This window comes from Perca fluviatilis, chromosome 9 (genome assembly GCF_010015445.1).
Source record: "Perca fluviatilis chromosome 9, GENO_Pfluv_1.0, whole genome shotgun sequence".
Taxonomy (NCBI): domain Eukaryota; kingdom Metazoa; phylum Chordata; class Actinopteri; order Perciformes; family Percidae; genus Perca; species Perca fluviatilis.
In genome coordinates, this window is record NC_053120.1 from 28,644,951 (window position 1) to 28,714,494 (window position 69,544).

The 69,544-nt window shown below is 43.4% G+C and overlaps 4 protein-coding genes across 9 annotated transcripts in view; 2 read left to right on the forward strand and 2 right to left on the reverse strand.

Moving 5' to 3' along the window:
• Nucleotides 1-4,794, forward strand: part of LOC120565214 (mucin-5AC-like) — a 9,999-nt gene extending 5,205 nt beyond the window's left edge. For both annotated transcript variants that reach the window (XM_039810759.1, XM_039810760.1), the window contains 3 exons: nt 66-590; nt 1,795-1,952; nt 3,012-4,794. In XM_039810759.1, the coding sequence (XP_039666693.1) occupies nt 66-590; nt 1,795-1,952; nt 3,012-3,056 (728 nt within the window). In that variant the 3' untranslated portion in view covers nt 3,057-4,794. The remainder of the gene's footprint in view (nt 1-65; nt 591-1,794; nt 1,953-3,011) is intronic.
• Nucleotides 4,795-4,924: 130 nt separating this feature from the next.
• On the reverse strand, nt 4,925-15,179 carry LOC120565212 (general vesicular transport factor p115). Of its 5 annotated transcripts, none has more exons than XM_039810754.1 (13): nt 14,601-14,843; nt 14,165-14,242; nt 13,813-13,855; nt 13,453-13,613; nt 13,234-13,315; nt 11,749-11,932; nt 11,470-11,543; nt 11,266-11,342; nt 11,006-11,106; nt 10,838-10,926; nt 10,609-10,749; nt 7,678-7,882; nt 4,925-5,627 (listed from the first exon to the last, which is right to left on the reverse strand). In XM_039810754.1, the coding sequence occupies exons 1-12, from the start codon at nt 14,625-14,627 to the stop codon at nt 7,692-7,694; spliced, it is 1,248 nt and encodes a 415-aa protein (XP_039666688.1). In that variant the 5' UTR covers nt 14,628-14,843; the 3' UTR covers nt 4,925-5,627; nt 7,678-7,691. The 5 variants fall into 5 exon arrangements, with proteins under 5 accessions (XP_039666688.1, XP_039666689.1, XP_039666690.1 ...); XM_039810755.1 differs by lacking the exon at nt 4,925-5,627 and adding an exon at nt 6,816-7,522; XM_039810756.1 differs by lacking the exons at nt 4,925-5,627; nt 14,601-14,843 and adding an exon at nt 15,062-15,179 and having other exon boundaries at nt 6,816-7,882.
• mmachc (metabolism of cobalamin associated C) lies at nt 14,988-18,328 on the forward strand. Its single transcript, XM_039810762.1, has 5 exons — nt 14,988-15,467; nt 15,743-15,940; nt 16,632-16,784; nt 16,909-17,085; nt 17,563-18,328. The coding sequence occupies exons 1-5, from the start codon at nt 15,378-15,380 to the stop codon at nt 17,743-17,745; spliced, it is 801 nt and encodes a 266-aa protein (XP_039666696.1). The 5' UTR covers nt 14,988-15,377; the 3' UTR covers nt 17,746-18,328.
• Nucleotides 18,329-42,495: 24,167 nt separating this feature from the next.
• LOC120566211 (leucine-rich repeat-containing protein 52-like) lies at nt 42,496-60,500 on the reverse strand. The gene is made up of 2 exons (XM_039812532.1): nt 59,214-60,500; nt 42,496-43,182 (listed from the first exon to the last, which is right to left on the reverse strand). The coding sequence occupies exons 1-2, from the start codon at nt 59,860-59,862 to the stop codon at nt 42,845-42,847; spliced, it is 987 nt and encodes a 328-aa protein (XP_039668466.1). The 5' UTR covers nt 59,863-60,500; the 3' UTR covers nt 42,496-42,844.
• Between the last annotated feature and the right edge of the window lie 9,044 nt (nt 60,501-69,544).

Here is a 69,544-nt window from a genome sequence, read left to right on the forward strand (position 1 = left end):
AGAAACCTCATTGCAAAGTGTTGCTACAGTATTTTTATATTGATGTTGTCTTTCTCTTTGTGTAGATACCAAGACCCACTCTCCCTCAGAGGCTGCCCTTCCTGAAACCAATGTGACTATACAGCCTTCAGTCCCTCCTGAGAGCCACGCCCCGGCCACTGACACCCCCCTTACCCCCACCGCCGCCGTCCCCGCACCCACAACTCACCCTACCACTGTGGACACACCGACCACCACGCCACCCACAACACATCCTGCTGCACTTCCACCTGACTCCAGTACCCCATCAAACCAGCCCACTCACAACGTAACACACCCATCCACTCCTGTCCCAACGCCAAAGCCTGAAACTACCACGACCACTGTCGTCGCCCAGGCCAGTTCAACATCCAGCACCAGCTCCTCTCAAAAGCCCCCGAATTCTGAGTCGCCGACGCTGACATCTCCACGACACACTTCGCAGTCCGACGGGCATCCTGAGACCTCCAGCGAAGCCCACCTAAAGTCCACCATCAACCCGCCGAGCAGCCCCTCCGCGCAGGCCAATCCCCGTGCTGAAACCCCCTCCCAGCTCAACGTTGGGGGAGACCGTAAGTGCAAGCTATCTCCCGTGTTGGTGTAGGAATTTGTCGTGCCTGGATATTGACAGAGCCAGAAGTAAATTGTCTTAACGACAAAGGCGACACTGTTTTTTTGTTTTCCAACACAAGCCCCTACACACACACACACACACACACACACACACACACACACACACACAAACACCGCCTCCCCCCCTCCTTCTGTCTACATCTTCTACAAGCACTGTCACCACCAAGCACTCCACAATTATGGCTCTGTTTGGGAAGAGACAGAGGCAGTCATGGGACTCGAGGCCTCAAGAATGCTTTGTTTTCTTTCGTTTTCTGTCTCTCTCCCCCTCTGTCTGTCATCCCAATGATTTATATATCTACGGTATGTTTCTCTATCTGTACTCCTTCTTAGGGAGGACTTTTACCAGGATGTCGTCACAAAAGAAGCAAAACCTGATCAACTCTTCTCAGTTGGATACAGTTGAAAGATAAAATTCTCTCTGCTTCTCTCACTCCGTGTGGTTTTATTAGGCCACGCTTGGCACCTCGCCTCTTTCCATTAGCCAGAGGAGCAGGGAGCATTCACTGCTCTGTGGTTGTTGTTACTTTCAACCAGAGGATTTAAAAAAAAAAAAAGCTAAGTTTACAACAAAATAGTCTTCCATAGCAACATCCATATACAGGAATAGGAACAGCCTAAAACGCAGACACAAACTCTTCCTGCACAAAAAAAACTATACAAACACAGAGAGACATCAACATAGAAAGGTCAGGAGTGATGATGTTAGAGATTAAACAGCACCCTTAAGCAAACGAAAACACACTGCAGTGTGTGGTAGCGCACTGTACTGTATGCACATATAAACGGCTTGATTCTAATTCTAAAAATGTATTTAAAATTTTGCCCTATGAATATATCCACTTGCTCAACAGAGAGCTCAAGTACAGGAAAACTTAACATCGCCATCCTGTGTTTGACAGTTCTTTCCTGAGCTACACGATGAGCACTCGAGCTCAACATGCTGTTGCTGTCGAGTCTAAATCCTGTTCCAGTCACGGCTTTAAACAAGTCTTTAAGAAGCTAAAGTTCCAGTATTTGCACCACGTTGAATCAAAGTGAAATCCATCTTTAACGGTGCATTGCCAGCTTGGTTACTTGGGCTACAGCGTGTTAAAGGAGGAACGTGCACAGCTCAAGTATCTCCTGTGTTTTTTGTTCCAGCGACGATGGTCCATGACTCGCCCACATTAGACCCCCTCCTGGCTGGCCTGGTGTCAGCCTTCATCATCACTGCTGTCATCATCACTCTGCTCCTCTTCCTCAAACTGCGCCAGAGAGACAACAGACCAGAGTTCCGCAGGCTGCAGGACCTACCTATGGTGAGCTCCTCCAGGACATCCAGGCAACACTCATATTCACTCAGTCAGATATTGTTGAGCACAGATATACTGTTACAACTTACCAGACCTTGAATGTTATAATGATTTAAAGATCAAGAGCACCTCTGGGTTTTCGAGTTTGGGTTGATCCTTCTCCAGCAGGATCCTTGCTTAGTACAGACTTACAGTAATGGATAATGGACAAATAAGTTCATTCCCTTTCCTGCAGACAGTTAGATAAGAAGATTGAAACTTTGAAACTACTCATATTTGTATGGTAAATATGAAGCTACAGCCAGTAGCTGGTTAGCTTAGCACAGAAAGAACAACTAAACTACTAAAAGAATTTCAATATCAGTTTAAGTGTATGCTATATTTAGAATATTGTACCACTTTGCCTTGCTGTCAAACAGCCCTGTTCAAGTTTACACTGGGGGAATTGAAGCTGTTATCTATGCTCTCTTTAAAAAAAAAAAAACGTGAGGTAAAATTACTGTTTTTGTCAAAGGAGTCTGGTGGCTTTGACAAGAGCATCCACTCGTGTAAACTTAAACAGGGCTGTTTAAGGCCCCCTCTTACAAGCTAGCATGATACCAATATCTTTACTATAGCTTTAAAACAGAGCCCACTACAGCCTCTTAATGGCCGTCTTGTTAGGAGGGCCACAAAATCAATAGTATTGTCTAAAAATGTAGCACTTGCGACCAAGTAGATTGTGTAAACATCTGTTGGCATATAGTGTGTATATTAGCTGTGTATAATTAGTTGTGTTATTCAATTCAATTTTATTTATAGTATCAAATCATAACAGAGTTATCTCGAGACACTTTACAGATAGAGTAGGTCTAGACCACACTCTATAAATTCCAAAACCCCAACAATTACAGTAATTCCCTCAAGAGCAAGCATTAGCAGTGGCTATTGCGACAGTGGCGAGGAAAAACTCCCTTTTAGGAAGAAACCTCGGCAGACCCAGACTCTTGGTAGGCGGTGTCTGACGGGCCGGTTGGGGGTGTGATGAACAGTGGCACATAATAGTCACATTTTTCCATTGTGTAGGACGATATGATGGAGGACACACCCTTGTCCATGTACAGCTACTGATGGAGGCATGACTGAAAAATGTTGGCGACCAAATACTCTCCTTGAATCCAGGCTGATGCTGCAGCGGTTGCCGAACTTTCCTTAATCTGCACCAAACAGAAAGAATCCTGGGTAGGTGTGAGCAAACATCTGGATCGCTTCCATTTTCCTAGCTCCCACTGACATGTAGGAAAAAGGACATGACTGAATGGACAATAAAGATATGGCCCATGTTGGGGTCGTTTTCTTTTTTGCAAAAGTCCATTTTGGTGCCTGTAATTACAAATTAGGCCCACGCCTCTGTTGAATACTGTATGCTTAATATTTTTCAGCCCATGTTTTGGGGTGTGGGAGTTGTATAATATATTTGGATTTCCCTAGCGTTGAAAAGGGTCGGTTTGAAACACACCTGGACACAGATTCAGCCTGTCCTGCTAGACTCTTACCTGAGGGCACTCGTCTAATTAGTGTTAAAAAGTCTGGCACCCTAAGAGGCCAGATAAAAGAAATGAACATAAGAAATGGCCTGATTATAGTGTTAAAAAAGTTGCACTTTACTTTTTCAGCAGTGGAAAGAAATGGACAAATATGTTTGTGTATGAGAAAAAGTTTTGCGTGCATACGTAAGTGCAGGCATAGCAGTGTGTACGTTTGTAGGTGTGTGTGAGTCTGTTAAAGAAAGGTGCATGTGTGGATTTTTGAAGGCATGGCAGGAGATATGTAAGTGTTTTCTCTTTTTTTCTGTTTCTGTGTTGAAGGTCCTGCTGCCTCTTGGCCTGATTTTGATATGTGCAGTGTGTGTTTTTTGTTTCTTTCCTGGAGTTTCATGTCCAGGAGAGAGTGCCTTACACAGTATAGGAACAGCTCTTATTGTATACTGTATTTATATATTCAAACCAACTAACTCCCAGATTTACAAGTCATTCCCGGTGCTTTGTGCGATACCCATTTAAACACACTCAGGGCCAGGGAGCTGCTCTGACTTGCCCCTGTTTGAACACTAGCCTTGAGCGTGTTCACCATTAGGCTCTCATTCATACAATGACAGTTGCAGACTAAAATTGGCCAGTGGCCTTTCCACACAAAGTTGGCATTGTCCTGTGCGTTGTAAATACTACTGATTGCATCATGCAAAGACAACTTTATGAAACTCTTCATCTTAGTTCTTGCTTTCGTGTTCACCAGTCACAAAACACACAAACCTATTGAAGATGTTACATGGACTGACCTGACAGCACCTTGTTCTCTCACAAGGCACGTTCACAAATATCCCGTTGATTATGCTGTGCATTAGCCTCGCTGTGTATTTGCTCTGCAAACGTGCAGGAGAATCGGAGTGGAAATGAGATACGTACATGATGAAAGGAAAAACCCACGTCAATAGAAATCAATTGTGTCTTGTGTTTACTATATATGCCATGAATAACAGATGGGTGACAAATTGAAGGGAAATCAGCATAAAATGTCTTAGTAAGGCGTTGGGCCACAAAGTGAGAGTCTTCAGAGGGCTTCATTGCATATTATATAAGTCTCTACTGGAGGGATAAACACCTAAAGTTATTCCCTTTTTTGAGGTTTTGAACCCACGTTTTTTCCTTTTGTCACCCGTCTGTACATCCAGTTCTAAATTAATACACTTGAGATTTCTGATATTACTGTTAAAAATTGTAAGTATCCTGAATGCATAATGAGGCTTTGCTGGCAGATGTGGAATATTGACTGTTGGGTGTTTTATGATTAAAAGTATTTTGAAACCATCCTCTGCATTTCCGATCTAAATTATTAACCGTTTGTTACAAACTGCTCTTTGACAGCAGGACCAACAAACAAAAGCGCCAACAGAACACAACACTGATCTATAGAAGCAACAACAGAAAGTCCAGCTCCTCTTTTTAAATTTTCACACAGACTTTTATTGTTGGAGACAAAACACAAAACATTTTCTCACAGACCTTCAATGAATGAATCAGTGCACTGCTTTACTGCAGCGCCACTGCAAAATCCTTGGCAAATGCAATTAAAGTGCAGTAGAAGGGTCTGATTCATCAGCCATTATCTGGCCACAATAACAAATAAATGAGCCTTTTCTTCCTTCTCTAATATCTCTTCGACCACAATATTAACTAGCTATACAAGGAGAGCGTGTTTGTTTAAAAACTGTTATGTACTGCTCTGTGCCATTTACTATTTTCCAAAAAGTCTTTTATTGACCAGTGAGAGAAATGTGTCTCATTAGACGAACTAGATAGTGTCTGTAGTCCCTTTCACCACCCAAGCCTCCATACCCACACGCCACTGAACACCTAACCTGCCTGTCAGCTCCCCTTTGGCTCTGCACTGTGGTCTGGGATCCTCGATGAGGGGTGACTGGATGCTGAAATATTTAACAGCTTGACACCAAGCATGGCACAGTGTGACTCATGTCAGACATGACAACATAAAAGGGACTACTGTATATAAAGAAAAGCAGTGGAGGTTAAGGGTGTTGGTGCCTTGGTAATGTTAATGGATTTTTTTTTTTTTTTAATTCCTCTTTGTCTTCACTTCAGCTGCATAAACAGGAATCAAACCCCAATCCTCGTCAGATTTCTCCTGGATTGAAGAGTGCATTATGTCAGAACAAAAGGCCATTACATATCCATTACTTTGCAACACTGAAGAGTGTAGCTTACATAGAACACATGATCACAAGAACTTTAAAGCTTACTGTGATTTATTACTGTATATCAAGTGATCAAAGGTGGCCATGGTGCATATTCATGAAATTAAAGTTAAATAAATGAATTAATTATGCAGACTTAAGGAAATATAAGCGTACTGTGGGCTCTTATTTTGCTTTTTTTCATGGATTCAACAGCAGTTATAAGCAGAGATGAACTAATCTACACCAAAACATACCTAACCCCAAAAATCTGTAATCATAACAACCGTAAACGTAACTATTTTTTAAATCTTCTGCCTGAAACCAAACCTTGTGGTTTAGCGGACCAATCACAGTGCTTATATGTTTCACTCTGGCGGGACCCATAATTCATCTTCAGTGACTTGCAACATGGGTGCAGAGGGTGTGGCAAAAAATGTAAAACTTAATATCCATTGGGTGGCGAACGATTTCAAAATTTCATGGCCAAAAGTCAAAGGAACACGCCAACTTATTGGGACTTTAGCTTATTCACAGTAACCCCCAGAGTTAGATAAGTCAATCCATAGCCTTCTCATCTCCGTGCGTGTTGTTAGTCTGTCTGACACCCCCAGCGCTAGCTAAGCCTAGCACAGATCCTGGAGGTAACTGGCTCCAACTAGCCTACTGCTCCCAATAAGTGACAAAATAACACCAACATGTTCCTATTTACATGTTGTGATTTGTATAGTCACAGCGTGTACAAATAACAAGGTCACATGAGACACAGCCATCTTCTAACCGTATACATACTGGGAACTATATTCTTAGAAAGGCGAAGCACTGCTACTTCTGCTACTTGGGCGGAGTGATTTGCTCGCAGCACCTGAAGCCCCGTGGTGAGTTCGCTCAGAGTTGGAGTAAAGTCAACAATTACTAGATAGTAAAAGCATAGTGACCTTGTTATTCGTACACCCTGTGACTATACAAATCACAACATGTAAACAGGAGCATGTTGGCGTTATTTTGTCAATTCAGAGCAGTAGGCTAGTTGGAACCGATTACCTCCAGGATCTGTGCTAGGCTAAGCTAGCGCTGGGGGCGTCAGACAGAGTTACAACACGCACGGAGATGAGAAGGCTATGTATCGACTTCTCTAACTCTGGGGGATACGGTGAATAAGCTAAAGTCCCAATAAGTCGGCGTGTTCTTTTAAATCAGTCAAGCTTACAGTGAGAAATAAAGCTACTTACAAAAATGCCATTGTGCAGGCACAAGGCTATCCACCATCATGAAAACAGTTTCTGATTGAGAACCTCTCACAAAGAATCTTGCTTAAACAGCTGCCTGTCTCCTCAGTTTGTTCCCAGCACCCAGCCAGTGTGTGCATGTGGGGGCAGTTACTGCAGATTATTTAAAGAGGATTTGTGGCTATCACAGTCCTCTGCCTCTAGCAGATATCACTAACCAGACTGAGGGCAAACAATGCTGACTCTTTTGGTGGTTTGCTTCAGCATACTGCGGTAGCAGGAGTTTGGGAGTGTCACGTGGGACCAGACAGTTTACAGAATAATCAGACAAGCAATTGAAAATCAATTTAAAAAGAAGCAGTGCGTGATCCGTCCCGAGTTCCCCAACACTTCTGGCATTCTTACAAATAGCGTGTTTAAAAAGTAGCATTTGAGAATTCCCCTCACTAAAAGAAAGTTTCCACACTGGCTTGAACTATGGATCACACATCTAAGCAGGTCTGTTAAGCAACGGTAATAAAATTAAGTTGGATGACTTAATTACTTGTTACTTGTATGTGCCTCTGTTGCCATGCCAAGTCTGCTGTTTGCCGTCCTTTGTTTCCTTTCCATTGAGACTACAATGAAAAGAAGCCCTATCATTATAGTTATCCTGACGGTTTCTACTTTCAAAGGTTCTGGTTTTCAGAATAGTTCTGCAACTCTAAAAACTGTGCTGATCAAGAAAGGTCTTCATTTTGCTAAATCATCTCAAGGAAATTACATAAGTCACCTTATAAAAAAAGGTCAGAGGTCATTAAGACTTAGGTCAGATCCAAAATCTGGGTTCACATCTTCATCGAGGAGATCATCACCGTCACCGTCACCGTCATCGTCATCATCATCATCATTGTCATCTTCCAAATCTGATCCTGGACTAGCAAAGTTGCTCCGTCTGGACTGAACACTCAAACGCACTCGTGGCTTCTGATGAAGAGCTGGCAGAGGTGAAGACCAGAGAAGAGCGTTACTTTGTTTATGTGTGTATGTGTGTGTATGTGTGTGTGTGTGTGTGTGTGTGTGTGTGTGTGTGTGTGTGTGTGTGTGTGTGTAACTAAGTGCCTCTTCTGGGATTAGTCTGGAAGACATTCAAATGTTTTCCCTTAACAACGGTGTACCATTATGATTGTGTGTGCGTGTGCGTGTGTGTGTGTGTGTGTGTGTGCGTGTGCGTGCGGAAACAATCGTCAAATTAGCCTGGCTTCATGGGCCCAAATCACTCTGGGAAACATTTAGAGCAAGCAGAGATCTTAATCTCATCCGGGAACATCAACCTTCTGTTACAGTAAATCTCAGGGGTGAGACATGCATGCACACACATATACACACACACACACACACACACACACACACACACACACACACACACACACACACACACACACACACACACACACACACACACACACAGGGTTCCAAATTTCCCAAGCAATCACTGGCTTTGCAGAAACTGTTGAAGAGGAAATGAGAGCTTTACTGCTTTATCTGCAGACGGAAGAACACGGTGGGTCTACAGACTTGCTCACAATGGTGCTGTACACCTCTAGATTACATTCCTCGCTTTTCTTTTATCACTCATTTTTGACATTTTCTTTCATTCTAGTCTCTTTCACTTCTCTGTCGTCATCAGGGAACATCCTCTAGTGATATATTTAAAGGAATAGTGCGACATTTTGGGAAATACACTTATTCCCTTTTTATTTGTGAGCAAGATAAGAAGATCGACACTCTCATGTTAGTCTGTTATACATGAAGCCAGAGCCAGGAGATAAAGTCTGGAAACAGCTGGCTCTGTCCAAAGGTAGCAACAGAGGTGGAATGTAACTAAGTACATTTACTCAAGTACTGTAGTTGACTACAAATTTGAGGTGCCTGTACTTTAGTTGAGTCTTTTCTTTTTATGCCACTTTCTACTTCTACTCCGCTACATTTCAGAGAGAAATATTGTACTTTTTACTCCGCTACATTAATCTGACAGCTTTAGTTACTAGTTACTTTACAAATTAAGATTTTTGCACACAAAACACATGTAGTTTATACAATACAATGTTTTATTGTAAAATTAACTACCCAACAATATACAGTCCTACTAGTCCAGCTGAAATGATTAGCCGATTAAACACTTTTTTGATCGCTTCCAGTTTCTAAAATGTGAGGATGTTTCTGCTTTTACTATAAATAGTATAAGTACATTTTCTTGATGATACTTTACTTAAGTAACATTTTCAATGCAGGACTCTTACTTGTAAAAGAGTATTTTTATAGTGTGGTATCAGTACTTTTACTTAAGTAAAGGATCTGAATACTTAACCCACCTAGCAGCACCTCACTAATTAACCCGTTAGATCACCTTTGTGTAATCCACAAAAAACTGAAGTGTAAAAACAACCGTAGTTTTACAGGGACTATGTGCAGGACTATTTCTTTGCTGGAAGCGGTGACTTCCTGGATTCCCGCTGTCACCGTGAGGCTGCAAGGCAACCGGCAGAAACTCTCGATCAGAAAGTGGTACCGATCCTCTCAACTGACTCTCGGCAAGAGACGTTGCCTAACGCTCATATTTCCCAACATGCCAAGCTATTCCTTTACCAAAGTGTACGCTGAAATGGCAAACACAGAGGAGTGCTGAGTCAGCTCTACTGGGATGAATCAGAGTGAAGGTTGAGCCAGATGTGTGGGAGAGGGGAAACTACATGTCCCATCTTGCTAAAACCGCCACCAGTCTGTGTCCATTTGGTGCCATGTGTAACATTTTCTCTTGGTTGGAGCATGTGATCCAAATGTCAGAACATGTTCGTGCACGTACTGTTGGTGGACAGAAGGCTTATGGAAATGATATGATTGAAACACATGGGGTTGTTGATGACTCAGCACCCTGTACTTTAATACCTGTAGGCGCATAAGACAATGGGGCTGCATGATATGAGGAAAATATGCGATAACGTTGTTGAATGTCGCAATAACGATATTACTTGATAAACAGTGTAATTAAAGTTACTCAGTTCTGCAGCTTTCAGTATTCTGCTAAAACACAACAAATTGGTTGTTGAATTTAAAACAAATGAAAGGAGGGGTGGCCACTAGCTCACCCAGTAAGAGCGTTCGCCCCGTGTTGGCTGAGTCCTGCAGCGGCGCGGGGTCAAATCCGACCTGCTGCCCTTTGCTGCGTGTCATTCCCCATCTCTCTCGCCCTTTCATGTCTATCCACTGTCTCTACACAATAAAGGGAAAAGCCCCAAAAAAATTATCTTAAAAAAAAAAAATGAAAGGAAATCATTTCCAACATTCTTTTATTGAACAAATTGAAGACTGAATTAAATATATAAGAGGCACCACTATATCGATATATTTCACAATATGGCTATTGCGCGATGACGATAAAAAAAACAATATATTGTGTGGCCGGGTTGGTTCAGTGGGTAGAGCGGGCGCACATACACTGAGAGGTTTATGCCTCGACGCAGAAGTCCAGGGTTCAAATCCGACCTGTGACGATTTCCTGCATGTCTTCTCCCTCTCTCTCCCCTTTCTCACCTAGCTGTCCTATCAAATGAAAGGTGGAAAAGCCCCAAAATAATCTTTATATTGTGCAGCCCTAGTAGGCAACCATGCTTGGGTGCATTTTATTTATTTTTTTTTAAAGTCAGAGAACATTTGTCCTTACCAGGGTCTTCCAGCCATGACAGATCATCTGAGCTGACCTCGGCCAGGCTCGGGGTCGGGCTAAAGTCTTCGGAGTCAGAGTCGGCCTGTTCAACTCTGGCCCCTCTACTGTGGCTGCCAGGGAGCGGGAGCGGAGATGCCCCTGAATCAAATAAAAAGACATGGTTAAATATCATGGTGTATGTGTGTGTGTGTGTGTGTGTGTGTGTGTGAGAGAGCCAGAGACTTGCCTGATGTGTGTGCTGACTGCAAAGGTGTTGGTTGACATTCTTTGAGAACGAGTCTCCTGACCTCCTCTTTCAGCTCGGACACAGTTGTCCTGTTGTAAAGAGATTCATTGCAAGGTAAGCTTAGTCGCAGAAAGGCACACACACACACACACACACACGCACACGCACCTGATCTGGCGGACCTCTTGCTGTGTGTGAGAATACTGAGAGATAGTCTTTGCCAGATCAGTGCTGTGAGTTCTGTAGCTGTCTGTCAGCTCCTCCAGTGTCTGATCAAAGCACACAAAAGGAAAGGTTAAGGATCTGAAGGAATACAAAAGCACACATGCAGAAGCAAACATAACCTGCGTGATACAATATGTGTGTGTGTGTGTGTGTGTGTGTGTGTGTGTGTGTGTGTGTGTGTGTGTGTGTGTGTGTGTGTGTACCTTGCAGCTGTGTTCGTACTGTCTCCTGGTCTCTCTGGCCTCGGTCTGCTGGAGGAACACATCCTCCCCCTGTCTCCCTGTTAAGAGAAAAAGTAGAAAGAGCCGACGTTGTGAACAAGACTGTGCTTGCCTTTGCTTTGGAGGCCAGCATGGGGTGCAGAATCAATGAGAGGGCATGATGTTATGTGCGTGTACGTGGCTCACTTAGTTGTGCTTTCAGTTGGTCCACCTCTCTCCGCAGGTGTTCCAGCTCCTCTCTGCGGAGCTTTGAGCTGAAACTGTAAAAAAAAAAAAAATAATAATAATAATAATAATAATAAAAAGACAGAAAAGGTGGTGGTGATGAAGCTGTTTTTGTTATTTCTTTATTTGTCATAACTGAAATGAAAATGTCACCCAGACACCTTACTAGCAGCAACCCAAGTGAAAACATTGGACCTTTCAGCAGTTACACCCCCCACCCCAGCTCTACCCCTGATGCACCTCTCCTCCAGGTTGCCTAGCGACGTGGCTCTGGTAATGTGTCCCCGCAGATTGCTCAGCTCACGTCCAACCTCTCTCCTCCACTGCTCCATCCTTCTCTCTGCTCCTGGACTTTGTCCCCTCCTCGAATCCGCCCTCTCGCTTTCCCTCTCCCTCAGCTCCTCACGCAGCCTGTGAACCTCCTCTGGAAAAGAAGAGAAGTTACTGCGAAGAAGGGATTTTTTTTTTTTCTCCTTTAGCAGCCTTGAGGACAAATCCAAATTATTTATTGTCTTTAATTATAAATGAATCCTCCCTTGGCGAGTGGAGTTGGCTTTTTCCAGACAGTAGAAGGGTGGGCAGTGAGCGGAGAAAGCAGGTGAGAGAGAGAGCTTTAGCGGGATCCAAAACTTAGAACAGTGGTGAGGCATCATCGTATACATCAATAGATAATTGTACATGTATTCATTTAGCAAACACGTGTGTCCAAGCAATGTGCAATTGAGGTACAATACAAACCACATCAAGGAAGGAATAAAATATGACATCTTAGCATAATTAATGTCAACCAATAAGACCATGTCAGAAAAACTTGGTAGTTTCTATCTCTTGCTAGTGATGCTGTAAGTGCTGAGGGTCCACAAAACTGAGACTGAGATGCATTGAGGATTCTGCTACTGGTTCCACTCCTCATCTTCTCCCCTGAGATAAGCTAAATGAAAATGACGTATGCAGTAATCATAGTGAAAATGGATCAAAGTGTATTTAATACAAACTAAAAATAGAGGCATTGTTCCTGTTTTGAGCCATAATGCCCATGTGTGCCATTTAAACAGATTAAATGCATAAGTAGTAGCAGTAGAGGCTGGAATTGCCTTGTCTTTTTTGTCTACAATTATTTACATACAGTATATATAGCCTTTCAACTACAACACAGCTGATCCAAAGTGTTTTATAAGATACTGAAAACTTAAAAAAACTAAAACAAGAGGTCAGCCAATTAGTAAAAGTGTGTTTTTTTGGTCACTTTTCTGATTTTGTTAGAAGCCTTGCTGAAGTTTTTTTTAATAAGGTTAGAAGGTAAGGAAGACAGAAAATAAAAAAATATTGACAGAATTCAAGAGCGGTTGATATGAGTCACCAATAAGATTTAAAATAAAAAGGACTGTAAAAAATCGGTTAGCGGAAATTGGATTTGATTACCAAATCAACTTGTTTTTCCACACTTAACGGTTCAATTAAACAACACAATATATTTCGAAAGCTACAGACTTATGTGTCAAAGATGAATAAGTGTTGAAATGCTGCAGCTCTAAAGAAACTTGACTGGGTTCTGTTTATTTTTCAAATGCAACCTGTTAACTTAGTTTGGGTGTGACCACATTAAGCAGTGTTGAACCTGATAAGAATGCCTTTCTTCTAGTTGACAATAATAGTGTTGTATTTTTGAGGGGACAATGTGACCCAGTATAATCTGAGGTAAGTAGTCATGGTGCAGTAGGTTACCTTGTAGTGTCTGGATGTGACATTGTTGAGACTGTCTCTCCCTTTCCACGTCATGGAGTTTCTTGGTGAGAGACTCTATTGCCTTTAAAACACATTAGGAAAAAAAAAAACTGTGAATTCTGTCAACAACACTATAATACATCGCATACTATTTGACTACTTTGTGGTAACTATATTTGATCTCGCACACCTGGCTCGGTTAAACAAATATTCACACACCTGGCTCTGTATCTGGAGCTGTGACTGGATAGCAGCTAGATCTGCCCACTGAACAGATGGACTGAGGGATGGGGAAGGCTGTCGAAGAAGGGGGGCACGAGGAGGAAGAGCAGGAGGGCCCAAATCTGAATCACGAATCCTCTCCCTCACTGGAAAAAAATCTGGAGAGGAAGAGGCATGTGAGGGAGGTTGCTCACAAACGGCTTAAACCAAAATCAAAAGGAGTTCAAACCACTGTCCCTACAATCCTTATCTGCACTTTACTGTGAAGGTTAAAAAGGTGGAAGTTACACACACACAAACAAATAAGGTAATTTCCCCTTATAGTCATATTCAGAAACCGACACATAGTTCACCCACCTTCGTCTCCTTTGGCAAATTTCCCTGGTGACGTCAGTCTCTCCTGTGGACACATACAAATAATTTCAAACAATAGGGAATTTCCAAACTCTCACTATCAGTACGACTAAATTACCCTGTTAAAAGTTCAGTGGAGCTTTACTGCCATCTACAGATAGCTCCAGTTATGACAACTTACTAGACCACAAGGCCACATAGTGAAGGCTCTCCTATGTTGTATAGCCTACTCCCTTTCACTGATGCAAAACAAAATATGCCTACATGTACCGTTAGACCGCACACTCTTTAGATTATTAGTTTTTGTTATTTCCAGCAAGGCTAACAGAGGGGAAGGCTATTTGGATCTACTCACCCTCATCTTTGCAACGCTGCTATCTGCTCCTGACAGGATAGAGCTCAGCTGATTGTCCCAGTTCATGTCGGAGTTGAACTAAAAAGAAGTGCATCAAGTTGTCAAATGCATCGTTCATCGGCATTAGTCGGTTAATTCTTGATCCTTGGTATAAAAAAAAAAAAAAAAAAACGTCATGCAAAATAGTGTTGTGTTGCCTGAAAGTGGCGTTACGACATCAAAACCCCCACTGTGGGAGGGTGATACAGTAACTTCAGAAGTGTTTTGTGGCTTGTCGGTGAGGTTAACAACCTAGTAGAGATCTCTGACACCTTGTGTGAGATTAAATTACAGCAGGCCTGGATAAATGCACGTTTGTAGTGACGCTTATCAGCTGCTACTTAGGTAAATGTAGCCGAGGTGCAGGCTTTCTGATATTGTAATGAGCTCAGCCTACTTTGATCTCCAGGCCAGTGGGGAACATCTCTCAAGCTTCCAGGAACAGATACAGATTAAAAACTGGAAGCGACGCAACAACCCACTGCTCAAGGAACCTCGTAGAGTAGATAACGATATGCTGGCTGCCAAGATATAGCAAAACACTAAACCCGTCAAGATAACGCAAAGAGGGGGGGCGTTGTCACTTAGTAAACGTTTAATAGCCAATGTTCTCCTATTGTTAACCTAAGCTAATGTCAGTTATACGTTAGCATCAGCTTTACGTTCTTTTTCGTGACAGCGTTCACAACGTTACGTTACTGTCATGGTTGGCAAAATTATTATTGGCCGTTTCCCAGACACTGAGTAATGTAACCTTCTGAATATGACATAGAACCTGTCGCTGAAAACAGAATAAATAATGTTTAAGGAGAACGATGCAAATATTAATGTTAGCTGACTTAGCAGGAGGCTACTCACAGAAAACCTTGCGACTCCACTTTTAAATCCAGGAGCCCATAACAGTAACGTGATTGCGTATGACGTGGTCGCAGGGGTCTTCTGGGTATTGTAGTAGCTAGATAGTGACTGTATTCGTAATATTCTTTGCTCGCACAAAATACGTGAAGTGCTAGAGTAGAATTTCTCCCTAACACACTGCATTGTATATTGTATTGTATGCATTAGTTTTGTCACCATTCATTGCAGAAAAAAACAAGACTAGCCTAATTTCTGATATTGATAAGCCAAAGAACACCGTATCCCACAATCCTTAGCTTTGTGTTGACATGCAACAATGGCGGCTTCCACGGCCAATGTGGAAGGTAAAACAGCGCTGTTAAAGGACTCTTTAGCAAAAGTTGGATTTGAAGTCTACCCTCTAAAGGTATTGATGCACTAATTCATTTCTAGTGTGTAGCCTTAACAGCAAGAAGGGCTTCAACGTGTGAGAAATACAATGTAATACTTTAACCTGTTTACCTGCTAGCTAGGAAGTTAAAAACAAAAGTCAGTAAATATAATTATGGTGGTAAAATTATTTAATATCAAAAGCCGGTTTATTGTTTCAACAATCCAGCTAAATTAGCTTGAATATGCTATATAGAGATACTAGTTTGTTACTGCACGTGTGCCTGTGACACTGTCCCACCATGTTCACAGGTTGGCTGGTATAACTCTGTGCTGCCTCTCTCCCTGCGCCTGGCTTACCCAGATGACAGCCTGGCCCTGGTGGTGCTCAGCACTCCTGCTATGTTTGAACAAGCCTTCCTGCCCTTCATGGAGGAGAGGGGCTGCCAGAAGCTGTCTGACCCCATAGACCAGTGTGTCAAACACTGCGTCTCCTCTGCTGTCTCCGAGGTGTGTGTGCGTGTGCGTGGGCTTGTTTAACTATATTCGTGGGGTCCAAAAACCGGGAGTCCGGTATACTTGTGGGGTCCCGACAGCTTTGTGGGGCCAAAATGCTGGACCCCACAAGTTTAAAGGACTGTTTGAGGGTTAAGACTTTAGTTTTAGGATTATAATTAGGTTATGGTTAGGGTGAGGGCGAGGGTAAGGGTTAAGGTTAGGCATTTAGTTGTGATGGTTAAGATTAGGGTAAGGGGCTAGGGAATGCATTATGTCAATGATGGGTCCCCACAAAGATAGTTGTGTGTGTGTGTGTGTGTGTGTGTGTGTGTGTGTGTGTGTGTGTGTGTGTGTGTGTGTGTGTGTGTGTGTGTGTGTGTGTGTGTGTGTTAAAAGTGCGGCAGACAGACAAAAAGCACGTTTTTAAATTTGGTTGGGGATATGGGTGGGCCATTATGTATTCAATCTTCTATTACTGAATATGAACTTTTATGTTACAATATCAGCAGATATAGTGTTGAATTGTGTGGAAACTCAAGTGAAAAGTTGACTAGTTCTAGTAGACTAGAAACTGTAATGGAAAATCTCTGATGGTCTCATGCCATATGTTGCCTAACTCCAGTTAGGGATAGGATTGCAACTCCAACTATTTTCATGATCAGGTGACACCTAAATATGTCCGTCTCCTCTCCCTGCCCTGCAGTGTTTCCCAGGACAGGAGGTGGATGTGAGGTATGACTACGAGCTGCTCCCCAGCAGGAAGCCAAAGTTCTTGGCGCAGACTGCGGCTCATGTGTCTGGAGCAGCTTTCTACTACCAACAGTCTGATGTCAGAGACCATCCCTGGGGTGAAAAAGTAACGCCATGCATTTCTAAGGAATTGTTGTGTAATTAAACTCCAAACTCCACTTTTGTAGTGCAATGTTTACATTCTTTGTCTGCTCACCTGTGTTTTGTGCATCTCCCTCTGTTACCTGCAGAAGATGTTCGGAGTGTGTGTGCATCCAAGGTTCGGGGGCTGGTTTGCCATCAGAGCCCTGTTGGTGTTTGGAGGTGTGATGGTGGACTCTGAGATGGTGCCGCCTGATCCACCTGACTGTGTGCCTTCAAGAGAGGGCAGGATACAGCTGCTGGAGGCTTTTAACTTTCACTGGCAGGTACAGAACCTCGCTGTGATCTAGAATACCTGTGGCACACACATTAAATAGACACCAGGGGACACCAAACCATTTCATGTCGTAAAATCCTCCAGACTGATGGCCTTTAGATAAGAGACCCCCAAATGTGGAGGTTTTCTTTTCCCATGGGTCCTAATTTTATTTTAAGATTATTTTTTGGGGCTTTTCCCTTTTTTATTACGTGGGAGAGAGATGGGATGCAGCAGGTCGGATTTGAACCCACGCCGCTGCAGGACTCAGCCTACATGGGGCGAACGCTCTTACTGGGTGAGCTAGAGGCTGCCCCTCATGGGTCCAAATTTAACCCTGGGTTTTGGTAGGATAAGATTGCTTGTGTGATTCTAAATATGTTTTCCTGACTTTAAACACTGTACCAGTTAATGTTTTGATGTTTTTTTTTAATTAATTATATAAATAAATAAATCAAAGTTAATCGGAGACATTTTGCGTCATTAGGACTGGTCCTACAGAGACATCGTCCATCCAGTCCAGATCTACTCTCAGAAACAGAAGGACTACTTTTCCACTCCTCCTGCTCAGCGGTTTGCTCTGCTCAAGACTTGGGGCTTCCTGCCGAGGGAGAGCGATCAACCTGATTCGACCTCCGCCGCTCAGAGCCAGGTGACCGGACATGGCTGAAAACAGCTGGAGTGTGGAAGTGCTGCACATCCTCTCTGAGCCCAAGCCGCCACCGCTAAGCTTTGTAAGGTTCTGGTGGAAGCTTTTAAAGGTACAAGGGATACTTTTCAGGGACTTTTCATATGAACATTTACTGCTTTATGATGTGTTTCATCATATGTTCACACTACTGAGTATAAGCAGCTCCCCGTGTCATCTCATGGAAACCAGAAGATACTCAAATGTATTGTATACGTTAGTGCTGCTGCTGTTGCAAACCTTGTGTGTGGGTGTTTAAACCAAATTCTTTTAAAGAATGCACCTTTTTATCCTTGCTGCTCGTGTCATACTGTAACGCACAAACTGCAGACGTTTAAGTAGCAACAGTGACTTTCACTTTGCACACTGTATCATTTCACACAATATCAACACGAGGGGCTTCGGGGAAAAAAAAAAACCTTTATCACCAGCCTGCCTTGAATTTGTATTTTTACTTCTTTTTTTTTTTTATCATAAAGAGGACAAACACTTTTTTATCTAATAATTTCTATATTCTTTCTATTTAATTTAATAGTGAAGTCATACAAATAAACAATACAAACATTTATGACTCCAAGGATTTGATTTGATGGTTTCCCCATTATTGAAAAACACAACAACATTATGTTTTCACCTACCTCTAATTGTTTTTTGTTTCTGGATTTTTTTTTGTTGCTTTCATCCCAACACGTAGGAGCCGTCAACAGTTTTTCATTGCAAAATAGTGAAAGTGAAAATGACTGTTGGTCATATTAATCAGTGCTTTTCATATTTAATCTATATCCATCCATCCATCCATCTTCGTCTGTTTATCCGGTATCGGGTCGCGGGGGGCAGCAGCTCCAACAGGGGACCCCAAACTTCCCTTTCCAGAGCCACATTAACCAGCTCCGACTGGGGGATCCCAAAGGCGTTCCCAGGCCAGGGGGGAGATATAATCCCTCCACCTAGTCCTGGGTCTTCCCTGAGGCCTCCTCCCAGCTGGACGTGCCTGGAACACCTCCCTAGGGAGGCGCCCAGGGGGCATCCTTACCAGATCCCCAAACCACCTCAACTGGCTCCTTTCGACGCAAAGGAGCAGCGGCTCTACTCTGAGCTCCTCACGGATGACTGAGCTTCTCACCCTATCTTTAAGGGAGACGCCCGCCACCCTCCTGAGGAAAACCCATTTCGGCGGCTTGTACCCTGGATCTCGTTCTTTCGGTCACGACTGTTTCATCTATATTGTTACTTAAATCAAATCTGCCCATGATGCATTAGCTATCTGTAAAATGATAACCGCACGTTTGTTTAGTATTCTTTGAATGAAAGTATTAGTGTCATCCATCCATCTCATCTCTCTGCAGTATTTATTGGCTCCATTGTTGAGACCTTGTCTCCAGTTTACCTGACACTGAGCTTGATGCATTATAGATAGATCACCGCTCCCCAGCCTGGTGATAGACTGACTACTTTCAACTGTGACTAACCCCTCTGTCAGTAAATCATCACCCCACACAGCACTGTGACCCAGGACGCACTCTGTTTGTCAGGTGTATTTCTTCCTTTTTTACATTTTAACAAAAGTACAACCAGTAGACGTGTGCACTTGGGCAGCTCCACCAAGCAGTGAGGGGTTAGATACAGGAGCAAAGTAGGTAACTGTACCTAACAGCAGTTCTGCAGTGCAAATTCAGAGCAGGCCGAATCCTTTGTTACACCTCTAGATGTCACTGTTCTCTCGATAACGCAGAGTGAGCTTTTGCACGGCTGCCTCTGAAGCATCTGAATCTACAGCGCTCATCAGAGTCGAGCGCAGACTGCAGATAACCTGCCTCACATTATAAAGTATACCATCTACCCTCTGTAACTGTTAAGTCAATCTTATATAACAGATCTTTAATGTATTACTTTAAGCAGCTTCACTCTTGCTCCTGCCTTCACCGTTTACTCTTTGCTTTTATCATTTGGGACTTTTTGTCCCACTGAGCTAGCTATCGCTTCATTTCACATTTCAGTTTGAAACACCCCATCTCTCTCTCTCTCTCTCTCTCTCTCTCTCTCTCTCTCTCTCTCTCTCTCTTACTGCATCCCTCCTCTCCTCACCCCCTTCTCCCTCCCCGTGCTACTCTGTCTATCTGTGTACTGAATCAGCATTTTAGAGCAGTATGCCGCAGGCCTGCAGAGAGGCAGACCATGGAGTTAATTACACTCCCTCAGATACTCGATCTCTCCCCTATCCCCCTCCACTATTGCACTATCCCACCTCTCTTTCTCTCTCTGTCTCTTTGTGTACGCCTTGAAGCCAGTTAACTCTGCAGTTTACTCTGTCCCACCACAAGTCACATCCAAATAACTTAGTTCTTAATTTTCTTTTAGTACATTCATATTACATGACAGGTATGATGCATTTTTAGCAGAGTTAAGTCTAAGAAGCAGAATTATATTGTATATATATTAGTGGGTTATTTTGTTAAGGTACCATTTTCCAGGCTGTTTACCACAGCAAATATATTTGGCACAGAAAATGTTTGGTTTCTATCATCTTCACTGTCTCTCTTGCATCACGTGCATCCTTTTCTCACTCCTTTGATGCCATTGGGAAGGTGAAGGGATAATTCTTCTTTGGAAAAAGAAAATCTGTCAGAGTGAGAAGCCAATCGTCTTGTCGTTCCCAGGGTTTCCAGGTCTCTGTTGCTGTGGGTGAGAAGGCTGTAAGCTTTGTACTCTGAGGTGAGTATAGCATGCCTCACCAGCTTTACCTGGAATACACTGATATCTAGAGGTGGAACATTTAGGCCGCATGTCAGAGAAAGAAGCACTAAGACATGGGATTAGTAGTGGGGGATGCTCCTGACGATCTAGCTCCCTCTTTTCCCCTTGGTTTAGTATCCTCAACTGTCTCCACAGTGCAACACGAGTTCTGGAAGGCAGAGCTGCACTGCCGAGCTCTGCTGGTTTCTGGCTTTTTGCTGGACTGCAGAGGCAGTTTTGCTTTCTCACTGGTGTGGGACACAGAAGGCTACAAGCATTACTATACACCGTTTTAGGGCTGAACGATTTTTGAAAATAATCTAATTGCGATTTTTTCCCCAAATATTGCGATTGCGATTCGATATTCGATTATTTTTTTAAGCTCTTTGTCTTCTGTATTATTCAACAAAGACAAACAATAAATCATTGTATAGTATGAACAACACACAATTACACACTAGACAGTTAAATAAGTAAAAACACATACATATATGCATGCATGCATGCATACATACATACATACATACATATTTTTTTACAGTGCACAGAGAGGAGCTGCCTCCAGCCCCTCCCCCTCGTGAAGTTGCGTGCCGACACCGTCAACACTGCACTTGCTCAGAGAGGCTATCGTTACGTTAGTTGCTGTGGTCTTGCCGTGGGATTAACTGTACTAATAAAACCGTTGAAACACCGCGGCCACGCTGCTGTGAAAGCTCCCCAAACCGTCATTTATCAGTCTGATTGTTACCCCTCTCAGTGGCAGCTCCTCCACCCATATCTTTATATCTTTGTAACGGAGCTAACCGCTAGCAAACTGGCCGCTAATCAGAGCTAGCTCGTTGCCAACCGAGCCTTCAGTTCTGCGTGCCTGTATCCATTAACTGCATGTATGGACTCGAGCCCAAACAAAACCCTTCATTTTATTAAAATGGCTGTAAACGTTTTAAACTTCAACTCAGAATTGTTTGAATGACAGAGATCAGCTCAAGGTACAGTGTAGCGTTAGTGTGCTAAATTGATGCTTTCTCTGCGTAGTGCAGACTGATTTGCTCTTGCGAGTCATCAAATCGAGACCAAATCGCAGCCTTTGCGATTAGGAAATCGCGTTTTAACATATCGCGATATTATCGCAAATGCAATTAATCGTTCAGCCCTACACAGTTTCCTCAAAAGAGTCCCAAAGCAATGAACATAACAGATTAGAGACAGATTAGAAAATGCTGCATTGAGCAGTTAACAAGTGAATTAAATATGCTTTATTGGCATGAGTGTAACAAAGACTATATTGCCAAAGTGTTAAGTAATAAAAGATTAAAAAGAGAAAGGTCCCACATCAAAAGGGGCTTGTAAATCCAATAAAAGCCTGTGCACGATTGCTGATCGTAAAATAAAAGTTTAGAATAAGTAGGAGAAATGATGTTAAAACTCTGCTTACTAGAATCCAAAATCCAAAGGCAATAATGACATGTTATGTGCACAGAAAGAATTATTGGGTGCCGATGTGATAGTTTTGGGCAGAGATAATAAAAGAAGAAAAAGAAAAAGAAAGATGAGTGGTGTGTCATGAGTTGTGGATCAGTGAAGCAGTGTTATCCGCCCACAGACATCAGTTAACAAGATGAGAGGGGAAAGGCCAGCAGCATACCAGCAACAGAGGAGGAACTGAGCACTGAGTGGGGGGAGGAAAAGTCCAGCATCCAGAGAATTTAGTCAAATTCAGAATTTAGCATTAACATGACTGTTATGGTATTTGAAATTGAGGGAATAAATGGAGACTGGAAACATTGAGTTCTTGAATATTACAGATATGGAGATCCATGAGAAAGAGGAAAGAGCTTAATTACGATTCTGTTCTCTCTCTCTCTCTCTCTCTCTATTTCCTGATCTTCTGCTCTCTGCTTACTCTGACAAAGTAGTCTCATATTTTCTCACAGAGCCTGTCTCTGCCAGAGCATGTGCGTGTGTTTCCAGAGGTTTAAATCTTTTTTTAAACCATCTCCTTATCAGTTTCATGGATTAGCATAATTAACTAGTCCTCTGCCTCAGAATCCCCCCCCCCCCTTCCCCCCTCCGCAGCCAATCAGTTGTTGGCTCTGGTTGCGGAGGCCAATACATGGGAGCGTGAGTGGTCAACCAAGGACAGAGGGGTAGAGGGCTGTCCGATTATCTCATTATCAACCGAGGCAATTAAACTAGAAATCCCTCCTTTTTTATTTTTTATTTTTGTACACATGCACAAGCGCTCAGTGCATATATTAACTTGTTATAAAAAATAAAAAAAAAACATCAAATGTATGAGAATATGACAACATCTGATGAATCACATGCATGACATTATTTACCATAATGCTTAATGTTCTCTAATCTCACTCACCCCTCTATCTCTCCCACAGACACAGACGTGCTTTGAACATGACACACAGCTCATTTAGTCTGTCAGACATAAAGATTTTGAGAGTTTGGCCGCTGAGACCACATGCAAACAGAAGACCCTCAATTCCCTCGATAATGTGCAGCAGGCATGACGGGGCTTGTTGTTCATATGGTGGAAAACGCCAATAGCAAGCTCCCAGCTATGTCCACAATGTATATAATTACTTACTCTCTGGTATACTTAAAATGTTGCAGTCATTTTCTTCGTGTTGATTAAGTATAAGGTTTGTACGTGGCCGCAGATGTTCCACACAGTTTGTCAGTGTCGATGGTGAATGAAAAGCATTATTCCGGTTGCTCTTAGCAACACAACAACATTCACCTGACTCCCCCCACCGTCTCCACTATAAACCAAGCATCAAAGAACCGTGTAAGTCATACAGGAGAGAAGGATTAGCCCGAGCTAAGGTTTCCTTTACATAATCCACCAGGCTTCATTCCCCAGAGAATGTGATACATGTAACCCTTTGGAAAAGAAAACTAGGAGAATCGCTGCCTCACGGTATAGATCTATAGCAGAGACAGTACCATTGCACCTCTCTGCAGTTTATTTCTAAGGCTTCTAAGATGACACAGGAGACACATAAGATCCTTTGTGAGATAACCTTTATTTCTTGGTAGACACATTCGGGTTGTTTTACAGTACGCACTACATCTTGTGCTTCAGTTACGGCCTGTAGGAGTTCAGCTTCAGTTGGCCTGTAAGGAAATCAGTCAAAGCGAGCCTCTGTAAGTTTGACTAAACAGTATCCCCACAAGTGACAACTGTGTGATAGTTGTTGGTAAAACATAGTGTAACAGTAGCACAATTAGTCAACACACTGACTCGGTAATGTCAGTTGTACAGCAATCTAAAATTAGCCGACACCAGCTAGCATTCACCACCATAAACTGCTGGTCATCCCAGACCTAGCAAGACTGTAAAACCCTTGAGTGTATTTAAATGAAAGATGGAAATAAGAAATAGGAAAGAATGTGTTATTTCTTTTTACAATGTGTGTTATAGACCTGCTGTAAGGTCAGCGTTGAGGCTCATTTCTGAAAAGAGATGCTACTCGATTCCAGAGACATCGAATAACTGAGCTGAGCAGCGTTCAACACACCTTTAAAACTGCACACAGCAGAGAAATAAGAACCAAAACCACACAAACGTGCATGAGAAGAGGTCTAGTCAACTGAATGAGAGGTCGATTGATTGTTTATAGTGGAAAACAGGAGACTTAAAGTTACTTCAGACAGAGCAGGGGCTTTCTCGCTCCTTCCTGCTTCCTACTGAATGATTGCAATTAGCTCCATCCTTCGTGTGCCTGGTGGGCTGCTGTGGTAAAAGCTCACACGGTGCTATGAGCTAATTTATTGCTGCTGTGTGCATTAAGTATTACATCACAGTTGCCGAGGAACTCTAAATCTGTCACTTATACGAAATCAGCTCCTTATTACTTTGGCTTTGTCCGCAAGAAACATCATCCATCTCTTAAAGTATTTCTTTCCTTCTGTTTCTGCTCTGCATGATGGCAAAGATCCCTGTGGAAAATGTTTGGTCACGTTTTACTGCTAAATGTCCTCCTGTGGCCTCTTACCTTCCCTCCCTCGTTGTTTGCCTCGCTCCCTTTCACTTCTCCTCTTCACACGTCTCTCCTGCCCCCTAGAGAGACCGGTTTGTTGTGTCGTGTTGCCGGGCTATGGAGGAAAATTATCCTCACTCGCAGTTATCATTACTCTCTGTGGGGTCCGTGGCAGTCTGTGTGAGTGTGTGTGTGGGATCCAGAGTAATAGCATGGTTTAGATAGGCAGCAAAGACATCTTTGACAATTTAGTTAATAGACTTGGTACACTTTTCCCACTCACTATGTTGAGTTAAAGCGTATTGTACTGATTTGAACACCAGTGAACATCGAGAACAGACTGTTTATTGAGTTTAGATGCAGTGGATTGAAGCATTTCAGACTGATCTCTGCTGCTGGACACCATAAACCAAAGAAGATCTTGGGAATCAGCTTAAGAATTACTTGTTGGCCTAAAGCATCAAGTTGTGTGTGTGTTTATGTGTGCCTACCTTCCACCCACACCATCATGCATTCCATGTTTTACATCCCGAGTGGACCATAACATTATTGGAGAGTGCTACAGGCTGAGAAAATACACATGTTGATATATTGTTATGTAAATGATCTCCATCCTGAGTCCTACATTTCCTCTACATTGTATGGCTGTTATCCATTTTTTTTTCAAATCAATATTTCATGCAGATGCATGGAGAAATGCATGTTATAAATCCCCCTCATATGGAGTTAAGTGCTGCTCCTGTTTGGTGCTTGACCTTAAAGTCAGAAGTGGGCTGGACGTGGGGCGACGGGGGGAACAGGTGATTTTGGTCTGATTGGTAGTTTAGTGTCAGTGAGCACCACTAAGTAAACTATCCCTTGTAATGGAGATGGTCACAGGTCAAAGCCTCATCCAAGCCAAATACTAAAATATTCACGGGCTGATGTGGAAATCCATCTGAGAAAGCAAGAAGACGTTGCAGGCTTTGCTTTCGAAACCGTCAGGTACTCGGTGCTCCTGTCGTCCACCGTTCACGTCGATAAGTGTTATGGGAGAGAACAGATAAATTCATTAGGCTCAGAATGACCTGCTATGGCGAGCAATTTAGTTTCAACCACAGTTAGGTACCTGTGGGAGAGAGGAAATTAGCATTTTAAATAGGTACGATTATAGGCCAGGACATTATGTGTGTGTGTGTGTGTGTGTGTCTTTGTGTGTCTTTTTGTGTAACTACGCACACAGACATTTCCTTTCTATTCACTTATTTAAGCAACACATTGCCATGGTTTATGCTATTTGAAATATTGTCCAAACATAATGCTCTCCTCCCACGCTTCAATGCACTTTTTTATAAATAGAGTGCCAGTGCTGAACGCAGCTGGAGCGCACTTCTGAGAGCACTTGAATCTGACACAACACAAAGAAAGCACTCTGCCCTACTCCTACATTTAGCTGGCAGCCCTTACAAAATAGTTACCAGTGTGAGCATTTAAATTACAGATGGCTTTGATATGATAGTTACAGCATTTCAGCTTTAAAGAGACATGGACTTGTGCTAGAATTGACTCATCTACTAACTCCAAAGTTGTTTTGGGGGGTTTTGCCCTCTATTTGGGATATCCAATTGGCCAATTTGTGACCATGCTGGGGATGGCAATGTCAGCCCACCAATTTGTTCCTGACTGAAATATCTCAACAACTGGAGAGATGGATTGCAGGGCTGCAATTAACAATTATTTTCAGTATTGATTCATTTGCCTATTATATAGATTAGTTGATTAATCGTTTGGTCTATAAAATGTCAGAAAATAGGGAAAAATCTCAGTTTCTCAAAATCCAAGGTGGTGTAATTAAAAGCATTGTTTTGACAGTCCGAAACCCCAAAGATATGTACTTTTCATAAGATATAAAACAGAAAGGCAGGAAATTTCCATATTTGGAGAGTTTTAGTATACTGAACTAATGTTAGCATTTAGCTCAAAGCACCGCTTTACCTAAGGACAGCCTTACAAAGTTGCTAGCATAGCTTCAGACAAGTTCAGATGGTCATACTTCATCACTGAATTATATTGTTGATTCATTCCTTAATCTAAATGAATGCTTTCTTCAGGTGATGTTTATGATGAATGGAAATGCACCATGACGCACAATTACACGAGAATGAAAAATGAAACAAAAGGACATAACATAACTTCTTTCATTCACAATTTCTTTATCATTGAAGAGGAGGGAAATATTTAATAAGTAAAGCTAAGTTGACTGCTTTTAGTTTTTTAACTCAAGACAATCATCATGAAACAGTGGCAGTCACAGACTAGTGGGATTTCTATCCCATTAGTGCATGAGAGATAAAGGGAATGACACAACATCTGACTTTATCTGTTTTGGTCTGATTTGTTTTGGTGCCTGTAACCTGTCAGCGAGTGACTGTGTGTGTGTGTGTGTGTGTGTGTGTGTGTGTGTGTGTGTGTGTGTGTGTGTGTGTGTGTGTGTGTGTGTGTGTGTGTGTGTGTGTGTGTGTGTGTGTGTGTGTGTGTGTGTGTGTGTGTGTGTGTGTGTGTGTGTGCCTGCATGCATCCGTGTGTGTTGAAGGGTGGGTGGGTGTGTGTGTGCAGGATAGATACAGTATATGACTAGGTTCTACTTACAAGCAATTCACTGCAGCATGCAAATGCTCTACCCTGGGATGGCTCTCACTGCACTAAATCCATCAGCACTTTTGCTCACAGTCATGAGTTATCTCTCTCTTATCGTCTGGAGTGACGGAAGAGAGCTCATCTCCTTTTTGTAACAGGCCAACAAGCCATGCTCAAAGAGCGACTTCAGATAAATGACTGAGTTTTTTTACCTACCTTACGTAATATCCCTTCTTGCAAGACACCTTAGAGAGGGATTCTTCCAACAACGGCGCTATTTGTATGCCTATATAATAATAATAATAGATTCAGGATAATAGCAAAGAGTTTTGCATATACCACTAATGTGCACTTTTAATTTGTATATATTTGTATCATTTTATACAGTCTATGGTTGGGAGTGAGTAATCTTCCTTCAGGTCTTGAAAGGTGCGGAGGTTTTTCTTCTTATTAATATCCTTTAACTGTTAAAGGATATCTATAATGATGGTTCTAGAGGTATACACGTGTTAAAGTTTATAATGTGTTAACCCCTGGAATCCCATGGAGGGAATACTAAGGGAGGAGCCAGTAAATTCCAGTCATGGAGCATGCATGGAATAAATAAATGTTTTTCAGTGTGAGACATAATGGGTCCCAGAGGACAATTGCTATTCTTTAGGTAAAATATTAACAAGGTGAATTCCCTACTCTTCGCCAAGGAATATCCAATCCACTTATTTTTTAATAGAGTGAAAAGCCAGATAATAAAGTTTGAAGTTAGAGAGGGATAAACCACCACATTTATTTGAATGCTGTAAAGTAGAAAGGCTATTCTTATGATGTTTTCCTGTCCACAAAAAGTGTCTAGTCCAAATCTTAAAAAAAAAAGATACAGGCAGAGGAAATGGTAGCATGGAGAGTAGAGATTTCACATAAGAGCTATATTTAGTTAATGTCATCCAAACATAAAGAGCAACGTTAAGAGGAGACCATTTAGTCAAGGCTCTCTTAAAGGTCCCATGGCATGAAAATTTCACTTTATGAGTTTTTTTAACAATAATATGCGTTCCCCCAGCCTGCCTATGGTCCCCCAGTGGCTAGAAATGGCGCTAGGTGTAAACCGAGCCCTGGGTATCCTGCTCTGCCTTTGAGAAAATGAAAGCTCAGATGGGCCGATCTGGAATCTTGCTCCTTATGAGGTCATAAGGAGCAAGGTTACCTCCCCTTTCTCTGCTTTGCCCGCCCAGAGAATTTGGCCCACCCATGAGAGAGAGAGAGACATCATGGCTTTCAAACGAGCAAAGTGGCAGTTGGTCAAGGCCACACCCCCACCCTCCACCTTGCCCCCCCTCTCTCCTCCTCCATAGCTAGAGACACAAAAATGGCACATACTAAGGAAAGCTCATTGTGGGACTGGCTTTAGTGGCTGTAATTCTGCACCAAGGCTGAATTTCGGGAAAGAGTATTAGGGGACAACTACTATATAAAAGCATCCAAAGAGCACCATGTCATGGGACCTTTAAAGCAACACCAAAGCACTTTTCCTCTTCAGTCCCCCTACAGGTTGGAAGCGGAATTGTCCATTACCATTCTCATTCGAACTACAGATCCGCTACCCGATCTGGCAAACTTGCATAGTGCGGTTTTAGCAGATAGAGGGCCGCAAAGTGGATGCAGAAGTGCCGTTCACCCTGTTACGAGTTGATGAACCACTGAAACGATTTTGGAAACATTATTTTAAGGTACAAAAGAATCTTTGGTGTTGCTTTAATTTTCATTAAAAACTGAGAAGAAGTTGTTGAAGCTGTTGGATTTCTTGTTGGAGTTTCCAAAAAAATCTTCCCTGCAAACAAAGCTGATAGGGTTTGTATTACACACACGCACTCGCACGCACACACGCACACAGTTTTTATGTCCAATCGATTGCTAACCATCTCAGTGAAAAGAGGGAGGCCCATGTGGAGGAGAGGAAACACAGCATCATATGTCTTCTTCTCTTCTCCCTTTCTTCCCATCTTTTATTCTGCTCTCTCTTGTATTGATCCAAAAATGGCAGTTTTTAACTGCAGCCTCCAGCATGATATCTGACCCTGCTTTTTACAAGGTCTTTCTCTCTTTTTCTCTGTCTTTGCCTTCTATCCTCTTCCTCCCCTGGTTTTATTAAAGTAAGTTCATCAAAGCCTACTCATGTCACAAATTGATGTCAAAAATAGTTGTTACTTCAAGTGGTTTTACCCCAAAACATGTGCAATTGTAGCTTCTTAGTTCATTTGAAGTCATAGAATAGGGTTTGCGCCATCGTGCTGGGGTGGGAGTGTGTGTATATCTCTTCAGGAAGGTTGTTAAAGATAGGAACGTACAAGGTAGATAATAGTGAGAGACAGAGTAATCTGCTCTTTGTGTTTCCCCTGGGAAGCAATAACGATCACAGCCAAACTCATCAGTCCTCCCCAGACTTGGACAGAAGGGGTAAATGGGCTGGAGTTGCAGAGTACTGTGAGTAACTGAGTTTCTGTCCTCCTGAGACAGGGGAATTGATAGTGAGGGAGGACGCTTTACATTGCAAGTGTTGCTGTTATTCAAATATTTTTTTTTCTGCAGCAGACCGACGTGCACACGCCACCGTGTTGTCCATTTCAAAGCTGTCAGCTGTACCTGCTCGACTGCGTGCGGAACTCCAGCGGCTGTGTGCGTTTCCTCTGAGTGGGTTTCTACTCGGCTATATTCAGTGTCTCCTGAGAGGAGTCAGACTACACTTCTACCTGGAATAGGATCAAGAGGCCATCCATCACACCAACACAGCTACTATAACCAGCCCCGCAAAGTGCTGAACAAGCAGTTTCTGAGAAAAGGGCATGTGAGAATCTATGCTTTATTTGTGTTTTGACAAAAATGCCAGGTAAGCGTGCTGTAAATGCTTTTACATTTCTCAGAGGTTGAACAGGTGACCCTCGCTTGGTGTTCCTTTTCCAATCACATTTCAACTTCTGCTCTATAATTAGGGCCTCCTCCAAGGATCAATCTTCTCACCTAAAGCACACAGGGCACACAGGGCCGAAAATCGGCCGTTGGACAGTCTGGCGAGGTCAGTGACTCAAATCTGTTCGGTGTGTCCCGTGCCGTCGTCAGTCTGGGGGGCTGTCGGCGTTCATTTTGGACGACCTGACATGTTCAGTCGGCGGCAGGGCAGTCGGGACTCACCTGGAAACGGGGAGCAGAATGAGCGTGACTAGAGTCTCTCAAAATCTGACGAAAACCTTTTAAACTGACCTTTGTTGAGCTGAAATGAAGACAGATTCAGCAACTGCACAGCCTATTTCTCGCTTAAAATGTTCTCAGAAACACGTTTCAGTGAACTATTTTAGTACAATATGAGATCGTATTCTGAACGAGCCGCCATGACAGTCTGGCTTAGAATTTCCGGAGAAAACAAACCCGTGTGACGCGTTCGTCCAATCAGCTGCCGGTTTTCATTTTTTGGGCAACAATACAGATTAGCGCCGCCTGCTGTTATGGAGGCGTATTACGTGTTCTGTGGCACTTTTTGGACCAACACGGGGAGACTCTCTCGGCAAGACTGCTAATAAGTGTGTTTCTCAAAATGTCAAACTGTTTCCATTTGTGATTTATTATTGAATTCTATCAATCTATAGACAGTGGCCATTCCCTCATATGCTGGCTCCACAGCCCATTCCCAAACCCTCAGCTCACAGAGAGGATGTGTTGATGCAGAAATGATGATACAAGGATGCGTCAGATGGCAAGAGTGCCATATCAAATGACCTTTGTTTGGATTTGTTGTATATTTTCATGCACAGGCGCTCCACATCCAGGCCCTGGCCTTCATGGTGAGACCCCAAATTGTAGCTGTATCCATATCCGGGACTTCTCCTTCTCTTTCGGTTCTCACAGAGAAGAACAAAATACACTTTATATTCATGGCGAGACCAACTTATTAATGACTTCCCAGAGTTTGTTTGTGTATGTCTTTGAAGCGTCTCATACACTGTCAAAACACGACTCAGAAAATAGTCTATTATGTTGATCTACATTCCAAAAGGAGTTCAATTACTTGTCTGAGCTAATATTTTAATTTGACACCTCGGTGCAGCACTAGAATGAAAAAATTATGACACTTGACAGAGAGAAAAAGAGAGAGCAGAGAGAGGAGGAGAGAAAGTAAAAGACGTGATGAGACCTCATTAAGGCTACAACGAAGCGAGCGTGTGCGCGTGCACGCTTGTATCCCGATGTGTGCATCACAGCCAGCACGATCTAGTCATTTTTGAGTGTTTTTGTCTGTGTGTCTGCGTCAGTGTGGGCGTGTGTGTGTGTGTGTGTGTGTGTGTGTGTGTCAGTCAGAGCAGATCTGGGAAGCCCTTGGGAGGGTTAAGTAGGGAAACAGCAGAGATTGAGGTGGGGAATTCTCATCAAATACGTCCAAATCAGGAAAGGTGTCGACAAAAGCCACCCTGCAAGGGGACAGAGGGGAACAGAGGCGTTGGAGGTTGTGTGTGTGTGTGTGTGTGTGTGTGTGTGTGTGTGTGTGTGTGTGTGTGTGTGTGTGTGTCTGTGCGGGTTGGTTTAGTTGGAAGAAAGATGGGCCAAAAGTCTGACATAAGGGTGGCAAACTGCAGTGATTGTGGAGAGGAAGGTAAAACACAAAAGCAGGAGGAGGTATGGGAGTTACTTTGAGATGACTAAGGTTAGCAGTGTATGCGGAGGAGGGGGGTGTATTTACGTGGATATGCGTCACAATGTGGGGGCTCTCCATCTCAGGGGGTGAGGTCGTGTCGAGAGGGGTGAGGCGCTGGTGATGTGGGGCGGGAGGGTGGGGTCCTTGGGGGAAGTCCTGTGGTAATGAGCTGTTACTCTCAGAGGAAGACGAGCGCTATTACAGGAGCACTGAGCTGCTATTCTGAGGTTTAATCTGAGGCTGGTTCACCTTCTCCTGCCGCTCAGCACAGATACACGCTCGTCCTTTGACAACCTGCTGAATGTAAAAAAGGGAAGTGGGATCTTTGGCTTTGGGTAAAAGAGTCAGATCCAAAGAAACAAATCTGGAAATTGTTCCCGTTGTGTGTCACATCCGAGCTCAGCCCTGACACTGAACGGAGGATGAAAATCACCGTGACACAGTTTGGTCTGTGTGAAATCTGATTTCTCTGTTTCCTTCCTAAACATCAGTTTGCTCCTCTCACTGCTATTCTCTCCCTGTCGTCCTCCTGCTGGTGTGGTGAGTTGTGGGAATCCTGTTTTATGGGACTTTTAAATAACCGCGCAGGCAGAATGCCACTCCTGCCCCCATTTCTCTACAAGTTCAAAGGTTCAGTCCTGGAGGGAGATTTGCCGTCAGACGGCCAATCAGCAGGTCAGTAGGTCGAGGTCAGGAAGCCAAACGTCTGCTGGGGACATTTTGTCCATCGTTTTCAGACCAGCTTGGGGCACAAACAGTACTGTGTCTTTCGTTACGCCATGATTCACTTGTCATTACAATCTCTGGGACTGCAGATTTGTCTGCCATTTGTCTTGTTTTATACCTCACGTATGCGTTTCTTTTGAATGTCTCTTGCATGTTTGTATATGTATATATATATTTTTTTAAAACATTGTGATTCTGTTTGTCACTGGACGTAAACTTTCCTCATCCTCAAGCTGAAGTCAAGGTAACACTTATTTCAAAGGGGGAATTCCCCTGATTTTACCTGAGCACTACCCTCTAAGCTGCGCTGGTGTCTGGGTCCAATTTGTAAAACGCAATAGTAAGCAGTTTAGTTTTTCTGGAAATGTATTGCAGAGTCGTGATCATCCATTTAGCCAGTGGAGCCATTTTTTGTCAATGTTAACGCTGCTGCAGCGATAATCAGTTGGATAAACTGCATCAAAGGAATTTCCAAACAAGCCGAGACAGCCAGCCAGCTCTCAGTCCATTTTCTCTCTGAATAGGAAGGCCTGGGCTTGATAGCTGTAGGCGAATATTTTCTCAAATAGTAGGCCACATCATTTTATATTCGTACTATTCTTATTCTTGTTACAAATGGTAAAAGGAGAAGAGCACATTTTATCCGATTGGAATGGTTCCTTGTCCTTGTTCCTCTGCCTCAGTGTGTTGGTGTGACCTGCTGACACACTGAGCTGTCAGGATCGATTAAGGCTCCTTGGAGCTGGCAGCAGAGACCAGGACTGGCATTCTGGCATCGGCGTGCCATGTCTAGTCTACCATCCCTCCTGAGAAAGCCCACAGCCACAGTGACGCACCGCTGGCCAAGTGGGGCTGCAGCACACAAACACACTTAAGCTAATTTACATTTGTACAAACACCAATTGTACTGTACGCCATATGCTGCTATGCTGAAGCCCTTTCACTTACAGTACTCTCCTCCTGTGTGTCACTCTTTCTACCTCCCTCAGCTGTGTTTTTTTTTTCCTCCTCTCTCCACATAAAGTGCCATGTGAAGGCGGCTCCACTGCAGTATCTGACCCATCCTGGCAGAGGTGAGGTTGGATAATAAAACCGCTGTTCCTGCCAAAACCGACTGGAGGAGATAAGGGAAGGAGGTGAAGCCAAAGACAAGACAAAGAGAGAGAGAGAGGCAGAGTAGGAAAAGAAAGAGCAAACAGGAGAGGGAGGAAACACTTGGGCTACAGAGGAGGCGGAAAGAATTGATGAAGGGAATTAGGGAAGATGGAAAAAGACGCTAATAGAGAAGAAAGGGGAAAGAAGAAGTGCAGTTTAGGGTTGACAAGGTTTGAGTAAGATCGCAGGTGCAGCAGCATTATATACCTCTCCTTTCTTTCCCTCCCACCCCTGCATCCCTCCGTCACATTTTGAGTGCCAGGGCGATGGTGCAGAGGCTAAATCAATCACCTCTCTGCCCTCCGTCCCTCCATCCACTCATTGTGCTGACGTAGCAGGTGTACTTTTTTTCACATTACTGAATAGGGACATGGGACACAGAAAAGACCCAAAGAAGACACGTTTGGGAAAGAGTGAAACCACAGTCGTTCGTTAAACATCAGTCTATCATTTTAATAATAGTAAAAGATCAAATGTTACTTAATATAAGTTACTGCAGTATTAAATAGCCAGAACCGCCAGTCATACAGAAGCTAGTTCTGTGTAGAGTCATACAATAATAGACTTAGTGTTTAATGTGTTTTGTGTGTGTGTGTGTGTGTGTGTGTGTGTGTGTGTGTGTGTGTGTGTGTGTGTGTGTGTGTGTGTGTGCCCTATATAATACAGGTCAGAGACCCCCCAGGTGCGTTGATGCTCAGTATGGTGTTTGTTTGTGTGAGCGCACATGGTGTGTTTCTAATGTACAGAAAGTGTGTCATGTTCATGTAATTATGAAACATCTGTCTGTAGCCCTCCTGTGACCTCTGACCTCTGCTGGTCACAATCTGGGCATGCTGGAAAAGGTGCTTTCAGTCACTTTTCACACCTGATACTGCTTTGTATTAAAATCACCTGTCCACAGCGTAAAGCATGAACAAGAACTAAGACTAAGTTCTGGCTCATTTGCAGAAATGTTTAGCTAATAAATATATTTATATAAATGCTGTCTTCACTTTAAGTTTTATGTTGACTCCTCTAGGATGGATATCAAGTCTGACAGTTATTACTATCTCCTTTTAGTACAGCTACCTACTGACTGGCCTGTTTCACACACAGTCCACTCAGCATGCTCTGAAAGAAATGTCTCTTTCGAGTAAAGCTGCTCATTGACTCTGAGCACTTTTTCCATTGTAGGATGACCAATGTTAAGAGAAAATCCAGTATTTAAAAAAACTAAAAACCAAAAAAAACTGGGTCTTATTCCCATGATTGTGGCCATTCTTACTCATGCTAACTTTGCACTCGCCAAGCTACCGTTTTAGCTTAGTAGATCCCCATGCAGTTAGCCACATACGCTACATTCTGTGTTTACTTCCATTAGGATTAATAGACAAGCATTTTGAATTTATTTACGTAAAATTCAAGTTTATTTGGAAAGCATTAGGAGGTTCGTGCTGCTTACCCTTAATACAATTGTGGCCACAATTATGAGAATACAACCAAAAAATACCAGAATTCCCCTTTAAGTCTCACAAATCCTTTCTAGCAACTGATTGTGTTGCCCCTTATGATACAACCATCAAGTGAGTCCCTGCTCTTCTCTTCTCAGGATCCTCCTAACGGCATTCAAGGGCAAGCAAGCAGAGGGAATCCTGCTGACAGCCACGCTCTCCTCTGCTCCCACACAATGTCATCTACAGAAAGGCTTTTATACTAGAAAGTGTGCGTGTGTGTGTGTGTGTGTGTGTGTGTGTGTGTGTGTGTAAGCTCTTAAAGTGGGGTCACGCTGAAAGTGATGCATAAACAGTTATTGAGGTTTGACTTTTCACCTCTCCTGTTACTATCTGAATATTACACACATGGGATTTTCATCTTAAAAGAGAAATGAGATGAAAGCGTGATCTCTATAACAACTTTGTACACTGCTGCCCTGCCGTTAACCATGACTACATACAATGTAAAGGACAATTTACAGACATGAAGTGGCTCAAAAAAGAAAAGATCCACAAAGAAGAAAATGGTCATCTTTAACCCCCAGAAGGCTTTTTTTGTGCTGTGTGTGTGTGTGTGTGTGTGTGTGTGTGTGTGTGTGTGTGTGTGTGTGTGCGTGCGTGCATGCGTGCGTGTTTGCGTGTGTGTGCAATGATGGGATGTATTATTGACTTATTGCATTAGATGGTCTCTGTGCTTCATGCTCACGCTCTAACATCGCCCTCAGAGAAATAACGGGATCAGACCGAGCACACAAACTCAAGCACACACACACCCACACACACTGACAAACACACAGTAATAATAACTGTGGAAACACAAAATGTTTTGTCTCTAGCATTGCTCTTGTGCTTCTGGGGTTTTGTGTTCTTAGTGTACATTTGCCATAACTGTCTGTCTATCTTTCGACTTGTCTGTCTGCTACCCGTCCTGTCTCTCTCAAAGAAGCTGCAGAAGCCCCAAAGCTGTAAGATCCAGCAGGCAGAGTTTTGAGGGCCGTGTGAAGGATTAGAGCCTGCTCTTTGCCAGTGGAGTGGCTGAGCAGTTGGCACAACTGAAATGAAGGGAGGGGGTTAGTGGACAGAACGAAAAAAGTGGAAGGGTGGAGTGCTGTGAGCCAAGCATGTGGGAGTGGGGTGTGAGGACAGATAAAGAGAGGAAAGAAAAGTTGTCTGGCAAGAGAGCGGGTAGTGAAAACATTTACGTGCACATCCATTGAAGTCATCTAAACCTCTGCTCTAAGCCCCTGACCCTATCCCAGTGCTCGGGTTCAGCAGGCTACTGCAGCAAAATGCACACTCACACTCACACACACACACACACACACACACACACACACACACACACACAGATACATGCACACAGTAGGAACAGACTAGTATTAATATCAACGGAAACCAGTTAAAGTTTCTAAAATCTTTCTAACTGAAATTAAATGGCATTTTTTTACATACACATCTGCTAGACTATTGGTCCTGTTTTACCTTTTGAGAAAAAATCATAAACCCAAAGGGAGACATTTCTATTTAATATTTTTTAGTGCTGTCAGTTAAACGCATTATTAACGGCGTTAATGCAAACCAATTTTAACGGCGTACATTTTTTTATCGCAAGATTAACGTTCCTTTTGGCCTAGCATACTTTTAGTAGTTTTTTTCAACATGCTGTTGCAACAACTAGTAATGTTAGAAAAACTACAACACCGCACCGGATCTAGCTAGACCGGAAACAAAACAACAGGCACGCCGCACACACTTGTTTTGGTCTTGCGAGCCGGCCAAAGAGTAGTAGGCTAACGTTACGCTTTGAGTGGATGGTGAGCGCGAGACGCCAAAATGGATGCCAATAAGATTCTGAATATAAAGTTTACTTTTAAAAAGTTGCCAAATTGTTCCATTGACAAGACCAAAGTGATCTGTGTGTTTTGTCGTCGTGAACTGAGCTATCATCGCAGCACGTCCAGTCTGAAATACCACTTGATGGCCAAGCACACAGCTGATGCCAATTCTCCGACCGCTCGGCGACAAAAGCACAAAGCAAGCCAATCCACTTTTCCATGTTGATAAGAGCATTAAAATGAGAAAAAAAATAATGGGACAAAAAGAAATCAAGGGACATTTAGAATAGATAAAAATGTGCGATTAATTGTGAGTTAACTATGACATTAATGCGATTAATCGCGATTAAATATTTTAATCGTTTGACAGCACTAATATATTTTGGTTCCACGCTGGCACCTCCTAGTTTTGCATCGATTCAACAAATGGTATACCAATCAGGTATTTGTCCACATAGATGGAGACCTTATTTTTCCACACAGCCAATCAAATCTTGCATTAAGCAGTAGCCACAGCATTCTGACATAGGCAGAGCAGGCGGTCAGATTGAAGCCTGCTACACAAGAGCCACAGACTCTAAACAAAGCACATTAGCGCCGCCCAGGACGGTTGCGATCGGTTTAAAGAAATACAAACAAGCCAGAGCGTTTTTATCCCCTATCCCAGTGGTGTTGTCAGACCATACTCCAGCGCTGACACAGCTTACCTATGGTGTAACACCGGCACTCTGGCAGCCGCCAGCTGCTGTCAATCTAACACAGACAGTAACACGCCCCTCCAGCCGGCTGAGACCAAAAGGAGCATTTCTGATATTTCCCCAAATACCTTTTCTCTTTGTTTAATCAATATATTTAGCCATTATTTTTTGGGGGGCATTTTAGACCTTTATTACACAGGACAGTTGAAGACAGGACAGGGGGAGTGAGAAGGGAATGACATGCAGCAAAGGGCTGCAGGTCGGAATTGAACCCGCTAGCGCAGCGGCGAGGACTGAGCCTCTGTACATGGGGCGCACGCTCAACAAGGTAAAGGTACTTTATTGTCACATACACATAGCGAAATTTATTCTCTGCATTTAACCCATCCCTCAAGGGAGTAGTGGGCAGCCAATCACAGCGCCTGGGGACCAACTCCACCAGCACCGACTGGGGAACCTAGTACGTGTTTTTTTGATGGTGGGAGAAACCAGAGTACCGGAGCACCCGGAGGAAACCCACACAAACAGAAAGGCCTGGAACGACCTGGATTCGAACCACAGAACCTTCTTGCTCTGAGGTCACATTGCTAACCATTGGGCCACCATGCTGGCCAAGGTGAGCAACCCAGGTAACCCAGACATTATTTTAAACTACAAAAAGGGATGACTAAATGTTATTTCAGTTGGACTTTAAGATTTCTTTTGTCTTGGATGATTTGGCTCGTCGTTACCATTGTAACAGTAATACTACTGCAAACACTCGAATAGCTTCTCTGTCAGAAATACAACTGAAGAGCTACTGCCATATTGGTTTACAGTGCAGCCAAAGAAGTAGGTGAGTAACAATTGCAACCAAAAAGCCACCCGTTGTTTCAACAGTTGAATGTTTTTAATGTGAACTAGCAGCAGTAGGAAATATTCAGTTAGCATTAGCAGTAACTTAAATACAGTTGTGATATCATACGGCGTCAGGAGAGTGAACAGTAAACAGTGAGGCATGGATTACATGCATGCATCATTTTCCTGTGAATCCCTTGTGCTTAGGTAGGCAATCTGAATGGCGGACTCCGCCACTAACAATGAAAACAACCATGTAGAAAGATAATTACAGAATACAAATATATTGAATAGCGTTTGCTGAAAAAAATGCTGACGACAGATGGAATCACAAACGAGGTTTGATTTCATGAAAATCTTAACGATTATTTCTTTAAGCTGATGAACTGAGCCTCCAGACACTTTTAACACCTTGAACGAATGCCCTTGATCCACAACTCATTATTAGCACTTATGTATGTCTAAAAGAAGAAGTGTTTTGAGACAATTTAATGATTTCCTGTGTTTGTGGTATAAAAATTATCATAATATATACCTGCGTAGTTTTTATTCATGTAAGAATTCCTCTTCTATTGCAGCACGAGAATTCAATCACTTGCCTAGTATTAACAAGTAATATCTTAGAAAACTACTTTTCATCCATTCTTCATCCTAATGTTCTTTATTGCTTATGATTCATGATGTACAAAACTAAAGAAAACTCTAAAAGAAATGACAAAGTAAAGACATAATGTACTGTACATCAGCAGGTTGATCGGAATCTCTATTACTATCAGAAATCCCATATTGGACAAACACACACACACACACAAACACACACACACACGCACGTCAAGAGATAACGAGAGGAGAGGAGAATTTCTGAGCAACAAAACGTTGATTTCTTTGAACTCCTCAGACACAAAATGCTACACTTTTCCTCAGCAGACATGTCTAATAGCTGCAGTGACTTCTCTGAACAAAAATCCAGACAAATTCACATCACAACTTACGCAAATGTCTCTATTAACTGGCAAACATATGTAGCCCATGTATACACTCTGAGCTCTTCAGGCACTGTAAATATCTCTGTAAATACAACTTTTAGCCTCTTCACAGATGAACCAACCTGGGACACCTCCAACATGTGTGTGCACAAACACACAAAAACACAAGCCGTCATCTTCTTAGATCAGTGCTATTTTTACTCTGTCCTGTATTCTGTCCTGTGACGAGTTAACACGTGGATAACATCAATACACACACACACACACACACACCCACACACATACACACTCCGCTCATCCTTTTTGCACACTGACTAACTCCCCTGTTCTCTGACCTACTGCTGGTAAAGGACTGACATTGCTAAACAGCTCTATATTTGTCGGCAGCGTAAAACTGACATTCAGCCGTGCAAAATAGCTGCTCTTTCCAAACAGGAAGCGCTACTGTGTTTAGGGATATGTTCAGGTATGTAGCTGTGAGGTCAGGCTCTTGTAGGTCAAATGTCTTTTTATGAATGTGACGTAACGTAAGAAGGATTGACACCAGCTATCTGCAGGTCATTTAAAGCCTGCACGCCTCTAAGCTTCCCCTTGAACAAATGATCTGATAATGACAGCCTAAAGATTTAACAAATAAATCATGTCCAGGTGTGTGTGTGTGTGTGTGTGTGTGTGTGTGTGTGTGTGTGTGTGTGTGTGTGCCTGCATTGTGTGAAAGCTGATGACAGTGTCAGATTGGGGATGAAGGGGAGAATGAGAGGATGTAGTGATGCATGGCAAGAGGGACCAAAACAGGAGTGTTAATGTTCTCGGGCCTGAGGCTCTGACTTTAGCTGTACCCTTGAAATTTATTGTGTGTGTGTGTGTGTGTCTGTGTGTGAGAGACATTCTGAGGGAGGAAGTGTGTGTCAGTGAAGATGTACTTCAGCAGGCTCTGGTATGAGAGAATTTGATGACATATTACACTCCTATAGTCTAAAAAAAAACAAAAAAACAGTTGGTCTCTCTTGCACATCCACATATAGATATACTGTCACCATCGTAAACCGAGCTGGAAATAACCATAAACATGCACTCATGTATGCACAAACACACACACACACACACACACACACACACACACACACACACACACACACACACACACACACACTGACACACACACACACACACACTGACACACACACACACACTCTGCCAAGCCCTTTGGAGAGTTATCATTTAACCATGCCCATTCATCCGGGGCATTTGGAGCCACTCAGCTCAGAAAATGAATAAAAGTCGACTATCAATCAACTATCAGTCTTTCAGTACAGCTGCTAAGTACATCAGTCAGGATGAATTCCCGCTTCTGATGGTGACCCCGCTCTTTCTCCACCCCACCTCTATCCGCAGTTTATCATTTCTAACCGCCCATCCGTCCTGTGACGGACGGGGCGGAAGCGGAGAAAGATGGAGGAGAAAGGGTTTGGATCAGTCTGGGCTCATGAATCACTCGTCCACACCGCTCAGAGAGATGCTCCGCGATCGATTTGCCCCGCATAAACACACACGCACACACACACACATACACACACACACACCAAACACACACAGTCACGCATACATGAACACACACTACTACTACTACTACTACTCCAGAGGCCCCTTCCACACTGACAGCTGGGCTATAGACTGCGGCCTGTATGTGCTTAACTGTAACATGAGGTCAATCAAGCGAGGCTCCCAGCCACATAGTGTAGAGTCATCGTTAGCTATACTACCGACTCAATCTGATGCTGTCTTCATGTGAACAAGCCCCTACAACTACAGTAGTTTGGAGACCGTGTAGACTGGATGAAAACTACAGCAGTATATACACACAGAAACATGAAGATAAAAATGCGTAAAGTTCACACAAATATGATACAGTCACATAGTGTCGCTATAGGTAGACTTCCTCTGCCCATCTTTACAGGGGAATGAGCTTCAAAACTAAGTTAACACCAGGCTGAAAAAGCTGCTTTTCACTGTCCCCTCTGGTTGAACGTATCAGGTCTATTTTACCTCTTATAAGTGTGTTTCCATCCACCTGTTTTTATGCACATTTCCAATTTCAAAAGAAAACCTGGGTGTGATTTCAGGACAAAAAAAAAAATCACTGGGATGCAATGGAAACAGACTTAGCAAATACATGATAACGTACATGAGGCATGTGACTTCAACGTTGCGTGGACTGATGAGGAGACTTTAACGTTCAAGACATCACACCATCATTTTAGATTCGACTGACTGATATTTTCAAAGGTGTGCCCTGTTTCAGTAGTAACCACACCCAACAGTGATGTCACGGTGTACTGACACACCCAAGAGTACACTTCTACATCACTGAAGCAAAAACCACTGGCTACAGGAAAAACAAGATTTTCAGGGGGGTGTTAAGTTGCTCTTTAAAGATAGCAGTGAGTTCTAGAAGTTCTTTTTTTTTTTATTCAAATCATTTGGTCATTTCCCAAACAGTTTTTGGACAGATTCTGTCTATAGGAGACAACAGTGACTGTTCTATTTCAAGTGATTTGCCTTAAGGCATTCATGAAAATCACATCTTAATACCAAAATGTGCTAGTTTTCCCTTTTTATTGGCGCAAACGTAAGGCATCACTCTCTTTGTGACCCCCCAATACCTTCTTTTTTGTATTAATGTACTGTGTGTGTGTGTCACTCACGTCACACATCTTGTTATAATCATTTACAGAATGTTACTCAAGAGCACTTCACATAGTATGCAGTTACATCCGCCCACCAAAAAAAAAAACCACCAGGGAGAAGGGGGGTGGGGGGGGGGGGGGGGGGGGGGGGGGGGGGGGGGGGGGGGGGGGGGGGTGTCGATCCAAAATTAAAAAAAAAAAAAAAGCTTTTTTAAATTTGTTGTTTGGGGGAGGGAGTGGTTGTTTTTTTTTGTGTTTTGTTTGTGGGGGGGGTGGGTGGGTGTGTTTTGGTGGGTGGGTGGGGGGTACTCCTGAAGTAAAGGCATAGTCATCCTTATTGCTGTCTCTGTCTGTCTCTCTTTCTTTCACACACACACACACACACACACACACACACACACACACACACACACACACACACACACACACACACACACACACACACACACACACACACACACACACACACACTTTCTGTCCAATATGGTGAAGAGCATATTGCGATATCTAAATCTGTAACAAAGAGAGACAGTCAGGTCTTGGTTCATTGCAGAGCATTTGGTCTCAGAGTGGTCTCATCACCTCTGGTTCTTCCCTCTCTGTCTTTTCTCCTCTGCTGGTCTCATGTCATCCCTCCTCATGTTGTTTTACACCTGTCTGTCACACCTGCATGCCAGACTTGCTCACATCCCCGTTCCCCTGGTTTCCCCCTCCTCCTCCACATCCTCCTCCGCCCATCCCATTTCTCTCCTCCTCATCATCGCTGTCCATGTCCTCACTCTTCCTTTTGCTGTAGCGCTCGTACAGCACCATGAGCACGCCCATCACCCAGGCCGACACCGTGCCGGCCGAGAAGATGACGAAGCCGATGGCGATGAAGAACAGGTAGTCCCAGTAGCCCAGGCCTTGGTGGCAGTCCGCCCGCAGCTGCATGCCGACCTCCGCCATCCGCTGGCCCGCCAGCTCTGGGGGACTGTGGCAAACTGTCTGGCCCTCGTCTGGAGGTGAAGGAGAGAGAGAGAGAGAGAGGAAGGGGGAAAGGAGATAAAGAGAGAATCGAGGAGTAAGGAGAGAGGAGATTAATGAGGAAAGATATAGTATAAAAGGAGAGCAGCGGCAGAGAATAATCAGTATGGTTGAAGACCAAGGGCATATCAGGGGAGACAAGGGAGAAAAAGGTTTAATTACTCTAGGGAAAAAGGTGTACAACAAAAAAAAGCCAGAACACACACACATATACACACACACACACACACACACACACACACACACACACACACACACACACACACACACTGTTAACAATGCAGTGATAACCTTTGAGATAAATGATGCCGAGAGACACTATAGATTTCCTCTAATGTAGGTCTTTAGCGTCTAGGACATAGCAACATTATTATGCTGCACACACACACACACACAAACACACACATGCTCACACACGTGCGCAGAAAGGTGACTTGACTTGACTGCAAGGCTCTGACACATTAAACCCTCGCATCCCATCATGCACATCATTATACACCAACAAATCACTCGGCAGAAGCTGAGAGATAAGGAGATGAGTGTTTTCCCTGACAAAACATCTGCCGTTCATAATGAGGAATATGATAATCAGCCGGGGCGACTTTCGACCACACGGGGCGGCAGAAAGGCTACAAGCCTTCGGAATACTGTAAAGTGTTTGTTTACGCCCTTTCGATGTTTCCCACAGAGAGGTCAAATGTCAGGATGGGCTGCAGAAGCTGGTCTGTATTCAGCGTCTCGCTCTAGAAGCTTATCACGCCCTGCTGCATGTTTTCATTCTGCTCCAGTGACTTTGCAGCATTAGCATATACAGTACAGTACCCTCACGTATATTAATTAGTATGAATGCAGAGTGCTACAAAGAGAAGAGAGCGCGCTCTGCTCTGTATGTTGTGATCAGAGATAAGAGGAGAGCAGGATACAGTATGCGCTGTTTCCCATTGGTTGGTCTGACTTTATCTCTCGTTTCAAGCTAATTCTTATGCTCCTTCGCTCCCACCCTGCCTGCGTGCTTAATTGCACTTGCACTCCGCAATAAGAGACGTTTTTTTTTTTTCAAGCTGGGAACAATGCAAGAGATGAGAGAGAGAGAGAGAGAGAGAGAGAGGCCGACAGGCGGACTGAAAAAAATGAAGAAAGAAAGACTGGAGGAACAATTTGGAAATATTTGCACAGAAAGAGTACACAAATATTCTACCATCCTGTCCATCATTCACCGCAGTAGCTTCCGGGGCGCGACATTTAAAAAAACAACAACAACTTAGTATCAAATGTGATTTAAAATGTAGCCAAGTACAATACTTCAGACAAAACATACTTAAGTAAAAGTACAGGTACAGATTTTTAAAAGCACTTTGAAAAGTACAGAAAAAAAACTACTCAATTACAGTAACGCGAGTAATTGTAATTCATTACTTTCCACCTCTGTATTTGCGTCAAGACATACTCAAAGGAAGGGACCGATGCAGGGAGTCTGACCTCAGAAGATGAGAGAGGAGGGAAAGGAGAGGACCGCAGTCCTGTCCGCTGATTGATTATTGCTGTTAACAATGTTAATTAAACCGCACTCATCTACGAATCAAGCCAAAGGTCTGAACATGGGGGAGGAGGGGGGAATATGATCTATACTTCTCCGACTACTTGCCAGGGCTTCGTGAGCAGGTTAAGGGAAAAGCAGGAGCTAGAAGTTGCGGAATGATTATGAAACCGAGCACTCAGAGCCCAGTTTGGCATCTCTACATAAACTTCACATAACACAAACTGACTTCAATCCTTCCTTTACAAATTCTGAAGTGCTTTATTCTCCTAATAACCACTGTAACCCCCGAGATAACACCGAGACAGATTAGTCTGCAAGGGCTAAAAATACTCGTATAACCAACCTGGTGTTTTGCCAAGGTTTTTACATGCCTGTCAAGGAAAACACATGAACACACTGCAACACACATCTGCAGGGGCTTGATAAGGTTCTTAATCAATACTGACTCGAACGATCGCCTCACCAGGGGGCTTTGTTTCAGATTTGAAGAGACAAGTTGTGCCGATGCTGTCGGTTTGAGTCTCTGTGACATGATGGTGTGTGTACGAATGCCCTTAGAAGTAGTCTATATCCAGGACGTTCCACTTCCGGGATTGCTCTGGTGATGCCGGAAAATTCTGCCGGATGTCATTATTTTCAGCCGGATGTCCGTTACCTTCCGCTTTCTTTGTGTTGTAATTTTAAACTTCGGTGGATTTATGAGGGCTATGGTTAGCTGCTCCTCTGATCTCTGCAGAGTAAATCCAGACAGCTAGCTAGACTATCTGTCCAATCTGAGTTTTCTGTTGCACGACTAAAACAACCTTTCAGCGTACACACGTTCCACCAAAACAATTTCCTTCCCGAGCCTATTTTCCAGCGGCACCGTGGCTCCGTCCGGCACTTGGCGCCGCCCGTGACAATTGTGATTGGTTTTAAAGAAATGCCAATAAACCAGAGCACGTTTTTCTCCCATCCCAGACTGCTGTGTGGACTGGCCAGACCCTCCTCCGCAGCGCTGTGGAGGAAGGTCTGAGAAGTTACAACAGGTCAGGATTACGCACACTGTCGACAGAATTACAGCGAGTGGACCAGGTGGCTGTTAAAGTGTGTGTATGCATGTCCTTTCCAGGCAGAAAATAACAGGTGGTATTAGGCTATTGAGTAAGCAGGGAACATTATGCAAGTTGTTATGGTGACAAGTGATGTGCGAAGATTACTGTACAGTTATTCACTATGTAACACACTCAGCAGACACGCTATCTTTTTAACTGAGTAGGAGGAAGGCTTCCCCAAACTGTCACTTTCCATTCTCCCTCTCCTGGTCTCCACTCACTGTCAGCACACGTCTTCCAGTGAAAAGCTGCACAAAATGTTATTCTATCTGAAATTATAGTAAATACTCTGTGAAAATGTAAGAAAATGTGGTGCTGGGTGCCGCGTGGTCAACCAAATAAACAAACTGCAAAATTATACACAGGTAGCCTATTATCATGAAGCAGATAAGCTTCCAAAATGGGACTCGTGGGTGATAGTGTAAAAAATTAAGCAAGTGTCTCTTTTGTTTCTCCTTTTTGGAAATCAAAAGTATTGGAGAGTGGTTGCATGAATCACTGGCACAATCTCCCCAGCTGTGTTTCCAAATGAGAAATTGGACTTGCATTAGCGGCTTTATTGACGCTTAAAGGATTGTTCTTCACCATTGGAAGAGAAAATGTGCTGCCACAGTTTTGTTGCCTTTATGGAGTTTTTTTGTACTTTTTGTGTCTTATTTTATTTTTATCAGATACCTTTTATGTGTTAAGTACGTTGTTGTGTTCTGTTTCTTCATTTGTCTTTATATCTTGGAAAATAACAATTGCAATGAGCTTCATTATGCCTCTCTTTTTATATTTCTCTCACAGCTCCATTTATTTTTCTCTTTTTCTTCCCCTGTCTCTGAGGCCCATCAGTTACTATCTGTCACCGTCTGTGACGGTCTGGGCTGGCCATAGCTGATCTGCTCTGTCTCATTACCCTGCCAAGCTTGCCTCAGGACAGGTGTGTAGATTTTATTTCTTGTGTATGTGTGTGTGCAGTGAGTTTGCTGTCTATTACCTTTTACAATATAGCCGGATGCTGGAGCAGTGAGTTACAATCAGTGACTGTACAAACACAACGCAGCAAACAGGCCCCTCGGGGTGCTTGGTTCTCGCCTGTCCCTCCTCAGCCACTGTTTCCTGCACGTTGCAACAATTCAGACTTTGTACACAGCGCTTGGCTGTGTGTTACTGCCGTCTGGTCTCGTCTCAAAGAAAAGCGTAATAAAAGCCAGGACAAATCTCTAAAAAGACTTTCAACCAGAATTTGTCAGGTGTAGTTGAAGTTAGAAACCATTTTTAAGCCTATAGGTAAAAACCTGTCTCTCACCCACAGGATGTTACTCCTCTTGTCATTGTTGTCCTTGAGACAATTTCTCTGAAATATGCTTTTTGGGCCTTCACTCACAGTTTGAGATGTCCCAAGCTGATCTTTTTGATTAGTATTAAGGCCCATTAAGCCAATATAGTATTGATGTGTATCACCTATATTAAGCCAGATTAATTTCTCAATCCTCACTTTTCTCTTTGCATTTATCTCAGGGAGATTTTGCAGCACTTTGTCCAACGCTGTTGGTTAAAAAACTGCATTTAAAACATTTTACATGACATGAATATAGGAAGCCATTTCTGTAAGGGTGTCAGTGACGCAGACATCTTCTTAAAGCGAGCCTTATGCTGCATTCGTGTGCTGTCGGATTAAGCTATTGTAACAGTAGCACAAGTGGAAAAAATGAGTCATAAAGTCAGCGAACTGACTCAGTTTGCTAACATTAGCTAACATTAGCCATTATTATTATTTGTCAGAGGGGGATTGTGTTATCCCTTCAGTGCGCCCAGATAGCTCAGTTGGTAGAGCAGGTGCACACATATAGAGGTTTAGTCCTCGACGCAGCAGCCGTGGGTTCGGCCCTTTGCTGCATGTCATTCCCCCTCTCTATCCCCTTTCATGTCTTCATCTGTCCTGTCAAATAAAGGCCTAAAATGCCCCAAAAAGAATCTTTAAAATAAAAAAAAAAAGTTACCTAGTCTCTCTTCACTGTATTATTACTGTAACTTAGGCTGCACCAAGTGCAGTTCAAGTGTTTGAACTCTGCAGCCGTATTATGTGTGCGAACACAAATGTCAGATTAAAAAGTATTGGCAGATAATATATAAGTAATAATAATTACCAAACGCAAGGGAGAAAAAGGCCTCTGAATTGCACATCGCAAATATATTTTTCCCTTTGCTACCAAACATTTGCGGCATTTTTAGAGAGAATTCACAATCAGAGATAAGAGAAAATAATTTGAGCATCACTGAAGAACACAGGGAAAAGTGGCAGCCGGGATGATTCAATCTCCGTTCAGTCTCTCTTCACCGTCTGTTTCTCTGTCACTCAGTGTTTTCTAACTCATCTCATTATTCAGGCTGGGAAACCACTCAGACATCATTCTGGCAAAAAGCCATTTTCAGTGTTTTTCTCTGCCCTGATTTCTTTCTCTGAATCTTATCTTTAATAATGTAGGCTTTAGCACTTTAATTTCTAATAACACTCCTGCATTGTAACATATGGTCCAATATTTAAGAATTCAAATTTCCTGTAGTTAAAGGGGCTGTACTCGACAATCAGAAAATAATTAGAGCAGCAAAAACATATTTGCTATGTGGAGTAATGGCGTCCTGAGCAGAGAATGAAGTCACACTCCCCTGTGTGTGAGTTGTAATCTGAGCTCCACTGTATTTTGTTTTGATAACTGCTGTGGCCGCCGCGCATGCATGTGGGCGTGAAAAAACATAGGTATTTCACATATTGGGGAACGGTCTGTGAGAGCCGTGTGGCCCGCTGTTTTTTCTTTTAGTATTTTGAGTACAGCCCCTTTAATAACCAGAAGTCCAGTTTTCTGTGTTTCAGCTAACAGGGCTGGGAAAGCTTCCTCTAAGATGTGTTTTTGTGTGGCTGCTTATGAGGCACTTATTCAAAGATGTTATTTGATTTAAAAGAATGCCCTTTTGAAAATCTATCTTTAAAATGTTTTTAAAAGAGCCCAAACTTCTTGATTGAGAGTTTGGACAGTGTCTGTGCCAGTGCTGCTTGCCAACTTGAGAAAAGAAAAGTACCCTTATTTCAACTTGCCTTGGCCCTTATCCTATTCAGTATGTCTACAGAGAATTAAAACGCAAGAGAAACGTCCTTTAAGTCTCTGCATGTGTGGCCCTAATAACATCACTCTGTAGATACCAAATTAGAAGGAGACGAGTGCCTCAGGAACTAACCTGAACACGTGTTCAGGTTAGAGTGTGTATGCATGTATTAGAGTAAGAAACTCAGAGAGTGGGTGGAAGGCAGAGATAAATGTGTGTGTGTGTGTGTGTGTGTGTGTGTGTGTGTGTGTGTGTGTGTGTCTTTGTTGCCGCAGTGTAGCTTAAATTGTGCAGTGTTATTCCAGCAGTTTCAGGACAGCGCTGCAGCCTTGAAGAATTCACACTTTTCTCCATGCATGCTGCACTGCAGTTTCCATATTCCTCCACCTTAAACAAGCGCTGGCTGGAAAATGCTGCAGCAGAAGATGGATACAAGTTGGCGCCCACTCTGCCCTCTTATGATGAGACCGTCTGCTCTAAACGTTAATCTTTGGCAACACATTTCTTCTCTTAGTTGCTGTCAGACTGGAGTTGGACAGGATGTCACTGTTTTCTGGTCCTCCCACACCAGGTCAGGACGCAGAGCATGGTGGTCGTTTATCTGTCCTGACCGTGCTGAGACCTATCGTGTTCTTGCTGTGCGTGATGTCACTGTGTTATGGTAATATTACCAGGGTGGTGGTCAGGGGTGTCAGTGTGACATGATGTGGGTCTTTCCACTGACCGGACACAAAGCTCTGCGGCACTGTGACACACCACAGGCCAGGGGCTATAAGGCCAAAAATAGTCCTCAAGGAAATAAACTGCAGTACTCAGAGGAATATACGCACTCTCAGATACAGGGGAACAAATATCGGAGGTTACAAGCCCTCAAACACCACACACAAGCACAGTTTTCCGGGAAATGTGAATGGGGACCGCAAGGTTTTTTTCTACTATATCTCAAAGAGAAAACACACAGCACGAAATCCGTTGAGCAAAAGTGTGGGTGTTTATGTGTGTGCGCATACATTTGTGTGTGTGTGTGTGTGTGTGTGTGTGTGTGAGTTGCTCTATGAGTCGCTGCCACCGCAGCGGTGTGATACGGTCTCCGTGTCAAATCATCAGCTGGATGGTTTCCAAGCTCAGCACTGACACACTGACAGAGAGCAGGGCTCATCACCTCCCTGGAGGAGGGGCTATTGTGTAAGGGGCGAGACGCCGCTGACAAACATCCCGTGACTCTTTAATGAACTTCACTCTGTTTTCCTCCGACTCTGCCGCTCGACACGTTAAGGGGCAACGAGCAGCGGAATAACAATCATTTCTCAGGCTTTCTCAGGACTACAATGTAAATGCAAACGCATCCAAAGACGCCTGCGGTCTACGCAGTAAAAAAAAAAAAACTGGTTGAATTTATGCGTTTCACGCGCGTGCATGCATGAACGCTACACACTATGTTCACATTAAACACTGATGATGATGATGATGATGATGATGATGATGATGATGATGATGATGATGATGATGATGATGATGATGATGATGATTAGAGTGGTGAGGTATTAACCTGGGAGGCAAAGAGCCTGTCCTGTGAACTGGGAACAGAGCTATTTATAAGCAGATTAATTATGCCAATGCATATGGTAATCAGTATGGTTGTGATCTCGTGTAGCGGGGGAGGAAGAGGCTATAGACACAGAAGGAGGTCAAGCACTGCTACTGTGCAGGCGCTCTGCAGCTGACCTAGACCCCTGACCTTCCTGTGGAAGCTGGCTACTGAAAATAGGATCTGGGGTATTATTTCTGAATACACGTGATCATAATGAGCATTTATGCCCTTATGCTTGCTGCCAAGAGAGCCCAGTAAGTACGGATTTGTTGTTTTGCAGGTCAGAAGACGTCTGGAAGTCGAGGTTACATCTGTTAGGTCTGCGTGAAAAACGCAGCCCTCTCATTTATTTGAATGGAGCCAGGCCAGCGACGCAGCTGGGATCCCAGCACACATAGCTCCGGCAAAACAACTCATTAACAGCAAAAATGTTGAACCAGGCTCAACTTTTGCCCCTGCTTTACGTCTACCGGCAAGGCACTGCATTGGCCAATCAAATACACGTAAGTGCACTTTCTTGGTAGATTGACAATATGGTGTATTTCTACAACCCGTTCTCACGGCCACTTGGTCAGGACCCCTTGACCTCACTTCTTTAACGCACTGAGTACCACTTTAGAGTCCGTTTTGCACGGGCAGGGCATCCTCTGAGGAGGAAGTCAGGTGACGTAGTTTAGACCCAATCACAATGTTTGTTTACAATAACTTCAGGGCCACATTCAGCCCCACAAAACGTAGCAACACATTTTTTTAAACTGAAAAGGGGGTACATTGAACACCCTGTTGTGTGCGCAAGCGCGCGGCCTTTTTATTACCACGAGTTTACATCCACGTCTCTGCTGATTGGGTATCACCTGTGACACAGCAAATAAACGAGAGACACACCCACCAGACGAAAGAAAACATATCTCAAAGCCCGTTGCACACCGTTCCGAGGAAACATGTCGTTCAACCCATAGACAGTATATAATGGACCAACAGACCCCGTTGCTCTGGACGGAGACTAGTGAAGGATATTAGAAGCACTTTTCCGGTGATGGCCAGCTTTACTGCGCAGCCTCCAACTGAGAGAGACAGCGTAAATGTGATGTGAGCAACGTGTCTGAAAGTTGTAAGTCTTCTGGTAGCTGTGCCAAGAGAAATCTCAATCATTCCCAATCTTACAGAGACGGAGAGTGTAGGTATATGTAAGGAGATAACATGGGCACAGGCTAATTATTGCTGACTAACATGCTAGTTAACATTAGTAATTAATCCTAAACAGCTCATGTAAGTCGAAACTGCCTGCAAGCTTATCCTGTACTATACGGTAATTCCTCTACTATGTGACACAATCATTAGCCTATTTTTACAAAAACGTCTGCTACGGAGCCATAACGTGAGGTACAAGGCAATGGAGCCTTTTATACATTGTCGTGTTTCTTTAGAACTAAACAATGGACAAATAGAGTCTTTAAACGCTTCAGATGTAAAGTTATTCGCTGTCAAGTGGCGCCAAAATGAATGCTAGTCAGTGGAATGCTAACGGGAGGTGATGGCCAGGTAGCAACAAAATGGCGCCATAGGAGGTTCAAGTTCTGAAGCGAAGCTTACCCCATTGGTTCAACCATTGACATATATATTAATGGACCAATAGACCCCGTTGCTCTGGACGGAGACCAGTGAAGGCTATTAGAAGCACTTTTCCGGTGATACCTTGCTTTACTGCGCAGCCTCCAACTGACAGAGACAACGTAAATGTGACGTGAGCAACGTGTCTGAAAGTTGTAAGTCTTCTTGTAGCTGTGCCAAGAGAAATCTCAATCATTCGCAATCTTACAGAGACGGAGAGTGTAGGTATATGTAAGGAGATAACATAAGCACAGGCTAATTATTGCTAACTAACATGCTAGTTAACATTCGTAATTAAACCTAAACAGCTAATGTAAGTCGAAACTGCCTGCGAGCTTCTCCTGTACTATACGGTAATTCCTCTACTGTGCGACAGTAAGTCACTTAGTTATGACACAATCGTTAGCGTATTTTTACAAAAGCGTCTGCTACGGAGCCATAACGTGAGGTACAAGGTAATGGAGCCTTTTATACATTGTCGTGTTTCTTTAGAATTAAACAATGGACAACTAGAGTCTTTAAACGCTTCGGATGTAAAGTTATTCGCAGTCAAGTGCCGTAAAAAAAAAATGGCGGTCAGTGGAATGCTAACAAGAGGTGATACCTTTGTAGCAACAAAATGGCGCCATCGGAGGTTCGCGTTCAGAAGCGAAGCTTACCCCCTTGGGTTCAACCAGGAAACCGTAGCAAAATGGTGCACATTGAGATTGAACGTGCCCCTGGGTAAAGAAAAAAACAGCGTCCTTTCCATACATTTTACAGACACTGAGCAAGGTGAAGAACAACTGGATATACTCTCCTCTCATTTTATCTAAAACATACTTTTACCAACATTAGGTTGGAGAACTAATGTATAATTTATAATTTAAATAAAAATAATTACCTGTTTGGTCAACAACTAAAGAAAATGACACCACCCTAAGCTGTGAGCGGTGAGATGTTACTAGCGTAACTCTTTTTAACATACACACACAAGTGGCAGAGGCTGCCATACGAGGTGGCACCTGCTCATCAGGAGCAATGAACATTCACATGCATACACACACACACACACACACACCGATTGGCACAGGCATCGGGAGCAATTAGGGGTTCAGTATTTCTTGCCCAAGCACACTTTGACAAGTAGACTGCAGCGGCCAGAGATCTAACTACTTTTTCTTCAAGGTTCAAGTTTTGTTTAGTTTGGATATGAGATGAATACGAATACGAAAAACGTTATTGTCCACAGATGTGAAAATGTTTCTTCGGTTTCACCAAGAATACGAGAGAGACAGGACATTACAAACAGTACATAGCCAAGACGGCAAGACGGACAAAACAGACAATACGTTTAATAAAAAAGTGACTTTACAAAGGTTACATTTACAAAAGTAAATAAGTAAATAAATAGATAAATATAGCCTACTAAAAATGCTTGCTGTGCATAAAACCTGCAACCCGGAAGTCTGCCTGGCCCTACATTCCATTTTTAAGTACGGTTCCCAGTGTTATTTAGCACCTTCAGAGCATTGGGGACGAAGGATTTCTTAAAGCTGTTTCTATTTGCTGTTGGAACTCTAAAACGCCTCCCTGAGGGTAGAAGTTTAAATTCGCTGTGTGCTGGGCTGGTTATACAATGATCTGTCACCGGGTATTTTGCTTTTTTATCTTACCTTTCCAAAAAAAAAAAAAAAAAATCTATTTCTTTTTTTTACTATTTGCATTTGTATTCTATGGGTTTTCATCTATATTGATTGTCTTATTTTAAGGATATTTTGTTATAATAGCTGATGTGTTTATGAATTGGATCCCCTTTTGATGAGTTTTTACAGCCTGACTTGCAGGTGTAAAGATGTTGTTGGTTCAGGCTGTGAATTTGACACCTGTCAAAGGTCCACGACCGAAACGTAATATACTCAGTGCCGCAGCGTGCGGAACTCAACCTTCTCTTTCACGGGATCTGCTTTTTCTACGCACCCATCTACCAGATGTATATTAGTCAATATTTACTTGGGAAATATAGACATTAAAATGAATTGTTGAAACAATGGTTGTACTGTATGAGATGGACATCTTATAAACTCAACCACATTCTAAAGACGACTGCTTTTACTGGGAGCCTGTGATATAAGATGTAAGACTTTTTAGGCCCCTCCTCTGACAGCGAAGCTCAAGTACCTCGCCGTTTAGCCAGCTAAACGCATCATACAGGGGTTGGCTAAGACTAAGAATAGCTGACCTTTTCTCCATCACATCCACTAGGGCTGAATAACACACGCCTTCTGATTCCGCTCCTCTCAAATATGGCATTAGTCAGATTACCACCATCCTCCTTTCCATCATTTCTCCAAATGATCCCATCTTCCTCTGGCGGAGGATGAGTGCAGAGAGAGTGAAGGTCAGATAGCAACAGCTATCTCTCTCTCTCTCCTCTTTCCTCTATCGCTCCCCTTATCAGTCTTCCTCTCTTTATCACCTCCCACTTTTCATTCCCACTCGGGCACGTTTAGCAAGGATTCTCCCCGCAGCCTTTATCACTCCATTTCCCTCTTCTTTTTCTACGTCCTTCCATTTCTCTCAGTTTTGCTCTGTCATCTTCACACTCTCTTTTCCAATTTTATTCTCTTGGCTCGCATAATGGTTGGACGCACACACAGACAGACACACACACACACACACACACACGAGCACACACACACACACACACCTGAGCTAACTCCCCTCTGTGCCTCAGGTGATCACATCACAAACACGCCCACACAAACTCGTCGTTTTTTTAAGCTTACACCACAAAGGCACAGAGACATAAAAACATATACAGGCAACACTACACAAGTGGGCCAGTTGAATTTGATATGCTCCTGCGCACCAGATGGGTCTGAGGAATCGCTCCAGCTGATAAATAATGCATCGTCTACCTGTATTAAATTGAATCAATGCCACGTTGTCATAATGAATGTTTTAATGGATTTGAGTGACGGATCTGGGGCACAGACGATTGGTGACTCCTTTGTACTCTGCCTTTTTTATCTTCTCCCACTCTGTATCTCTCTGTTGCAAAGTCCATCTTAATCCGTCCAATTCTTCAGCCCTTTCTGTCTTATCTCATCTTTTTGTCCTCTATTCTTTTTGTAACGCCATGTCAGTCGGTCCCTTGTCTCATCTCATCTCCCAAATTATCTAAGATTCACTTTCATTAAGGATAAATCAAGTTCAAATGGTGCAATAACCTCTCATTCCTCCTGTCTCTGAAGCTGTGGACCTCTGTTTCTCTCGCTCTTTGTATGAATATTTAACTCTTGCCCCGTGCGTGGCCCTCTCCTTGGCTCTTTGCCTCGGGTTTGTGAGCAACAGCCAGAAATACTTTCCTCAAACACTGGAGCCATAACACCACCAACTCTGCCAGCCCAGGAGAAGCCACTTACATTCTGTGTATTTAGCTGAGGCCCTTGTCAAAATCGACCTACAGTCAGTATGGTGGGTCGGTCGACAGGCTGAAATTCTATTATGACAAGAGAGGAAATGTAGGTATATTCCCTGAGTAAGGGGAATTGATGATAGCGAATAATAAAGTGTTCGGGGCCGAAAGGTCAGACTGTTTGGAGGACAGATATGGAGTAGAGAAAATAATGTAAAACTTTAACTCTAAAATACCATCATCACATTAAACATGGCAAATGAGGCTGAATGCCAACCAGTAGCATTTTACCCACAAGGAGCTCTGACAATTAGAATCATTCACATGAGAGTATTCAAAACCACATGAGACAATTGACCAAAATCTAAAGAAGCCAAATCATCTGCATCTGAATAAAATGCAGCATGCTAAAAAGCTAAATTATTTCATATGTCGAGGGATTTGGTCAAATCTTGACAACATGTGAAAACACAGACAAACAGTACTGACAAATATTTTAAAAAAATATTTAATTTTCCTTTTCATTCTTTCCTTTAATAAGTAAAGCTGCATTATTGTTATTACCGTTGCCATTTGGGTGCAGAACTCAACACAAACAAACAAATCTCCCAAATTTGACATATTATGGCCTTGTAAAGTTGATATGGCCAACATGTTAGCTATTGCATACAACTATTGCATATAATACAAAGTGTCCAGCAGACACTAAGCAACATTATCATTCATTTGGAGTCATGTTTCTGGCCACCTGGCAAATGCAAGCATAATATTCACTCTCTTATAGCTCTGTATTTGTTCTCCAACAACAACTCCTGAGGGAATTATCTGGCTCTTTAGCTGCTAAATGTTCCACTATGTTCACCTGCTAGTGTCTAACTGTGCTTCTGTCTGCTATTTAGGTGCTGAGACGGTAGTGTTCCGTGGATTTTAAGAGTGTTTCCCCTGACAACAGCTGCCTACTGCTGAGGCAGAAAACAGCGCTACGAGACTGGTGAGAGAACTATTAAAGTTGCAGCCTGACGGCTTTTTACAATATGGGACATTTCATTTTCATTCTCTTTGTTTTACGACCTTTAGTTTATGTCTAGGGGAACTCAGGGAGTAACATAAAAGGTTGACCAAAACATCAATGAACAAACTGCTTATAAAGGCCGACCTAAAACACACGGAGAGGAAGCTCTCTTGCAGAAAGAGGCCAAAGTAAAGTCAGGGGACATAGCAATCTTTTTATAACTTTACTGTTCCACAATTTTTCTTTTTTTTTTCACACAATTTGTTACTAACATATTGAACTTGAACTTCCATTTGGGACAGTCTAGGAATAAAACAATATCCAAACAGTGCACCGAGAAGCACTGACCTCCACCAGCTCAGACAGAACCTACTGAATGTCATTTCAAATATTCTTGTCTTTGATGTCTCTGCACTTTCTCATGTTCACTCCATCTTTCTATTGCTTTCTCACTTTCTTTCTTTCTTTCTTTTTGTTGTCTTTATTTCTTTTGAACAGACACAACTTAAATGCACCTGCTGACCTCGCTGCTTTACTGAAGCCACACTTTGACTTTGAAGGGTGCCTGAGTCAAGCCATGTCAACCTTCCTCACACGCCAGACGAAGAGAAACGGAGTGACCCCAGCAAAAAAAAAAAAAAAAAAAAAAAAAACAAAAAAAAAAACAAAAAAAAAAAAAAAAAAAAAAAAAAAACACACACCCCCCACCCCCAAACAGAAAAAAAAAAATAGCTAATGACAGCTGGAATCTCTGTACAGTAGACTCACAGCCCTGCAGTCAGATCGGAGGGCATTCATGACCACAGGAACACACTGCATGTTATCTCTCTCTCTCACTACAAACACACACACACACACACACACACACACACACACACAAGCACCCACACACATCCATGCTCACGTTACCCCATTTACTCTGTTAAATTGGTAAATGGAGTTCTTTATGAGTGCCATATCGATAGGTGATTTGTGAAAGCCGTTGTGAGTGTTACAGTGATGTGCGTTCCTGACAGAACTCCTCTCTCAATGCATTACAATCACTGACTCCAAACTCCTCTGGTCACATTTATAACTTTTAAAATATATTGTGATGGTAAAGCCAGCTGGGATTTTATAGTTCTACTAGCTGGGATTCAAACAAGGCGAACAATAGCTCAGCTGTGGGTGTGTTGTGTTGTGTCACTTACAATTCAAAAGCCCTTCTGTCAGAATATTTGTTCAGATTTGTTTTTTGCAGAAATGTGTTTGTGTAAGGACTGGGCTTTTGGTGGGATGAATAGCAGAGCAGAGTGCGCACAGTAAGTGTGTGTGAGTGCGGGTGTGCGCCTGTGTGTGCCAGTTTTTGAGCGTGCTTCACTCGGTGTGAAAGTGAAGGTGGATAACAACTTCAGCGAGCTGCTGTCTTCTAGTGGCCTTCCTCTCAAGCTCCTTGTCTCTTCCCACAGACCCCGGCCTCAGGGTCTCCCCTGACCTGCATAACACACTTAACAGGAGTGAGTCACTTGCACACACACACACACACACACACACACAAACTAAACATGTACACAGTCATTAATAGGAGCATGGCAGCTTTTTTTGAGCACCATCAATAACCATCTGGACTGAAGGGCCAAAGCATACTGTGTGTTTGTACAAGTGTGCATGCGTGCAGATAGGAGAAGCTAGCCAGAAGAAAACTGGTACAAAATGACACAATCATCCTTTCAGCATTATCTCTGCCTGCCTCCAGGACGCAGAAAGCAAGGCAGTGCATTAAGATCACTATAGGATGTTCCGGCCGCGATAATAAGCAAGGCCACATTGTTCCAAAGACATGAACGGGCTCACCTGCTTAGGACTAAGCTCACTTAACATTTACCTGCAAAGGTCATGTGAGCTTATTCTGGCTCAAAGGCCCATTGTTGGTGATTTCTTGGGTCACTCTAATTCAATCCGCCTCTGTGTAAGGATGGACAGATAAAGTAGGTGGCCGTTGCTTTTCCAAGTAAGCGTAACACAAGTCTGCTGATTTGTTTGAGTAAACTTGAGCCATTACTAAGACGTGAAGGGCAAGTTTGGAGGGATTGCAACGAAGTCTTCAGATTGCTCTGACTCTGAGGTCAAACCATTAGCTCTGGAGTGTGTTTGGGTGTGTGTGCGTGCATGTGTGTGAGTGTGTGTGTGTCTGTGTGTGTGCGTACACATCCACAGAACAAAGGGAGATTAAGAGTGAATTAAGTGGCCCACCATCAGGGACTAAATTGACCAGGCGCCCACGATCAAATTATCTAAATGAGCTGATGTGACAATAACAAACGATGAGACCTTGGAGTGTCTTTGACTCGTAGTCTTAGCAGAGAAACAGTTTGTTTTCTGGCCAGAATGAGGATCCCTCTTCCAGATCCAAACTAACAAGAGACCACCTGCTAGAGGTCAGACTGCTGCCACCTGAACAGTGACGAGGCATTGGGCTTACAGGCCACATTTTGGCAAAGGACGCCGGCAGGATAGGTTTCTTCTGAGATGCCAATGCCAGAACAAGTCTTTAATGGTCATTTAAAAATTATATATATAATAAGTTTTTTTGACAGATTTGTTTAGATCACTGTGAATGTTCTGTGTGTATGTTTAGAGATTGACAACTATGTATTGACTTCTTTCAGACTCCTTCCATCCTCACCTTGGAACTTGAAGCCCTCGATCTGCACCCAGAGGCAGAGGTCCTCCGTGTCACAGTCGCAGCTCCAGGGGTTGCCGCTGAGCCCCAGCGAGCGCAGAGAAGGCAGGGCGATCAGGCTGCTGATGTTGAGGGCCGTCAGGTTGTTCCGGCTCACATCCAACACCTGCAGAGCCATGTTCTCCGAGAAGGCATCCGGGTGGATCTCCCCCAGACTCGGGTTATCCGTCAGCCGAAGCATCACCAGAGACGCCAGGGGCCCGAAAGTACGGTCCTCGATCTGCAGCAGGGTGTTGAACGACAGGTCCAGGTAGGCGAGTTTCCGCAAATTCCCGAAGGTGGACTCGGAGATCTCGGTCAGAGAGTTGTTGCTGCAGTCCAGATAGACCAGATCGGACAGGTAGTTGAGCTGAAGCGCCGGGAGTTCCCCGATGCGGTTGTTGGAGATGATGAGCTGCCGTGTTGCCAGGGGCAGGTCATTGGGGAACATGGTGAGCTCCTGCCCGGCGCACTGGACCACCAGCTGGTCGTCGCACACGCATCTGTCGGGGCAGCCGGCTGTGAGAGCCGGGGAAGGGGTCACCCCCATCACGAAGATAAAGAGGAAGAGGAGCCGGAGGGACTGGGCGCTGGGCTCGGGCAAGAGACGCATGACGAGGCCGCCCAGAGCGTCATGAACTCGGGCTGAGCTGGACCAGGACTCCCCGGCGCTTTCCGGGCATCCTGCATGGGTCTGAGGAGCTGTGACAGAGGCGAGATGGCTGCTCTGAGTGTATGGCTGTCGCTGCCTACAAGCCTGGCTGCTGTTTATATCCAGCCTCTCTTTCTCTTTCAGAAAGACTATCGGTCAGTCACTCACACGCACTCTGGCGCGCAACGAACGTCGCCACAAGACATCATTTCAGAAGGTGACCGAGAAACGCTTATCGCTCTGTGGGTGAGAATGGCCCAGCTTACCGGACTTTGTCCCGCATGAGAAGACCCCAGAACCACTGGATGTTGTCGATCACCCCCTCGGTGACTCATCTTTGTGAATTAGTTGTCGCCAGCAGAGTGCATTGTTTATTTAGTTTCTAAACAAATATGCCGTGACCTGCGCACAATTCCTGAATCCTGGATGTAGACTCCCCGCGGAAACGCGCCGCGCTCACATATGTCCTTGACTGTTGTTGGTCTGAGTGTGTGTGGGTCTGTCTGTCGTACGCCGCTGTCCAGCAGACAAGTCGGGGTTTTTCTCAGGAGCGCGATGGAAAGCGCGTCCTTCCACTGCGCTCACACCGCTCTGTATACTGTGGCTCTCCGCTGCGCTGTGGTGAGACTCTTTTCCTCTGCGCTCCCTCTCTCTCTCTCTCTCTCTCTCTCTGCTCTCTGCCTCTCCATGCGCACACACTGCAGCTCTGCACACACACACACACACACACACACACACACACACACACACACACACACACACACACACACTACAGGTAGCCTACTTTGTGTTGCGTGTTTTGGCAATGGTGCGATTGCAATGGTGACGTCACCAGGTGTTTCTGAGAAAACCAGACGTCCAGAGTGCAGAAACTCAAAGTAATGAGGACAGGTTTCTCTCCCTCTCTCTCTCTCTCTCTCTCTCTCTCTCTCTCTCTCTTTCTCTGTGTGTGTGTGTGTGTGTGTGTGTGAACGCAGCACCCCTCTTAGCCACGCACAGATTTACCAGGCCTTATCTCATGTGGTCCAGTGGCTAATTTCTCCTCACTCTGTCCCCCAGTGGCTTGTTGCCAACATAATGCATTCAAATTGGATTGTGTGTACTCAGTTGTTTTTTTTTGGTTGCATACTCAAATTTTAATTTGAGAAGTGACACATTCAGCAGTCCACATTTTTGTGCATCACCTTTTCTTGTCTGAACATTGGACGCTGATGATGACAGCCGCTATGCTGCCAACATCTATCAGTGTCATTCAATGGAACAGTAGCAGTTAAAGCACTTCGGATTGAGATGACAGATGAAATTAAGACGTATTATATCTTAATGCCAAGTGGTGTGAGAGTTGCCATTTGCCATGCCCTTATGTTCTTATGATAGTCACAAATAGGAAAAAATCATGAATGATTAGGTATAAAGTAATTGTAAAGAGATTAAAATATTCCGTCTGAGCATAATTACTGATCATTTATCACCAGGTACTCTTTTTGGAGGCAATATAGGTGCATTTCAAGCCTGCTTTCTTTAAAGCTGTCTCCATAGAGGTCATTCATCTTTCAGTGCCAATCATTTTTTGTCCTGTTTTCCCAGATGTTATGAAATTCAGATTTAAAAGAAAAGCTTGACATATATGTTTCTTGGCTTCCTCTATCTTTACCAGCACATCTAAACTAACTAATTACCACGTTATATCTCATTTATTTAATTGGTACAAAAATTGAAGTAAACAAAATGACAAAATGCTGCTTTACGGGGTTATGTGACGATTTCTTGGCTAGTGGTTTACCTGTTGCCAGTCTTTTTGCTTAGCTAAGCTCACCGGCTGCTGGCTCCAGCTACATATTTACTGTGGAGATATGAGAGTGGTATCAATCTTTCAACTCTTGGCAAGAAAGCCAATAAGAGAGTATTTCTCAAAATGTCAAACTATTCCTTTAAAGTGGCCTAGTGGTTTCCAACCGGGGCTCAATACTCCTCTAAGTTAGTCTGGCTATCACCAGACCAAGCTCAATCTTTTACGACTGACCATTAGGGGACTGGGGAGTCTGCTCTGTATTTTCTACTGCACAAGAGGCGTGATTGGTCCCCGCAAAATTGTAACGGAAGCAGGATAGATAAATGTACAGGTTTGCAGCCTGAGCTGCAGGACGAAATCAAATCACCGGCAGATTGGGCTGGGTGTACCCAGTCTACCTCTAAGTGATTTCAAAGATGAAATTAAGGGGTTGTTAAATGATTATCGGGGTAGGAAATCATAAAAAACAAGAAATTCTGCCACACAAACATTCATATGAAACAATCTGAGAAGGGAAAATAAGTCTTGAACAAGAAAACTGGGACGAGGGGACACAAGTGGCTTGGCTTCATATTCAGGGTTCACACGCAGAAAAGGATTATGACCAAGTTAGAATCCTTGGCCTGTTTTTCATAGGACAGGTAGTCTCGCATTGCCAGACCTTCCTCCACAGCGCTGAGGAGGAGGGTCTGACTAGTCCACACAGCATTCCGAGATAGGTGAAAAACGTGCTCTGGTTTATTGGCATTTCTTTAAACCAATCACAATTGTCTTGGGTGGCGCTAAGCGCCAGACGGAGCCACAGTGCCGCTGCAAAATAGTCTCGGGAAGGAACTTGTTTTGGTGGAACATGTGTACGTTCAAAAGTTGTTTTAGTCGTGCAACAGAAAACTCAGATTGGACAGATAGCCTAGCTAGTTGTCTCAATTTACCCTGCAGAGATCTAAGGAGCAGTTAGTCCTCATAAATCGACCAGAGTTTAAAATTCCAACACAAAGAAAGCGGAAGGTAACGGACATCCGGCCGAAAAGAGGGAAATCCGGCGGAATTTCCGGAGCAATCCAGGAAGTGGAACGTCGTGGATATAGACTATAGGACAGGTAACAACAGTGTAAGCTAATAATATGAAACCGTAAAACATTTTTTAACAACACTAAGAGTCATGGCACAGTGGTGCTTTGAGCTGAATGCTAATGTCATCAGCATGCTAACATGCTCACAATTACATGCTGATGTTTAGCAGGTGTAATGTTTACCGTGTTCACCATCTTAGTTTAGCATGTTAGCATGCCTACATTTTTTAACTATTACATTGAAACACAAAGTACAGCTGATGGGAATGTCATTAGTTTTCCAGGTGACCTGATGGTGGTGCTAGACGAAAAGATCCCCTGGATCACAAAAGTTAATACAAATCATCCTAATGGGGGCATGAAGGGCTGTACCAAATGTCATGGCAACCCACGTAATAGTGGTTGAGATATTTCAGTACACGGACTGACAGACAGGCATTACCATCCTTACATAAAACTGTGAGAACATTACCGCTTTGACACTGACAGCCCTTTGTACAGCTTTTTATATAATTTCAGAGCTGCTGTGGTCAGGCATGGACATCTATCTTCAGTTTGATGCATCATTATTGAAGAAAAGCTCTACCGAGTACAGAGCAGCCTGGAGGAAAATGAGCTTATTTTGATCAGTGTCGCTTTCTGTTGGCCTGTCTGCTCCGTCTGTCATGGGTTTGCTGTCTAAATGGCCCTGCTGGATCGTGTTCACGGATAAGCCTGGCGATCAGAATCATTAATGTAACTTTCCTCCCTGACTGCTCTAAACGGTGTCAGCTTCCAGAGACGCGTGTGTATATCCATGTGCACACGTGTGTGAGTTTATACCGTTGTGTGTGTCACGAATAGCCTATACGTGTTATTTTTTGCATTAGAGGTCTTGTGTTGTATGTGCAGTACATGGGTAGCCTGTGTTATACTTGTCTGCATGGATGTTCCCTGCCTTTGTGACAGTGTTCTCGTGAATGTGTGTGCATGTGTGCGTGGGCCACATCTTTATTTTTTAATAAGGGTACAGGCAGTGTCGGCTGTCAACCGCCAGCCTGCCAGCCTGCCTGATCCCCAGCCTGAGGGGAGGGCCCCCTCCTGTGCCATCAGAGGTGTCACTCACCTTTGCTTCACACCCATCACATTGCATCTTTTAGCTTCTCTTCAAAGACATCCCTGGACTAAATAATGACAAGGAGAAGTTTTTCTCTGTCTTTCTGTTTCTCTCGCTGTGGCCCAGTATAGTCGTAACTCTTCTCCCATCTGGCTCCGCTATCTATCCACTAAGTCCAAGGCTCTTTTTTCTCAGCACATAAACTCCATAATTCTAATGTAATTGAACCAAGAGTACGATCCTCTATCAGTCACCCTGACTGCCTCTATACTCAATGGTGTGTTTGTGTGTGTGTGTGTGTGTGTGTGTGTGTGTGTGTGTGTGTGTGTGTGTGTGTGTGTGTGTGTGTGTGTGTGTGTGTGTGTGTGTGTGTGTGTGTATGCATGCTCTGTGGAGGGAGAGGATTAAACATAAAAACACAGCGTGCGAATTGGACGTTTTATTTATTGCCTATAATGCTTCAGTATTGCTATAAAGAAAACTGATCTGAAATTGGTTGAAAATAGGATAATGTTTCTTTTGTGAAGTGCTGTGCATGGGGAATTTACTTTAAACATAACTCCACATAACATGGACTTATCTTTTTAAAGATTATGTTTTGGGCATTTTAGGCCTTTATTGACAGGACAGCTGAAGAAATGAAGGAAAAAGGAAGGAACGACATGCAGCAAAGGGCCACAGGTCAGAATTGAACCTGGGCCCACTGCGTCGAGGAGTAAACCTCTATATATAAGCTCCCGCTCTACCAACTGAGCTATCCGGGCGCCCAATATGGACATATCTTAAAGGATAAGGATCTGTATTTTTTGTTATTATACAACGGTGTGGCAGTAGCTCAGCCTGTAGGGAGTTGGGTTGGGAACCGGAGGGTCGCCAGTTCAAGTCCAAGTATGAACCAAAGTACAGAGTGTGGATTGGTAGCTGGAGAAATGCCAGTTCACCTCCTGGGCATTGCCAAGGTGCTCTTGAACAAGCCCCCCCCCGCCTCCCAAATGCTCAGTATGCTGGTCCAGCACTGTTAGCCCGTTTACTCAAACATCTCTCCATTTGTGCATGGTTCTGAGCATGTGTGTAGTGATGTAAATTGTAATTCAACATTTTCTTTTTATTGATCCAGAAAATGTGTTAGTCCGTCTCTTAATATTTTATGACTTTTATGAGCTTTAATCCAAATCATTCCTACTGAAGACCGTACCTCTTTAAAAATGGAAAACATACACTTGAATTTCTGAAGAAGGCTTAATAGTTTCCTAAAACATCTGTACTGGACACTGTAGTAAACGCTTTTAGTAAACGTTCCTCAAACAGGAATACATTTTGGGGACTATTTTTTGATGTGGATGAATACAAATTTGGAGCTCTAGAGAGTATTTACAGCAGCAGGACAATGTATGTAAAAATAAACTACAGTGTCCATATTAATTCTAATGAAGAAACAAGTCCGCTAGTATAGTGAAACAGTGTGGCCCACTGACGTGTTTTTAGCCATACAGGTGGCACGCCTCTAGAGATGGTAATGGTAATTTAGCTGTACTTTGTGCTAATTAGAAATCAGCATTTAGATGGTGAACATGGTAAACATTATAACTGCTTAAACATCAGCAAGTTAGCTTTGTCATCGTAAGCAAATTAGCATGGCAACTTTATCTCAACACACCGATTCTCGAGAGTACAGCCTTACAGAGCCACTCTGGCTGTAGACTCTTAGACTTGTTGCTAGTTTTGGACAACAACAAAAAAGATCTATGGCACAGAGAAATAAGCTAAATCGGACTTTGTGAAATTTAGTTAGTAGGACAAAAAGAAATTTTTTAAAAAGCACCAGGCGTTGATGGCTGTTGATTTGCACATTAGTGGAGTAAAAGGCAGGGTTGGTAATGTTGAAAAGCTAGCAAGATTTGAAAGTAGCATCTCCCCGAGGCTCCCATAGACATATATAAACCGGACCAACAGATCCCGTTGCTCTGGACGGAGACCAGTGAAGGATATTAGAAGCACTTTTCCAGTGATCGCTGAGCGTTAGTCTCCAACTGAGAGAGACGACGTAAATTTGATGTGAGCAACATATCTGAAAGTTGTAAGTCTTCTGGTAGCTGTGCCAAGAGAAATCTCAATCTTGCAGAGACGGACAGCGTAGGTATATGTAAGGAGATAACATGCGCACAGTTTTTTTTTTATTCCTAACTAAAATGCTAGTTAACATTAGTAATTAAACAGCTAATGTAAGTCGAACCTGCCTGCGAGCTTCTCCTGTACTATACGGTAATTCCTCTATGTGACCGTAAGTCACGTGGTTATGACACAATAGTTAGCCTATTTTTATAAAATCGTCTGCTACGGAGCCGTAACTTGAGATACAAGGTAATGGAGCCTTTTATACATTGTCGTGTTTCTTTAGAAATAAACAATGGACAAAAAAAAGTAAAAAAAAAAAAAAAGTCTTTAAATGCTTCAGATGTAAAGTTATTCGCTGTCAGTGACGTCCAAATGAATGGCAGTCAACGGGATGCTAATGGCGGGTTATCGTTTGGTAGCATCAAAATGGCGCCGTAGGAGGTTCGAGTTCTGAAGCGAAGCTTACCCCCTTGGAGGCTCCATCTAACCCCTCCCCCTGCCCTCGGGGATCCGCCTTGCTGTAGGGCTGGGTATCGTTCAATATCTTTCGATCCAGTGCCAATTTCGATACCTCAGTTTCGATGCCGGTTCCTAACGATACTTTTTTCGATACCATATGTTTTAAAATCCATTTCAACATCAACAAAAATACATTAAACACAAAGCTTTTATTTTCCACCTTAACCCTTGTGTTGTCCTTCGGGTCCCAGTGACCCGAAGGACAACACAAGGATTATGTACTTCCGTTTACTTTGTTGAGAATTGCTCTCAAAACAAGGGTTAATACAGCATCTTAGTTCTTGTTTGTACAGCATTTTGGTCAGCTTAAACTGTGTTTAAATGTGTTCTAGAAATAAACTTTACTTACTTACTTTACAAGAAACAGGGTTTAGAGAGCAATTCTCAACAAAGTAAAGGGAAGTACATAATCCTTGTGTTGTCCTTCGGGTCACTGGGACCCGAAGGACCACACAAGGGTTAATTGTGAATCAAAACAGTTATCAAAATTTAAAAAAATCTGGTAAAACTGCTCAGTCAGAGTAACATTAATAAAAGTGCCTTGCTTTGCAAGCTCAGCCTGTCAGTCATCAGTCAGAGAAACCACCGTTGTGGCTGTTTGTCTAGTAAGAGGAAGTGTAACATCAACAGCACAGCGACCGCTTTCGGCTCGCCATTAATATCATATCGCAGCAAACGCTGTCCGCGTGAAGTTATGAAAAACTGTAACCACACTTGAAACCAACCGTGACTCTCTCTGACTTCAACAAAACTGCAGACAGTTTACTCCGTCCGCACCTCTCAGTGTGTGTGTGTGTGTGTGTGTGTGTGTGTGTGTGTGTGTGTGTGTGTGTCGGTCGGAGCTCCACTGTGTCAATATGCAGAGAGGACAGATAAGCTTGCGCTTACGCGCTCAGACGCTTTTGGAACCGAAATTCGGCACCGAAAGATAAATAATTTTTTTCAATACCATAAAAGTATCGACGTTCGGTACCCAGCCCTACTCCTACCAGACTGCTACTAGCAAAATAAGACAAAGAAAAATGTATTCACAACTAAAACAAAGTGGCTGAAGGATAACAAATCAAAGAACTCAAAACAACCATTTTCACTGAAGGCTGTTAACACTACTCACACCAACTTGGAACACAAGATACAGGTTTACACAGGCACATGTTGGGAATGGCAGAGCTTAGAGAGGGGGCTGAGTTCCTGTCCGATGAGGCTTAAAATGGCTGCTGTCGTCCAGGCGACCAATCAGGAGACAGCAATCAGCTCTGCTGGACCAATCCGGTGTGCGCACCTGTTGTCCATCACCTGTGTACCCTCAGGAGATCAATTGATATTGCAGGGTGAAAGACAAGCTACAAAATACAGCTGCTTGATAGTGCAGGGTGAAAGACAAATTACTAAATATGACCCCAGGGTCATAACACTATGAAGAACAAAGAGCTCACATCCCATCGTTCTTGCTACATGGTGGTAGAAGGCTGGTTGTCTTCAGAAGATGAAGGGAAAGGGCTCTCACCCCTCCATACTTGCTGCCGCCTTGGAGTAGAAGGCTGCTTGTCTTCAGAGGATGAAGGGGAAGGGCTCTCACCCCTTCGTACCTGCTGCCTGGTACAAGGGAACACCATGATTAAAGTGTGGCGGCAGCTACATGAAAATCATAATGAGGAGTACCTTCATCGTAAGGATGTGTACACCACACTCCTCGTGACTGTATCAGAACCCGGAGGGATTGTCTCTGTATTTGGACACACATTCCAGGCTCCACCTCCTCAGAGAGCGCTTCCATCCGCGCTGCTCCTGCACCACCCCGTCCTGCTGGCAGAGGCCAACAATGTGCAGGATTACCGGAACCAGATCCTCTCCACTTTTGGCACATTATTCAAACTTAACAATTGTTCATTATCTATGTATTTGCAGTTGTTTGTACTGTTTATTTTAACACTAGATCATTCCTTGGGGTTGTGAATCTTTTGATGATACTACTTCTGGCTGGTGATGTGGAGCAAAACCCTGGACCTGTTTTAAGTCCTGTGCTACAGCTACAGCTGTTCTCTGGGCTAACACCACCTTTGCTACCTGGGCTACAGCAGCTCCCTGGGCTAATACCACCACTGCTACCTAGGCTACAGCAGCCTCTTGGGCTAACTCTACCTCTGCTACCTGGGCTACAGCATCTCTCTGGGCTAATACCACCACTGCTACCTGGATTACAGCAGCTCCCTGGGCTAATACCATCACAGCTACCTGGGATACAACAGCTCCCTGGGCTACTACCATCTCTGCTATCTGGGCTACAGCAGCTTCCTGGGCTAATTCCACCACTGCTACCTGGGCTACAGCAGTTCCCTGGGCTAATACCACCTCTGCTACCTGGGCTACAGCATCTCTCTGGGCTAATACCACCTCTGCTACCTGGGCTACAGCAGCTCCCTGGGCTAATACCATCTCCTCTATCTGGGTTACAGCAACTTCCTGAGATAATTCCACGTCTGCTACCTGGGCTACAGCAGCTCCCTGGGCTACAGCAGCTCCCTGGGCTAACAGCACCATTAAAGGACCCTCTTACAACTAAGCCCAGTATATCACCACAACCAATCACACCCATGTGTACACAAAGGAACCCTGTATTTAAAAAACATCGATCATGTAAGTTATTTCAGACTCTTAATCAAGCCAGGACTATATGGGATCCACAGTGTAAAAACAAAGGGCTCCTAGGTGGCCATCTGAATATACGCAGTATGGCCCCTAAGAGGGAACAATTGGAGCATCTTCTCATTAACTCAAATGTAGATTTCATGGGACTTTCAGAAACTTGGCTTAAACCCACTTCCCCACAAGCAGTGGTATCATTACAAGGCTACAATGTCTTTAGAAAAGATAGGCATCAAGGAAAGGGGGGAGGGGTGTTACTGTATATGAAGGACTCTCTAAAATGTACACAAATAATTTGGCCTAATGAAATCACAATTGAATGTGTTGGAGTTAAAGTGTCACTCTCAGCAGAAATGTCATTTACTGTTTTATGTCTTTATCGACCGCCTTCAGCAAAAGTAG

Excerpts from the sequence above, each read along its gene's own strand:
- LOC120565212 (XM_039810754.1), bottom strand. The coding sequence starts at position 14,627 with ATGTTCCCCACTGGCCTGGAGATCAAA. Across the intron at positions 13,316-13,452 it reads AGCTCCAGATACAGAGCCAG|GCAATAGAGTCTCTCACCAA; the intron begins GTGTGTGAATAT and ends TGTGTTTTAAAG. Across the intron at positions 11,544-11,748 it reads CTAGGCAACCTGGAGGAGAG|TTTCAGCTCAAAGCTCCGCA; the intron begins GTGCATCAGGGG and ends TTTTTTTTACAG.
- mmachc (XM_039810762.1), top strand. The coding sequence starts at position 15,378 with ATGGCGGCTTCCACGGCCAATGTGGAAGGTAAAACAGCGCTGTTAAAG. Across the intron at positions 15,468-15,742 it reads TTGAAGTCTACCCTCTAAAG|GTTGGCTGGTATAACTCTGT; the intron begins GTATTGATGCAC and ends CCATGTTCACAG. Across the intron at positions 15,941-16,631 it reads TCTCCTCTGCTGTCTCCGAG|TGTTTCCCAGGACAGGAGGT; the intron begins GTGTGTGTGCGT and ends CCTGCCCTGCAG.
- LOC120566211 (XM_039812532.1), bottom strand. The coding sequence starts at position 59,862 with ATGCGTCTCTTGCCCGAGCCCAGCGCCCAGTCCCTCCGGCTCCTCTTC. Across the intron at positions 43,183-59,213 it reads CGAGGGCTTCAAGTTCCAAG|ACGAGGGCCAGACAGTTTGC; the intron begins GTGAGGATGGAA and ends CTTCACCTCCAG.